At 35.2% G+C, this 71,142-nt stretch overlaps 2 protein-coding genes and 1 non-coding gene across 3 annotated transcripts; 1 reads left to right on the forward strand and 2 right to left on the reverse strand.

Annotated features, from left to right (window-relative positions):
- Window positions 1–25,753: 25,753 nt before the first annotated feature.
- On the reverse strand, window positions 25,754–29,173 carry LOC111890937 (O-fucosyltransferase 15). The gene is made up of 10 exons (XM_023887012.3): window positions 28,614–29,173; window positions 28,236–28,325; window positions 28,047–28,152; window positions 27,876–27,937; window positions 27,697–27,785; window positions 27,383–27,503; window positions 27,154–27,297; window positions 26,721–27,040; window positions 26,406–26,646; window positions 25,754–26,249 (listed from the first exon to the last, which is right to left on the reverse strand). The coding sequence occupies exons 1-10, from the start codon at window positions 28,827–28,829 to the stop codon at window positions 25,914–25,916; spliced, it is 1,725 nt and encodes a 574-aa protein (XP_023742780.1). The 5' UTR covers window positions 28,830–29,173; the 3' UTR covers window positions 25,754–25,913.
- Window positions 29,174–42,798: 13,625 nt separating this feature from the next.
- LOC111891044 (uncharacterized) lies at window positions 42,799–45,123 on the forward strand. Its single transcript, XR_008225018.1, has 7 exons — window positions 42,799–42,846; window positions 42,947–43,024; window positions 43,351–43,389; window positions 43,548–43,610; window positions 43,859–43,912; window positions 44,780–44,848; window positions 44,970–45,123. It is a non-coding gene; the product is annotated as an uncharacterized LOC111891044 (transcript).
- A 607-nt stretch (window positions 45,124–45,730) lies between these two features.
- LOC111890921 (protein STRUBBELIG-RECEPTOR FAMILY 8) lies at window positions 45,731–50,935 on the reverse strand. Its single transcript, XM_023886994.3, has 16 exons — window positions 50,631–50,935; window positions 49,656–49,788; window positions 49,449–49,520; window positions 49,295–49,360; window positions 49,126–49,197; window positions 48,980–49,051; window positions 48,817–48,888; window positions 48,657–48,722; window positions 48,510–48,575; window positions 48,119–48,423; window positions 47,783–48,036; window positions 47,423–47,694; window positions 47,189–47,324; window positions 46,578–46,717; window positions 46,317–46,473; window positions 45,731–46,113 (listed from the first exon to the last, which is right to left on the reverse strand). Exons 1-16 carry the CDS (start codon window positions 50,728–50,730, stop codon window positions 45,961–45,963), a joined length of 2,136 nt encoding a protein of 711 aa, XP_023742762.1. The 5' UTR covers window positions 50,731–50,935; the 3' UTR covers window positions 45,731–45,960.
- Between the last annotated feature and the right edge of the window lie 20,207 nt (window positions 50,936–71,142).

Genomic DNA, 71,142 nt, shown 5'->3' on the forward strand with positions numbered 1-71,142 from the left:
GGAACCATTGGAGCTTCTACACATTGATCTTTGTGGACCATCCACTGTAGAGAGTCTTCATCATAAGAAATACATTCTTGTGATTGTTTATGACTTTACAAGATTCACTTGGGTCTTCTTCCTAAGGCTGAAATTAGAAACAACCTCTGAGCTCATCAATTTTATCAAAGGAATAGAAGTTTTCATCAAACTCTCAATTAGGAGAATCTGAAGTAACAATAGCTCAGAATTCACTAACTCCACCATTGAGAAATTCCTCACCGAGAAAGGAATTGACCACAACTTCTCAGCTCCTTACACTCCACAACAGAACGGTGTAGTTGAAAGATGTAATAGAACTCTTGTTGAAGCTGCTCGATCCATGTTTAATTTCGCAAATCTACCACTCTATCTCTGGGATGAATCTGTATCAACTGCATGCTTCACTCAAAATAGGAGTATCATTAATCGACGCCTCGACATAATACCATATGAACCAATGAATGTTCGGAAGCCAAGTATTTCATTTCTCCATGTCTTCGGATGTCGATGTTTCATCAAAAATAATCGTGATCAGCTTACAAAGTTCCAACCCACAGCTAATGAAGCAATATTTCTTGGGTGTTCTTCAAAGTCAAAGGCATATCGAGTTCTCAACCGTCGAGCTCGAGTTATTGAAGAAAGCTTTGATGTCACCTTTGATTACAATTTCGTTCGGAATTTTGTTCCCACGCATGTTACAACTCACATTATGGAGTCCGATGCTCCAACCTCAGAATGTCCGAACATTCAGATAATTCATGAAGTAAATTTTGAAACTCTTTTTGGATCGTCCGAAACAACACTTGATTTGTAATCTCGATCAAGTCAAACTTCATCATCCCTTCCTACTTTACAACCTATTTTTGGTCCTCTCTTTCTCCATTTTATTCTGAACCGTTTCAACCTTCTCAGGTTGAGGGGGAGAATGGTAAACCCTCTCTTGAATCAAATGTGGATGGTTTCCTAGATACAACTACTGATTTTGATTACTCTAATCCTATCAACATTGATGACAACGAAAATTTCTTTGAGTTCCCTTCTAATGATGATATCAACCTCTCCGGTTCAGAAGTTCAGGGGAGCATCACCCTCAAATTCAAACCATTTAGGGGGAGCAACACAATCCTATCGTTAATGTTGAATCTTCTGCTGCTCAAGAACTATCAAGACTTCACATCTAGACTCGAGATCACCCTCCAAACCAAGTTATTGGAAACCCTAATGCTGTTGTTCAAACTCGCCCTGCCACAAGTGTTCAAAATAAATGTCATTTTTTGCGATTTATCTCCATAGTTGAACCCAAATCCATCAAGGTGTTGGAATAGTGTCTAAGGCTGCAACTATATTAGGCAAGTATTTGACCCGGTTGTGCATGGTCCTTTTGGGTTGCCTTCACCATAGCAACTTGACAGGATGATTTATAATGAGAGAAAAAATATTATTAATATATTATGAGAATAATATAAGGAATAATAATATTATTATTTGATTAATATAAGTCATAAATTAGTTAGAAATTAATTTGGTGACTTAAAGAGATTAAGTGAATAAATGGGTATAAACTGTCAATTGTATGATAGTTGTACTTTGGGCTATAATCCCTTATGGATAAAGGGGGACGGTTTTGAGGGCTTTGGATAGACCTTGAAATCGCCCAAGGCTTATCATTACGGTATTGGATTGCTTAGGGCCTAAGTTATCCAATTAGGGTTTTAAGGGTGAAACCCTAGTAGCCTTACAAGTATAAATAGACCCAAGGGGTTGATGAAATCGGCACTCTTGCCTTTGGAAGAACCCTGGCCGATTTCTAGCTTCCTCCACTCTCTCTCCAATCATCCTCTTGCTAGTTGGTGTTTGTAATCCATTAGAGGAGTGACAATTGTGACTCTAAGCTCCAAGGACAAGAAGATTCAAGCAAGCAACTTAAGGTAATCTTCTAGACATGTTTTCTTATGTTATTATCTAGATCTATCGTTCAAAAGTTTTGGATTCAATGCTTGTTCAATTAGAGAAACCTAGATCCAAACATTAGGGTTTGTATGTGCACATAGGAATGTTCATGTGGCTAAAACCCATCAGTGGTATCAAAGCCTAGATTGGTTTCTATTGAATTGATGCATTGGTTGCTTGTTTGTTGCTTGCAAAATTCAAATTTTGTCATTCTGCCTGATGAACTCGGCGAGTCCCATAGTGGACTCGGCGAGTCCATTGTGGTACTCGGCGAGTTCGAGCGTCAGAAAGAGCTAATTTCGGGATTTCTTGTTGTTTATCTTTTGGATACTTACCATAATCTTAATAGGTCAATATAAACCTGATTTTAAGATATATTTGAGTATATTCTTGACCTAATTGAAGATATTTATCAATTAATTGAATATTAATTTCCTTATGTGATAATTGATTAATTATTTTAATTAAATTGGTATGTTTTGCAAGAAATAATTAAATAAATCAAATATGGATAATTATGTGATTTAGATTATTTGTTATTTGATCTCCTATGTTTTGAAAAGTTTGAAACTTGCCCTCAAGTTTTGAAATTTATCTTTTGTGATTAAAAGTTTAATTTAAACAATTTAAATTTCAAACCCTAGAGTTTTACAAGTTTAAAATTCAACCTTATACTAATATAATATTACAAGATTGATATATATATATATATATATATATATATATATATATATATATATATATAATTAAAATGCTAGTCTTACCGTTAGTAGGCCTCATTCACGAAGCCGGTCTATAAGGTGGGTATAAGGTTGCTGCCTATAAAATGGCGCTTAATGGGTGTACACTCACACCTACCGCTTGCTTGATTGGTGGAGGGTCGTTAGCCAAACGGGTAGGATAGGGCAACCTCATCCTCTCATTAAAAGTATAATAAGAAATATAAAGTAACCACACATTTTTTTAAAATTTCCCAATCCTAGTTACTTTAGGAAAAGTGAATTGATGCAATCCCATGAAATTACACTTTGCACCTTGCTAAGATGTTAGTGGAGCGCGTGTGGTTTACCGGCACACTAATTGGTTCTAAGCGAAGGTGGCAAAGGGTGATTCATTGTTTATCATAGTTCGATGGAGCATGTGTGGTTTACCGGCACATCGAATAGGTGATTGTTACAATGAAGGCACCATGTGAATTTGCATGGTAATTCACACCCACTTTGTGATCCTCGGTATCACAGTCACAAACGAGAGGGGCATATCGAGATTTAAACATGCCATTGAAAAGTTTCAATGAATCTCATCCAAACCTAGGAATTCTCAATTCGTTTAGAACTTAAAGTTATGTTTTCATGGTAGAGAATTAGTGAATCGTCATTCACCTACCTTCAAATTGTTTGCATGTTAGATTACGGCATCCCTTTTCTATTATGTAAATATTGTTGCTGGATCCTAGCCCTAATTTTCTTATTGTGTGATTATTAGGGATTCAAATTCTAATCTATCTTTGTCCTTTCTATTTGTAGATGTCGAACGCGAACAGCGCTGCTGCTAGCTCGTTCACATTGATGAGCCTTTGCCAAAAGGTGACTTTCGGTGGGATAAAATTTAGTGAATGGATAAGATACATTCGCACAATTGCTCGCTACGAGGACAAGGAGTATGTCCTCGATGAGAAGCTCGAGAAGATCAACCTAGAAATCGCTACTCCGGCTGAAATGACTGCTTTTGAGACTCATGAACGTGATGCAAAGAAGGTTCATTGCATCATGATAGCCACAATGAACGCTGAATTCCAAAAGTCCTATGAGGACATGTATCCGTACGAAATGCACCAAGACTTGTTGGAGAGATACCACCAAAACGCAAGGCAGGAGCGTTACGAGATTTTCACTAACATGATCTCCACCAAGATGGGTCATGGAGAATCTCTAACCGTGCACCTGCAAAAGATGCAAAGGTATGTTGATCGTCTTTGCAAGTTGAATGTTGACTTTGGGGAAGACTTGGCGATCGACATGGTGCTTCACTCCTTGCCTCCGTGTTACAACCAATTTAGGATGACCTACCACATGAACAAAGAAGAGGTCACCCTAAGTAAGCTCCAAGGTCTCCTTAGGGTTGCTAAGAGCAACCTAAAGGACAAGTCTGTTGCACCCACTCCCAATCCACCCGCTGCTCCTGTTTTGGCCATTGGGCAAGGAAGAGGCAAGAAGAGGAAGGCTCCGTCCAAGAGCCACCACAAGGGAAAGTCCCGAGATGGTTCCTCCTCTAGTGGGACCAAAGTTGATCCCGCAAAGCCTAACCCTAACCCAAAGGAGGCAGAGTGCCACCACTGCCATAAAATAGGGCATTGGAAGAGAAGCTGCCCAGACTACCTGCAAGCCATCAGGGAAGGAAAGATCAACCCGTCTTTCGCAAGTATATACACAATTAAATCTAATGATTCATCTCATGCTATTTCTTAGGACCTCGATACCGGGTGTGGTTACCACATTTGTTCTGAATTGCAGGGACTAAGAAGAAATAGGGATGTGGAGCATGGAAGAATAAATCTAATCATGGGGAACAGAAGATCGTCACCTGTGACCAAGATTGGAGTGTATTCTCTAGTGCTTAGGAATGGTTTATGTTTAGATTTGAACAATTGTTGCTATTCGCCAGAAATGGCAAGAAACATCATTTCATTTCATGGTTTGTTTAGACAAGGATTTAGACTTTCTTTTAATAATGAGAACGGTTCTATTTGTGCTTATCTAAATGGTGTCTTATATTTTGAAGCAATACCATGTAATGGAATTTATGAAATTGTTATGATTGTAGATAACCTAGGATATGATGTTTTATGCATGGATTCTTCCAATGATATGGATAGAGCATCCTTGTGGCATTGTCGTCTTGGACATGTCAATAAGAAGCGCATAGCCCAACTCCAAAAGGATGGAGTGTTGGAGTCATTCGACCTTAGGGAAGATGACACATGCGAGTCTTGTTTACTTGGAAAGATGACCAAGTCACCCTTCACTAGTACATGTGAAAGGGGTGAGGGTCTATTGGAACTCATACATACCGATGTATGTGGACCGTTTAGATCAACCACGAAGGATGGAAACCGCTTCTATGTGACTTTTACCGATGACTATAGTAGATATGGGTATATCTACTTAATCAAGCAAAAGTCAGAAACGTTTGAAAAGTTCAAAGAGTTCAAGAATGAAGTGGAGAATCAATTGGGCAGGAAAATCAAGATGCTTCGATCCGATCGAGGAGGAGAGTACCTAAGTCTTGAATTCCACAACTATCTCAAGGAGTGTGGAATAGTTTCACAATTGACGCCACCTAGGACACTGTAGTTGAATGATGTGGCAGAAAGGCGTAATCGAACCTTGTTAGACATGGTCCGCTCTATGATGAGTCGTGTTTCACTACCTATCTCATTCTGGGGGTATGCCTTAGAGACTGCCACCCATATCCTTAACCGAGTCCCTACTAAGAAGGTTGCCAAAACACCTCACGAGATGTGGACAGGGAAAGTTCCCTCGTTAGCACATATAAAGGTTTGGGGTTGCGAGGCTTTCGTAAGACGAGATACTCACGACAAGCTCGAACCTAGTAGTGAGCGATGTATTTTCATCGCTACCAGCAAAAATCCTTTGGATATCTCTTCTATAGACCAAAGGACAATGTTGTCTTTGTTGTGAGGAGAAGAGTTTTCCGAGAGCGAGAACTCATAAACCAAGGAGACAGTGGGAGGCAAATCGAGCTTGAAGAGATTCAAGAGTCGATTGATGAAGGAACCTCTACCGCTGGCACTCAACCCGAGGAGGAAACTCCGGTTGAACCGATTGACGAGTCCTTACCTCTTAGACGTTCCGAAAGAGTTAGAGTTCAACCCCAGTTTTATGGTTTTCATATTACTACCAAAGGGGACACGTATATTAGTGATGGTACACTAATAAATCTAGATGAACCTAATAGATATAAGGAAGCCATGGCAGGCCCGGAGTCTGCAAAATGGAAAGAGGCAATGGAAAGCGAGATCCAATCCATGTATGACAACCAAGTTTGGAATTTGGTTGATTATGTGCCCGGATGTAAGACCGTTGGGTGCAAATAGATCTTCCAGAAGAAGACTGACGTGGATGGAAATGTACACACATATAAGGCGCAATTGGTTGCGAAGGGCTTTACTCAAACTCCCGGAGTTGAATATGATGAGACCTTCTCACCAGTTGCAAAGATAAAATCTATTAGAGCGATGCTAGCAATTGCCGCATTTCATGATTATGAGATTTGGCAAATGGATGTCAAAACCGCTTTCCTTAATGGAAAGTTGGCTGAGGATGTTTACATGGCTCAGCCAGAGGGTTTTATTGATCCGAAGCATCCAAATAGAGTGTGTAAGCTTGAGAAGTCCATTTATGGACTTAAGCAAGCGTCTCGCAAATGGAATCTTTGCTTCGATGAGAAAGTCAAAGAGTTTGGATTTGTACGAAGCGAAAATGAATCATGTGTATATGTCAAAGCCAGTGAGAGTATAGTAAGCTTCCTCGTTCTGTATGTCGATGACATACTACTCATAGGAAACGACGTCCTGACACTGCAGGAAGTTAAGTACTGCCTCGGGAAGTGCTTCGCTATGAAGGACCTCGGAGACGCTTCCTGTATTATGGGAATAAGGATAGTGAGAGAACGAAGTAAGAGACTAATAGGACTTAGTCAGAACACTTACTTAGATAAAGTACTAAAACGTTTTAGTATGGAAAACTCGAAGAAGGGAGAATTACCGATACAAAGTAATGCCAAGTTGAGTAACACTCAAAGTCCGAGTACCGAAGCTGAAATAGCATAAATGAGCCGCGTACCATACGCTTCCGCAGTTGGCTCAATCATGTATGCTATGCCTTGTACTCGCCCTGATGTAGCCTTTGCTTTGAGCATGGTTAGTAGATATCAAGGTAACCCTGGCAGAGCCCATTGGATTGCGGTCAAGAATATCCTTAAGTACCTTCGGAGGACGAAGGAATGGTTCTTAGTCCTCGGAGGGAGTGATGACTTGAAGGTGCGAGAGTATAGTGACGCCAGCTTTCAGACCGACAGGGACAACTACCGTTCGCAGTCGGGCTGGGTCTTTACCCTGAATGGAGGAGCAGTAACTTGGAAAAGTTCCAAGCAGGAAACCGTAGCTGATTCAACGTGCGAATCAGAGTACATTGCAGCGAGCGAAGCGTCGAAGGAGGCAATATGGTTGAAGAACTTCATCAATGATCTTGGAGCTGTACCTGCCATAAAGGAGCCCATGGAGATTTTCTGTGATAATGAAGGAGCGGTTGCCTTGACCAAGGAACCGAGGGATCATGGTAGATCTCGACATATTGACAGAAAATATCACTTTATTAGACATCGTGTAGAAGAAGGACAACTTGTGGTTAAGAGGATATCATCAGAAGATAACCTAGCAGATCCGCTTACGAAGGGACTGAGCAGGGTTAAGCACTTGCAGCATGCTAGGAGTATTGGGCTGAAGGATGATATTAGTATAGATTAGATAGTATTAGAAACGTGTAATAGATAAATGTAATTAACATTTGATGATTAAATAAAAGAGTATTATTTATGAGTGATGTTACTGTCTTATGTTAATTGTTTAACTATTGGTTCACTTTGCATGTTTTGACTTCCAGAATAATTGAGTTTATTAAGAATAATCGAATTATTCGAATTGTACACAATCCTTCATATGTTGGAAGTAGGTATGAATGAAGATTGTCATGAATTGGTGTGTAGATTGTCTAAATGGTATTAGACATAGCAAAAAGTTTGCTACAACGTTCATGAGTGCTTATGAACTAGTTTTGAGCATTGGAACAAACCCGCGCTGGCTGGAATCACCTTATGGAATGTGATAAAAAGGGTGATCGCAAGACGATACTATCATATGGTCTTAAAACCTAGATATATGATTTATTATTTGTTAATTGGTTGTACATTGATAATGCGAAACCGCATCAGTAAATTGATGTTATAAAACGCATTGTTGTGTATGATTGATTAATGAATAAGTAAATGCATATAAGTCGAAGTTTATCTGTTACTTTTATCCTAAGAGGCTAAAAGCGATATCTCGGCCGCTCGATGATTTGATTTGACTTATGTGCCGGGCCCGGTCAGAACTAATTGATGTGTTCGATTAAGTTCTATGTCAAATGAATCTGAAATCGAGAAACCAAATGCTAGACAAATTGGTTCCATAGAATTGTCAGCATGATATCTAAACAGAGGATTGTACGATCCCTTATCTAAAGGACAAGGTTGATAAGATCAGAGTTCGACAACGTCTTTGAGAGCTACGATTGCTAATCCGATTATACTTGTATATATAGTTACTAGAATGATCCAAGTGGGAGACTGTTGGAATAGTGTCTAAGGCTGCAACTATATTAGGCAAGTATTTGACCCGGTTGTGCATGGTCCTTTTGGGTTGCCTTCACCATAGCAACTTGACAGGATGATTTATAATGAGAGAAGAAATATTATTAATATATTATGAGAATAATATAAGGAATAATAATATTATTATTTGATTAATATAAATCATAAATTAATTAGGAATTAATTTGGTGACTTAAAGAGATTAATTGAATAAAGGGGTATAAACTGTCAATTGTATGATAGTTGTACTTTGGGCTATAATCCCTTATGGATAAAGGGGGACTATTTTGAGGGCTTTGGATAGACCTTGAAATCGTCCAAGGCTTATCATTAGGGTATTGGATTGCTTAGGGCCTAAGTTATCCAATTAGGGTTTTAAGGGTGAAACCCTAGGAGCCTTACAAGTATAAATAGACCCAAGGGGTTGATGAAATCGGCACTCTTGCCTTTGGAAGAACTCTGGCCGATTTCTAGCTTCCTCCCCTCTCTCTCCAATCATCCTCTTGCTAGTTGATGTTTGTAAGCCATTAGAGGAGTGACAATTGTGACTCTAAGCTCCAAGGACAAGAAGATTCAAGCAAGCAACTTAAGGTAATCTTCTAGACATGTTTTCTTATGTTATTATCTAGATCTATTGTTCAAAAGTCTTGGATTCGCATGTTCAATTAGAGAAACCTAGATCCAATCATTAGGGTTTGTATGTGCACATAGGAATGTTCATATGGCTAAAACCCATCACAAGGAAGTATTAGAGCATGTTGACTGGATTACATCTATGTAAGAAGAATTGGCAGAATTCGATAGAAATGAAGTATGGACTCTCATACCTCCTCCCCAGAATCATCCCATTGTCGGTACTAGATGGGTGTTTCGCAACAAGTTGGATGGCGCAGGAGTTATTATTTGAAATAAAGCAAGATTGGTGGCTAAAGCATTTACACAGATTGAAGGGATCGACTACGATGAGACCTTTGCTCCTGTTGCACATCTTGAAGCCATTAGAACCTTTCTTGATTATGTTGCTCACAAAGCCTTCAAAGTTAACCAAATGTTTGTTAAGAGTGCTTTTCTTAATGGTGAACTTGACACTAAAGTATATCTTCAACAACCTCCTGGTTTTGTTAATCTCTCATTTCCAAACTACTGGTACAAACTCCGGAAGGCAGTCTATGGCCTCAAGCAAGCTCCTCACACATTGTATGAGACTCTCACTGACTTCCTCAAGCACTCCGGTTTCCAAAGAGGTATTTTAGATCCTACCCTGTTTCGAAGATCAAATAGAAAGCACCTCATGCTGGTTCAAATTTATGTGGACGAAATCATTTTTGTATCTACGGATTCATCAATGGTTGATGACTTTGCTAAACTATTGATCAATCGATTCCAAATGAGCATGAATCGGGAGTTAAGCTTCTTTCTTGGTCTCCAAGTCAAACAGACTAACAGAGGAATTGTCATTCACCAAGAGAAGTACATTTCGGAACTCCTCAAAAAGTACTCAATAGACACATGTGCCTCAGCTAAGGTACCAATGGGTTTCAGACACAAGATCTTTATCGACCCTTCAGGTGTAGCAGTTGATGAAAAGAAGTATAGAGGAATCATTGGATCTCTGCTCTATCTCACAACAAGTCTGTAACATCCCCCTCTGGCACGTATCACAATATTGTCCGCTTTGGGCCACTCGGCACGAGGACGCTGCCCTCACGGCTTTAAAACGCGTTATGTTAGGAAAGGTATCCACACCCCTTATAAGGAATGCTTAGTTCTCCTTCCCAGCCGATGTGGGATCAGATCTAACCCACTTTCACCCCCCATTATAGGGTTCGACGTCCCCGTCGAACACATCGACCCGTGCGCTGGCTCTGATACCATTTGTAACATCCCCCTCTGGCACGTATCACAATATTGTCCGCTTTGGGCCACTCGGCACGAGAACTTCCCAGGGGGTCACCCATCCTAGTACTACTCCCGCCCGAGCACGCTTAACTGCAGAGTTCTTATGGGATCTGCTACCCTCACGGCTTTAAAACGCGTTGTGTTAGGAAAGGTATCCACACCCCTTATAAGGAATGCTTAGTTCTCCTTCCCAGCCGATGTGGGATCAGATCTAACCCACTTTGGTAGCAGATCCCATAAGAACTCTGCAGTTAAGCGTGCTCGGGCGGGAGTAGTACTAGGATGGGTGACCCCCTGGGAAGTTCTCGTGCCGAGTGGCCCAAAGCGGACAATATTGTGATACGTGCCATAAGGGGATGTTACAAATGGTATCAGAGCCAGGGCACGGGTCGATGTGTTCGACGGGGACGTCGAACCCTATAATGGGGGGTGAAAGTGGGTTAGATCTGATCCCACATCGGCTGGGAAGGAGAACTAAGCATTCCTTATAAGGGGTGTGGATACCTTTCCTAACACAACGCGTTTTAAAGCCGTGAGGGCAGCAGATCCCATAAGAACTCTGCAGTTAAGCGTGCTCGGGCGGGATTAGTACCAGGATGGGTGACCCCCTGGGAAGTCCTCGTGCCGAGTGGCCCAAAGCGGACAATATTGTGATACGTGCCAGAGGGGGATGTTACAAATGGTATCAGAGCTAGGGCATGGGTCGATGTGTTCGACGGGGACGTCGAACCCTATAATGGGGGGTGAAAGTGGGTTAGATCTGATCCCACATCGGCTTGGAAGGAGAACGAAACATTTCCTTATAAAGGGGTGTGGATACCTTCCATGTCATAACGCGTTTTAAAGCCGTGAGGGCAGCAGATCCCATAAGAACTCTGCAGTTAAGCGTGCTCGGGCGGGAGTAGTACCAGGATGGGTGACCCCCTGGGAAGTCCTCGTGCCGAGTGGCCCAAAGCGGACAATATTGTGATACGTGCCAGAGGGGGATGTTACAAAGTCGTCCAAACATCATGTTTTCCACATGTTTGTGTGTCAGATTTCAAGTCAACCAAAAGATGTCTCATATTTTGGCTGTGAAACAAATTTTCCGATACCTCAAAGGTACAAAGAGTCTCAGAATCTAGTACCCAGCAAATGAGAACTTCTTTCTTCAATCATATTCAGATTCAACCTATGGCGGTCTTCAATGGGATAGAAAAAGCACATTAGGAGGTTGTCAATTTTTAGGTGGTCGATTAGTTAGCTGGTCATCCAAGAAACAGAACCGAATTGCACTCTCTACAGCCGAAGCTAAATACATTTTTGTTGCCAGCTATACCTCTCAAGTTTTATGGATGAAGTCTCAACTCTTGGATTATGGGTACCATTTTCAACGCATTCCTATCTATTTTGATTCTCAAAGTGTCATTACAATTTCAAACAATCCAACTCAACACTCCATAACTAATCACATTGACATAAGTTACCATTTCATAAAAGATCATGTTCTAAATGATAACATTTAACTCATTTTTGTTCCATCTGACGATGAGATTGTTGATGTCTTTACTAAGGCGTTAGACGAAACCAAATTTTCAATGGTTTTCTGAACAAGATGGGTATGATGACGCCAGATCCTCAGTTCTTTCAAGATACTTGTTCTTTTTGATGGAAGTATTCGAAAGAAATTGGTTCCGATCTCAAAAATATTTTTTCATCTCGGAACTATTCTCTCTCGGAAGACATAGGATCATTTTACATGTCTTTATTTCTAACCATCACTTGAGTTTTAAGCAGTACAATTCATCCTGATTATTTGTTGTTCAAAGTCCACATAGTCCTATTAATCACATTTTGCATCTCGGAATTCACTTCATAAGTTCGTCCCAGAATTCAAATCTGGAAAGGTATTGTACTCCATCTTCCGAAACTCTCTCAAAGCATATTCCGGAATTTTTTAGTTTCCTCCGGAACATTAAAAAACCATTTTGAAATTCTCAACTTTTCACTCCGGATTTTTAGAAAATCTTTACTCCTGAATCACAAATAATTTTTGACTCCGGAATTTCAAAGCTTCGCCTTGGACTGATCACATTCCGGACCATTTCTTCAATTTTCCACAATCTGGAACTCAACTCTTTACCCTCCGGATATCAAACTGTCCTGAAGCAATCATTTGGAAACCCAAGAGTCCATAAGATGAGATGTTTTTTTCTTGTAACGGTAACTTTTGAGGATCCTTATCTTCCTTGAAACTCATGCCACGGTCGCACGTCTCCAAAAGCAACCGTCAAATCGTTGTTTAGGGTTTCCTTTCTACGCTACAAGTCTTCCCTACCTTTCCTTTCCCAAGTCAACTCACTCCCAAAAATGGTTATTCATTAAATGCTAGCCAGTTTATCTTCGGATCCTCATCATTACTTTTCTTAGCCCGACCCATTTCACTTACCTATAAATACTCTCCAAAACCCTCTTTTACCTCTTTACGCGCTTAAATACTCTCAAAACTTCCAAACCCTTTGTGTTCTTCATGTTCTTGAAGCTCTCATAACTGCTCATCAATGGCGTCCCAATCTTCATTCCAAAAACCTACTGCAACCACCTCCACACCCAAGAAACCTATCACAAAAAAAAAGAAATCCTCTAAAGAATCATCCTCATCACAGTCATCTAAGCCTTTTCTTCGAGACACCACACAACTTCTCTCGATGAATCCTCTGGATTTTGATGAACCCATCGGAGTGATGATTGAGTTCATCATAAGTCATCCCATATCCATCCCACTCACCAAAATCCCAGATCCTCCTCTACCCCTCAATCTCTTGCACACCGCTTTCACAAGAATCAAATTCTACAATGGTGTACTCCAAACTAAGATCACAGGTGATAGGATCGTGCCCATCCACAAGTCAACATTCCTCAAGGCTATTGGTGTCGATGAGAATCCTGAAGGATTCAAGGTTCAGGAACCAACCACTGAAGAATTCCAGCAATTCTTGAATCATATTGGTTACAATCAAGACTACAAGGCTAAGGACTTCAAGAAGTCAGCGGTTTCAGGTCTTTGGACTGTGTTGATGCACTTCATCATTAGAGGTCTGTTCGGAAAGCATGGTGGTACGGACACCCTGAGCAAAGACTGGTTGTATGTGGTTTACAACATCTACTCCGGACCCAGCATTGTAGTGGATCTTCCAGAAGTACTATGGCAAGATTTAAGAAAATTCGTTGTTAATAGGAAGACTAATGAAATTTCAAGACCTAGGTTTTCGGCCCTGACAATTCAAGAGCTTTACAAGGAGAGATCTGAACCCATTCCGATCTGCACCCTTTCGAAGGAGGTATATCTAACCTTTAAAACTGTTAAGCATTATAGAGTTCCAGACCAATCTTCGTTTGGTCCGGTTAGACGTCTTCCGGACCATATGTTAGTCATAATCCCTTCCAACTCTCTTTACTTGAAACATCACTTAAAGACTTCGGTTGTGTTTGACCCAACACAACCTGTCCCAGTCTCAATTGAGCCCACTTCGGAAGAGGCCAATCCTTCCATGTCCGGAGGAAAAATTAAAAAGTCTGCCAAAAGGAAGACTTCTCCTTCAAAGTCAAGCCTAAAAAGAGAACCAGAGTTAGTTCATCCTCTCCACAGGAAGGAACTCATGGCATTCACGCTGACTCTGGCCTTCCAAACACCCCTCCTACCCACTCATCTGAGATACCCCTCGATGTTTCAATAACACCAGCACACACTCACGGGGAGTCTGCACATAATCCACCTTCACCTTCTAAAAAAGGTGATGCCGATGTTGAACAATGTTCCTTGCCCCCAGGAACAAACCCACTTGTCACTTTTGTTATCCCTACTTCTTCCACACGCACACACTCTGGAACCCCTATTATAGACCCTAAGCATTCCGAATCTGGAGTTGTCCCTCCAACCTCCGGTGCCTCAACTGGTTTGATACCCGGTAAGGATACATGACGACCAGGTGTTAATGATCTATTATGGGAAGATTTTGTGAGCAGGGCACACTCTCGGCATCCGGAGCTTACCAGATCGCAAGTGAAGTCCACTCTCATTGCAATCAAGAAGCGAGCCATCCAAAGCAATTTTCCCTATGTCTCCCCTTCAGACGAAATAGTTGATCTAAAGTTTACCTTCGGAGAAACTCCTAAGACTCCACCCCATGCTTCAAATCCTTCTGCTTCGAATGATGGAATTTTCGAAGAAGTGTTGCTAACCAAAGATGATGCACATGTTGCTGACACAAACTTGTTTTCATTTGTTCAACTTCTTTCCAAGCCATCTTCTTCTAAGCATGCGTTTGATTTCGGATCTTCCTCCTCTACTCAAAATGAATCAGAATCGACTCAAAAACTCCATGATGACGCATTTACCAACAAACCCGGTCCTTCTTCCACTCCAATCAATCTGGAATCTCATAAACACAAGCCTCAACATTCCAGCTCTGACCACGGATCTTCTGCAGGAGACCACATTGATCCATTTGCCCTTTTGGATATCCAAACCAATGTGTCAGAAACAATGTTGAAGGTCACCTCTCTCGAAACTTCCGTAGCAGGGCAGAACACCAATATTGATGTAAAGGTTTCCAGACTGAACTCCAAGCTAGACGCCATTCTCCAGTCCTTATCAAATCAGTTCGGACCTTTCGTGGCTAAACGAGAAGCCCAACTAGATCAACTGATCTCCCTCCAGCTCAAACATCCAATCGAAGAAGTTGAAGCGAAATATGATGCTTCCGTTGAGCACTATCTCGATACAATCACTACAATGCTCAAAGTCCATGACGACTTGGTTGCTGCTACCAATGATCTCATCAAGCAAACCCATGTTCATCATGAGAAGCAAATTCAGAGGCGGGAGAAGGAGATTAAGAAGAAATATGAGATGAACTTGATCATACAACAAGTTCTCATCAAACTGCTCCGATCCACTTGGAACCTTGTTGATGTTCCGAATCGCAAGTTTGATGAGATGCTTTCCATCCTTGGACACCTATTTGATCATCTCTCCTCCCAAGAGCCTACTTCCAAAGATTATGATGCTCTCACTTGTCAACTCAACACCGGTCTTCAAAAGGTGTATGAGAAGTTTTATGATCTGAAGGAGTCCTTAATGCTTGCACTGGTTTCTAAGGCCATCGATGCAAGAGGGGAGAAGGTCCAGGTCAACCTTGGAAGACTGCCTCAGATTTGCAACTCTGAGATGAAGATATCAGTTTCAATGATGAAGTCCAAGTTCTTTCCAGACTTCTAGGAAACAATGATGGTGATGATGAAAGTGAGGAAGAGGAGTTTGTTGAAAATGATGTTCTTGGGATTCCTGCTCCTAGGAAGTTTCCTGCAAAAGTTCTCATGGAGGAAGAGCAAAGAATTTGGTCTGCAGTGTCTTGGCCATCTTCTTTGCCTGATGTTCTTCAAATAGGAATCCAAATGGCCAAGGCCAAAACTTTCCTCACCGCTCAAGACTTCCGAGCCACTCCTTCTATGTTGCCACCAATTCCGGAGCCTAAAATTGCTCCAATAAATGAAGGTTCTCCCCTCCGGACCTAGACAACATTCTAGAAGAACCTCTTCCATCCTCCCCTCCCAAGATCACTGTGGACGAGAACATGATGCATGTGATCTCAGTCCTAAGGAAAGGCAAAGACAAAGGCAAGAAGCCTATCACGGAATCTAGACCTCCACCAAAGCAAAAGTTTGGATGGTCTCAGGAAGAAATCAACAAAGAACTGGAAGACAACATTCGGATCCAAGCTCTTAAAGATAATCCTGATCTAGTGCGTGGTATCTCTCCACTATGCCGTGAAGGCATTATCCGTGATTCGGACATAGTACCCTTTATGTACTATGATGTCCCTACATCTGATTTCGAACAACTCGATCTACCTCTCTCTCCATTCAGCAAATTCTACAAAAAATTTGCCCCTCTCCACCTAAATGATGCTTCAGAATTAACCATCCGGACCGAGCGTGAAAGATTGAAAACCTTCTACTCCAAGAACGCACAACCTCAAAAGGAAGTGTGGGCAAGGAAGAGTATTACAAAGATCTTTGGGTTTGAAAGAAAAATCTTGGTAAAGTATGAACTTAACTGCCCAATGTTTCGATATCAAATCATTCGGAACAAACCTGCATACCGCACCATCAACGATGTTGACTTCCCTGCAATGAATCCGAACGATGTCCTTATCATTGTTGCTCATCTTCGAAGTCTTCAAAAATATGACATAAGTATGGGGTGCTTACCATGCAGCTTTAGTCTTTCTCAAGGACTATGTCGCGGAATTTTATCGATGCGACTATGAGTTAGCTCATATGTTCGAAACTGAAGACTTTGTTGCCAAGATTGAATATGTGCTTCCGGAAGCTGAACTACTAGCAGAAGGTCCTATTGATGATCCGATTCTAGGATTTGTGTACAAGACGAAGAAGACTAATAAAAATGACTTTTTCCAAGTCCTTGACAAACACCTAGTTCCAACGAAAGCCCTCAAAAAATTCATCAGTAGAGCTTCAAATCTGAAGCTTCTGAATAGGTGAAAGCAAAGTTTGTGAGTCAGTTGACCTAGTACATCGAAGTCTGAGAATGGTTATTCCGAGCCTACACGTTCATCAAAGAAAAAGCGAACTAAGCTGATTTGATTGCTAAGTTCACTTATGGGGGAGATTGTTGGAACCTGAGAGTGAACCTCTAGCAATCCTAAATCCAAAGTTAGTTGTAGCTCTGAAGAGAAGTCTGCTCTGGAATCTGTTTTTGTACGAACCTAAGGATAAGTTTATGATATGAAGGAAGAGAGTGAATGCATTTTGGAATGGACTTTGTGTCCAGAATGTTCGCTGTTCCAGAATCTGTATTTTGTCTTTATGCATAAAATGCATTTGTCTTTTGTTTGATTTAACTAGTCATAGGACTTAATCTTTTGTCAACTCGGTATTCAGAGTGTCAGATGTAAATCTTTTATCCAGTCCTATGTATGTAATCGGTTAGTACCATGTACTTCATTCTCCTATTTATAGGAGCATTCAATGTTAAATCAACTGACGGATTGTTCAAACCTTTAGCAATATTTCATTTACTTCACTCTGTTTACAACATTCTCTTTGTTCTTCATTTATTAACTTTACTTTGATCTTAATTCTCATTCGTCACTTATGGCTTGAATATTTGTTGAATACATTAACTCAGACTTGACTGATCTATCCAGACTTGACTGGAACATTCATTAGTAAGCAGAAATTGATCTTAAAGTATTAACTCAAGGTTTAAGTTTTCAAACCATGTCCCTGCGCATCAGATCAATTTGTTCTCTCATACACTTATAGATTACTTTTAAACTAATTTAAATTTGTACTCCCTTTACAAAATAAACTAATTGTATTGTTTGTTAGATTATAAAATTATGAAATAATTGAAATTGATGATAATTTTTTGGGAAAATCAAAGTTGATGATAAACAAGGTGGTCATATCAGATATGAATAGATAGTATGAACATATGAGAAGAAGTAGCAACAATATTCTTTCAAAATGGATTAACAATAATATATTTTTCAGAAAAGACTGGCAACAATATTCTCTTCAGATGTATTAGTCTTTTACTTAGATTTCAATGTTTTTTTATTTAATTTTTAACCAATCTCAATTGTATTCTTTAAGAATAAATGTAATTTTTAACTATTATCGTTCGTATTCTTTCGGAATGAATGTAATTTGTATTCATAGTTGTAGTTTTTTACAAATAAATGGGATTGTTGATTCTAAAATATTAAAATTAGTTTCATATCAAATATGTATTAATTAAAAATTATTAATCTTTACAATATATTTATAGTATTCTCTCAGAATATACAATATTTTTTTTCAAGATAATCATAAACACATTCATTTAGAATCTTCGAATTAACAGAATTATTATCCAGAAAAATCAGATTTTTAAAATTATGAGAATTAATTATTTCATAAAATCCATAATTTTCCTTTTTTAAATTTATGTTAATGGACTAAAATACCCTTACAATAAAATTAAATGGTATTTTTCAATTATCTTTAATTCAATAATAATTATTAATCATTTTTTTAAAATAAATAAAATGATTGGTCTACAATTAATCGTATATATATACTATTTTTTTAATATATATATATATATATATATATATATATATATATATATATATATATATATATATTCATCATTTCCAAAAAAATAATATATAATTAGATTTTGTAAATTTTATCATACTATTTTATTTTATTATTATTAAATTGACTATTTCATATCATAGGTAGACGTTAACTACATCTCTATCACGGGGGCGTTAAGAATGAGCAAAATGAGCAGCTATGCCTAATTTTTTTATATATATTTTATATATTTTTCTTATTTAAAAATAAAACTTATAATAATGATAAGGATCCATTTTTTTATTCTGTATTTTTAAATATATTTAATTTCTCATGTCTATCAAATTTCATTCCTCCAATTTTATTAAATATTCAATTAAAATAAATAAACAAAATTTTATTAATTAAAAAAAATCATTAACTTTAAATTAAGACACAAGAAACATGAACGTGTAAAACGTTTTTAATCATCATAAGCCATCAAAAAGGTCCAACAAATGCAACGGTTACACAAAAAAACGTCGGCTGATTAACATGCTTTTTCAACATTAAAATTATTGTTACTAATTTATTCGTTTGTTATCATTACTACCAATAGGAACCTGTAGCTCTCTCCTTGCATTAACAATGACAGTTTCTTTGCAATTTCGACTGGTGTTCTTATTTTTGTTTTGTGCCATTTGTGTTGCTGAAGAACGGAAAATATACTTGGTGATGGTGGAAGGCAGTCCACCGGTTGCGTTTTTTCAAGACAGCACAGTTTCTCGCAAATCTGACGAAAAAATAGATTTTGATAGGTAAATTTTATGTCTGGGTCGGTGATTACTTCAAGTAATATATCCCTATTTTTTATGCTAATATCTAGTTTTCTTAGTGTGAAGTATTTTATATATCTCATTCAATCACATGAACTATAGATATATACATGAAATACGAGTTTTGGGCCTATCTATACAATAATATAACAAGAATATATGATAAGACAAGTGGACCAAATATGTCTACTAACACGCCCCCACGGATAGGGGTGAACAAACCGGGTTTTTTTTCAAACCGAACCAGTTCAGTTCCGATTCTTAAATAGAAAAACCGGTTCGGTTAAAACCGGTTCCGTCGTAAAAAAAAAAAAAAAAAAAAAAAAAACCATAAAAAAACTCGTACTATCTAAACTGGTTATACCGGTTCAATCTGTTCTAAACCAGTTCGATCAGTTTGACTACTGGTTCACAGTTATTAAACCGGTTTCAATGTCTAAAATCTCGAACGGGTGCACAGGGGCGGACGCAGGCTTTCATAGTAGGGGTTGCACGAGAAAGTGGGGTTGCACAATAGTAGAAAAAAATAAAAATTTTAAAAAATTTCAAATTTTTTTCCACTACGACCTGAAAAGTTAGGGGTTGCCGGTGCCACCCCGGAACCCCCCTAAATCCGCCCCTGCGGGTGCAAACCGGCGGTTCGGTTCTTGAATCGGTTCGGCTCATAGTGGACCGGTTCTAGTGAACCGGTTTACCGATTCAGTGACCAGTCTTGAACCAGTTTTTTTGTGCAAGCCTACCCAAGGCGTAGCCAATATTGGGCAAGAGTGGGCATTGGTCCATGCACACAAAATTAAGATTACATATATATGGTATGTATAATATATATTTTTGCTAAATAAAAGGAATTAGGGTTGTGATATGACTTATTCTATTCAAAACATGAAATTAGTAGAAGGGGATAAATTATTGTCTATGTCGATTAGACTTCATATTAGACTAAATATGTGTTCAAGCAAAGCAGCGGCGATAAATAGTTTTTTTGGCGAATAGTTTTCTTATGGGAAAATAATTATTAGATTTTATTATTAGTTATTATTTAATAAGAAAAGTTATCACTTTTAATTAAAATATTTATTTTTAGAACTTATATTTATATTGTATGTTTATACATTTAATGTAATTAATTATTATTTGTATCTAGTTTAAGAAATGTAACTTAACTTATATTGATTAATTTAGTATTTTAAAATTCTTATTTTGCTCCAAATTAATTTTTTAATAACCTTCTTTAATTCCTTAATTCAAGTCTTTAAAATTTTGGTAAGTATTAATGATTTTTTTATACATAATTGATTTCTACAAAAAACTTTGTATCTTGTACCTCTTAAAATTCAAGATATGACTAATATGTTTTATATATAGTATAAGATTATTTTAATAATGTAAAACAATATTGTGTGCAACTTAAATAAACAATTTAGTTAAGAATGTATATATAGTTACATTTTGTTATCGTTTGAAGAATTTTGTCACTCGTTTATATTTTGTATATTATTTGGCATACCCTTAGATAAAATTCTGGTTATGCCACTGTGCGCCCCTAGTTGGAGCAGGAGATGGGAAATAGATACTCAAATTGGATCTAAAATCGATGAAGAGTGATGAAAGAAGTCTTTTGGTGAAGATGTTAGCACACTGAAGAGGATAAATGGGGCATGAAGAACTCAAACTTGAGTAATGTTGACCTTATCTCGTACAAAACGGGTGTCAGTTTCTATATACTTTGTACGTTAGTGTTGCAAGAGATTGGTTAAAAGGTAGACCATGATGACATTGTCGCGGTAGACAATGATGACGTTTGAAAGAGGATTGTAAAGCTCGCGAAGCAGGCTCCTAAGCCAATATGTTTATGCAACAACATCAACTACACATTTATAGTCGGCCTCGCCACTAGAAGGAGAAAATTTGGCTTGTCTCTTGGATTAGTAGGAGACAAGGTTATCGTCGAGATATACAGAGTAGCCGTTAGTAGTTCAAACCCAGATGGCTTCAATCAATGGTAGGAGAAGGGTGTGCAACACAATTCTAAAATGGGTTGCATAGTATCATCATCAAACACGAGCCCTCACCCTATCCTAGCAAATCAGTAGTCGCGGTGGGCAGCTGGAAGCCAAAAGCCCTCACCCTATCATAAAAGACAACACATTTAGCTAATTAACTTAGGCGGGAGGGGGTGGAGAGGCAAGGAGTTCAACATCTCCTACGTGGAGCTTGGCATGCCATGGGCACCTTCTCCTAAAGCTTGGCAAGCGAAGAAAAATATGCCTTCCTCGGCAACCCACAACCGAGTCTCTCTCCTCTACAAAGGTTGGGCGTTGACATGGGTAAGAGGGAGGCTGAGGTGGTGCTTAACTCCCCCATCCTTGTATGTGGGTCTTTTGGAATTTTAATTATCTTAAAATGATAGGACGGATATAATTTTAAGTACCAAAAATTAAAACATGTCAATAATTGTCTAACTTCTAAAAATAATTTACTATTAAAATTAAATTATTAATTTACAATTTTTCATTAATGAATTTACTTTTTAATTTTAAAATTCTCAAAATTAAACCTTATTAATTTCTTTTATTTATTTATTTAAATTATTTATTTAAATTTAAAAGATAAAAACATTTTCATTATAACAATTTATTATTTTTTTCTTATTTTCATATAAATTCAAACTTGTCAAATATGTAGACTTTTATATTAGATGTATATAAGTACGAGTATATTTAAGAACTAGTATGAGTATATTTAAGAGCAATTCGAAGTTTGTACGCAACTAATAGCCAGTTTTTATGAACACCTTTTTGGCATATGTACAGTGAAGTATTAAAGGCTCACGCAAAGCACTTGGAAGACTCTCATGATCAACTTCTACAATCCACGTTAGACGAAGGAACTTACAACAAGCTTTATAGCTACAAACACATTGTCAATGGCTTTTCTGTCCATACTACCCCTACTCAGGTCCTTTCTTTCATACCACTTCTACTCTTTTCATCATGATTGGTTGACGTAATGAAATGTGGAACGAACAGGTCGGACATAGTAACAAAACGAGTCATTACATTCCATGGTAATCAAGTTTGGTTGGCCCGTAGAAATGGAATAAATTTTCTTATGAACTTTTATGTTACGTGTATATACAATAGTTAACAACTAAAAGAAAATGGAAAGATTCACAATATTCCTTCACGAATGCTCTAATATTCCATTCCATGATCCATCCATCCAACAAAACAAACAACTTTTTCATTCCTATAAAATGAACCATCCCATTTCATTCTTGATTCCTCTAATCTTCAATGCCTTTTTTTGTCATTTCACATATAGGCCAAGAAGTTAAAGAATGCACCAGGAGTTAAGTTCATAGAGAAAGATAGAGGAATGAAAATGATGACAACTTATACCCCTAACTTTTTAGGGTTACCCCAAGGAATTTGGACAAGCGAAGAAGGTGATAGAAATGCAGGTGAAGGGATTGTTATCGGTTTTGTTGACACCGGTATTAATCCTGATCACCCGAGCTTCACATATGATCCTCGGGACGGGTACCCAAAGAACAGGAGTCGGTTCCGAGGGGTGTGTGATGAAGGACCTCATTTTCCAAAGAATTCGTGTAATGGAAAGATAGTTTCAGCTAGGTTTTATGCAGCTGGAGCACAAGCGAGTGGCAAATTAAATGCCTCAATCGATATCTTGTCCCCCTATGACTCGGTTGGACATGGAAGGTATAATTGAGACCGAGGTGAAATTAGTATAAGGACTGAATGTGAAATATTTCATAACATAATTAAAAATGGTTCTTTTTTGTTTTTCAGTCATACAGCATCAACGGCTGCTGGTAACCATGGAGTTCCAGTGGTTGTCAAAGGATCCTACTATGGAAGAGCAAGTGGGATGGCGCCACGTGCACAGTAATGAGTCAAACATTGTATGTTGTGCTAATATCATTGTACATTTGACTTACTTGTGACACCATTTTGACACAGAATTGCTGTTTATAAGGCTATATATCCGAGTATAGGAACTAGAACAGATGTTATTGCAGCAATGGATCAAGTAAGGTCATCCCCACCCCCACATCGTCCTTGTGTTTCACTTCACTAAGAAACTGGTAATGATGCAGGCAATAAAAGATGGAGTTGATATCTTGTCACTTTCAATAGGGCCAGATGAGCCACCAGAGAAAACGATTACTATGTTAAGCATGTTTGATATCTTTATGTTGTTCGCCCGCAAAGCCGGAGTTTTTGTGGTTCAAGCTGCAGGTAACCATGGTCCGGATTCATACTCAACACTCTCATACAGCCCGTGGGTCGTAGGTGTGGCTTCATGCGACACCGATAGAACCTACCCCAGCTCTCTTGTTCTTGGAAATGGCCAGAGATTCAATGGTATCGGATTATCGGGTATGCCTACATAAATGATCAATGGTTCAAATTTTTAGCACGTGCGTTTTCACCTTGAATATGGACTAGGCTCCTTGTTGGATCTTGGCTACCAGTGAAGTTCACTGGATAGGCTGTGTGGGCCAGCTCAGTGGTTGCTAGAAAAATAAATTTTTTTTAAAGAAACAGACTGTACCCGGCAGTCCCAAGTACCAGAACCGTTTTATCTATTTTTGGTAATTGTACTATTGTGGTTAACAGGACCAAACTTTGGAGAAGGGTTGCAAAAATATAAGTTGGTGTTGGCTAAAGATGCAGTCTTGGCAAATGGAGATTTTCCGAGGACGGCGCAATACATAGAAGAGTGTCAACATCCTGAGGCACTTGATCCCGTAATCGTACGACAAAGTGTTGTGATATGCACGTCTTCGACAGGGTTTAATAACGGGTCTTCAACTCTAACGGACATTACCAACACTGGGAGGGCCCTAGGGTTCATAGGTTTCATGTTTGTTGCTAATCCTAGATATGGTGATTACATAGCCGAGCCATATCCATTCTCTATTCCCGGAATCTTGATTCCAAAAGCTAACGATACACAGGTATAAATAGCAATGTACTTTCATTGATTTATTTATTAGAACATCATAGATTTATTTCTTCGTATAACAGTATTGTATTTTGAAAAATATATCCGATTGTCGTGACAATTAATTTCAATGTACGCTCCTCTTTGAAAACACAATGTTTTAATAAGAAATATATGATAGTAATATGTAATATAAAGAACTGAAAGTATGATATAATAATACACAAATAAATGAAAATATATTGTCATTTTTGCAGATGATAATGGATTACTACGAGAAGCACACCGAAAGAAATGATAAAGGAGTTGCAACTGCTTATCACGGGCGAGCAGCTATAGGAGAAGGTAGACTTGCTAAGTATAACGCAAAAGCTCCGATTGTGAGCAGATTTTCTTCGAGGGGGCCTAATGTTATTGACAAAAAACAGGACCCGATAGATTTGTTAAAGCCAGATATTTTAGCTCCGGGCCATTTGATTTGGGCAGCTTGGAGCCCAATGAGCGTGAAAAATCCGATGCTTGAGGGTTGTAACTTTGGATTGGTATCCGGTACAAGTATGGCAACGCCTCACATTGCTGGTGTGGCGGCATTGATCAAGCAACGATATCCTTCATGGTCACCATCGATGATTGCTTCTACCATGGCGACAACCGCCACTACATATGATAACCGAGGGGAACCGATAATGGCCCAAGGTCGGGAAATGTATAAATTGCATCGATCTACGCCTTTTGATCATGGTGCGGGTCTTGTTAGCGCCACAAATGCTCTTGATCCAGGGCTCGTTTTTACTTCAGGTGATGTTAGAATTTTTTTTTTAACCTAACTTTGTATGTAACATCACACGTGTATATACCAAAATATTATATGCTTTAGGCAACCTTATTAAATGACTTATGAGGCCTCAGAGGTCACCCATCCTTATACTGCTCTCGTCTGAAGCTTAACCATAACGCTTAATCATGGAGTTGTGATGGGATCGGGTGCTTAAATGCTTTAAAAACATCTTGGAAAGACAATCAATAACCAAAGAATACAAAATCTTGGTACTTACGTATAAAGATGTTACAATGCATTTTATGAATTCGTGTACTAACGTAATTTATCAAACAGGGTTTGATGACTATATGAGTTTCTTGTGCTCGATTCCAAACACCAATCCGAAATTCATCAAAACCGTAATCGGGGAACCATGCTCACACTCCTTCCATGCACCATCAGATCTAAACATCCCTTCGGTCACCATTTCATCACTCAAGGGATCACAATTAGTGAGAAGAACAATCAAGAATGTTGCAGAAAAGGTGGAGACCTACGTGTGTGCGGTGATGCCACCCCATGGAGTGTCAGTTGAATTAAATCCACCATGGTTCACCATAATCCCACAAGGCACCCAAGATTTGGAAGTCAAACTCATCGTTACACAAGCAAATGATTCATTTAGCCATGGTGAGATTATACTAACGGGAAGTTTGAAACACATTGTAAGAATACCCCTTTCGGTATTACCTATCTCCATGTAAAACAATCAATCTTGATTATGTAAGAATAAAGGTGTTTGTTATCTTTATATAAAAATATTACTTTTACATTCATTGTATCTCAATGATTAGAACCTATCTCATCATATAACATACAAATGGTGAAAGATTAATGTAATAAACGAATGAGAGAGAAAGAAATGATTACAACAATTATCGAGGGCGAATATGTAAAGTAGCTTCTTGTGTATTGCACATACATTCACTGCAACGAGGGTATCTATATACACTCCTTCCCACGGGTCGGGCGAAGACCCGTTTGTTTTGTCTAACCGCTTTTCTAATTCGGGTCTCGAACATCTTCCACTCGATCGTATTGTTCTTCAAAAATATGTCTGCAAGTCTGCGTTTATTTGGTCGAATCGTCGGCATTTTCCCGCCACCGTAGTATACTCTGTAACCCGATACCAAAGATGATAGCTGACTTCCTGAATCGGTCATGGCGAATACATCGGATGCTGTACACGTTATAAAATCTAGCGCCGCTAGCTGCAAAAAATAAGAAAGAATTTGAAACCGATGGAAAATTCTCGAATTAGGGCAAAAAAAAAGTAGATGGGTGATTTCATTCTTCCTTTTTATAATAACTTTTCTCAAATTAGGGTAAATTTGTAGTTTTGAAAGAGAAATAGATGATCGATTTACCTGAGACGAGAAGTTCAAGAATGGTTGGATTTCCGATGATGAAAGCAGGTTTTCTTTAGTGACCATATTAGGAAACAGAGTGGTTAAAGCTTTTAATCTCGATTTTCCTCCATAAATCTGTGCACCTGCTAGAAAGATTCGTGTTTCGCGCTTGAAACCAAGCCCAGCAAGCATAAGCACGGTTTCTTCCGGCATTAATGGACATAAACCATCTGCTTTAAGTCTTTCCGGAGAGGGTGACCTGAAATCGGATTCAAAGGGAGATTTTAGGGTTTCGAGCGTAATTCATACAAGTACGAACAGACGAATTCATACTTGGTGGTGTTCTTGAGCTCCGTTAATCCGGGAAAATGGATTTCACGATATGCTTCAAGCTCCTTCCTTTCTTCTTCACCCCCACCAAAATCACATAAAGAATGAGCCACCATGTCGATTTCAAACCTCAGATGTAGACCCAAGTATCGAAAATCTTTTTTAATTTTTCCCTTTGATTTTGCAAACGACCCTACTAGATTTTCATCCAATAATCCCGAATGCGACGCATTTTGACGCATTCTTTGAATGAGCAAAGCAGCTGTTGCTTGAATTTTTGGAGTAAACTGAAGCGCATGAAAATTACATCTACATCGGAGTCTCTGTTTCAAATCCCCAAATTACAAAAAACCATTTAAGCAAATCTATCTTGAATACATGAATTTACCAATAGATTAACCATAGTCATTATACCAACGATTAGATGATCTAATACCTGCAAGTGATATGGTATTGGATCAGACGCCAATCGATTCCCAAATCCCACAAAGTGAACGACTCGATTCTTCATTAAAAGTGGAAGAATATATTTCAAATAAAAACTGGGTTTTGCCTCTTTTGCAATATCAACATCCGTCACCTATCATAGTTTAAAAAACACAAAAAATCAAATATTTGTTACAAAATTGACAATTTTGAGAAACATAAATCCATAAATCACTCACCACACTACCAATGGCTTCAAGATCCAATGACTTTAACTGTTTTGGCAATTCCTTCACTATACGAATATCAGGTTTCATGTAGTCGATAAAATAGTCCTCCTGATAGATATCTCCAAATTGACTACAAAAATACAATATTTGACTTTAATGAGAATTATTATTTGAAGTTCAATGTTGTAGAAACAAATGAAACACAGCAATGATACTAGCAATAAAGCAGAAAACAATGAAAATAGAATGTTATAGCCTATAAATAAACATATAAATGAAAGTATTTTGTTATTTTGTGCATTTAACCCAACTCGAGTTATTACCTAATATCTCTCCAAACGCTACTGAACATAAAGCTTGGGATAACTAGAGTTGCATTAAGTAATCTTGCAACTGCAACAATATTGCAGACCTGTTACAAATAAACCCGAAAAAAAAAATCGTTCTTGCAAATTGTTACAAATGAAAAAACATTGAATTAGTGAAATTAAACATAACTTACAGCTACACGTTGCTGATTTATGCCACCATTTGCAGTAACCATTATGTAACCATTGTTTCCCTCTGAACAATATGAAGTGAAACACAACAAAATAAAAGATATATCCCCTAAAATACAAAGTAAATCATGTAAGTTTTGATTATTTGAATATCAAAAAGAGAGAAAATTCACCACTTGGTTTCCAAACACGTTGATCAGAACAAGGTTGCCATGATGCAGCAACAGCGTGATAGGGTTCCAACCATAAATCTTTGGGCTCGATAGATTTGTATTGATTCTGAAAATAACAATAATAAGCAACAAAATATGAGAAAAACATATTTTTATAACAAAATGTTGAAGGTTTAAGTAATCACTTACTTCTGCTAATGCATGAGCAGCTTTATACAACAGCCTTGCATAAGCGGTTTTATGTGGCTTCTTTCCTTTACTAATCTTTCTCAGTTCTTCCTGAAAGTTGAAAACCGGAATCAAGCTAAAACAAGATCTTAATTCGATTATACAGCAAAATGCAGAAGAAAACGCCATTAGAACATTCAATTTCAGCTCAAAACATCAATGATCTGTAAGACTATGACGGATTGATTAGACTACCAATCGAACGGAATTAGTTATTCCCAATTGAAATAATCCAAATTTTTACCCAAATTAGTGGGGTTTTAGCACAATTCAACACGAAGGATCAAAGATCCACCGACAATCGGAAAGAATGAGAGAAACAATTATTGATTAAATTACCGGAAGCGAGACTGTGGAGGAGTTCGATTTCAAGAACCGCAATTTGAGACCTTTAACAGGACCCGAATCTTGGATCCGAGAAAGCATCCAGAAATTCATGAGAATGAAGAATGCGAGAAGAATCCCAAATGCTAAACGGCTTCGATTCGAAGCTATCTTGAACCCCAGCACTTTTTTCTTCATCGTATGCATCTTGTGCTGCTGTTTTTGCTCCATATTTACAAATCCCGATGAACATTTACTAAAAAACGAACTTGATTTATGTCTTAGATTGATTCATGTATAACGAAAATGAGAGTATTTGTGATTTGGAGCTTTGGTTTCGTCTCTACTAGCTTAAACAAAATTGGGGATAAAGGAGACAGATTTTACTATTTTAGTGAGAAGTTATGGATACCCAAATACAGGTTTTTCAAATCTTTCTTGAGATGAAAATGGAAGGGAAAATTCTCAAGATCGATATTTATTTTTCTTTTTAGGTATCAATTTGTATGTCACTTCTTTTCACATTCTTTTTGGTAGAATTTGCAACTTTTGATGGCTTAGTTAAATCTGGATTTCTTGGATATCAGTGAAAGAAAAGTTAAATGTGATTTTCTTGAATAAGTATAAAATATTCTCTTCATATAAACATCTTTTTTTAATATATGTTTTTTAATCAAATTAACTATTTTTTATTAACTAAGCAAATTAAATTATTAATTATTAATAAATGATATACGCATAACTAATTTTAAGTTACTTGGGTTATTTGATAAAAAAAAATTATAAAGTTAACATTTTTTTTACCAAAGTGGGAATTAAATATTAGCAAAAGTCATAGCACTTGTTGCGCAAGTTCATTATTTGGATAAATCCAATTGTGCAATTGGAAAATCTGGATCGGACAATTTAGTTTGAATATTCGGATTTTTAAAATAGTTTTCAACAAAAATGAATTATTATTTTTGATTTCAGATTAATTTTAGTGTATAAAATAAGAACAAAATAACAATTTACTAGTTATTTATTTATAATATATCTATAACTATTTATTAATTTTGTAATATATTTTTTCAAATAGGTTCAAAAGTTTCTTCTAATAAAAAACATTAATATGCATTTTGTTAGTAGTTTATAAATTTTCTTAGTAGTCTATTAATTATTAAACTATAATATACATTTTTAGTAATTTATAAATTTTAAAGCACAACTAAATATTATGTTTTTGTTTCTTCTCTAAAATTTGGTAATATTACAATTATATGTCATTTTAAAATGTTTCAGTTTTTGAAAACTAAATAATAAAAATCGATCCAACTGAATTATAATTGGATCATCGGATTTAAATTTAGTTTCGATTATTCGGATACATATTTTGAAAACTAAAATCAATTTGGATTCACTTGAGTGGATCGGGTCGAACTGATCCATCCAAACGAACACTCTTAGTTGTGGATTTAGTAGATGGTAGCTAGTAGTTGTTACATGTAAGCTGAAAGCTATAATTTTTATGTATACGAATGTTCGACAAAAGTAGATGAAGCTACTAAAACATTTAAATTATATAAAATGACATCTTTGTCAAATATCAAAATAAAGCAGAATTTTGTATATATGCCTTTGCAAAACATCTAAATATGGTATTTATCCGGCCTAAACTCTAAATATCATATTTGCCCTTTTTAATGTTTTGTAATATCATATATATCTAAATTGATTTTTTTGATAATTTTTATTAATTTAAAATTATTTTTCATAATCTTAAATCATTATAATTAAAATACATTTTAAATAGACAATATTGCCCTTAGTTCTAAATTCCAATACAATACAACAGATCAGGTTGAAGTTAATTATGATTACAACCTGGATTCTTTCATATCGCAACCTCTTACTTACGATTGCAACATCCTCATATTTCCTCTGTTGTCACAACCTCATACATTCAATTACATCACCAATATAAGCTTGAATTTCAAAAGTAGAACCAGACAAATCTCCATAACTTCATAAGTAAAACACATTAATAATGAGTTGAAACAGTTAATTATGGTTAATAGGGGCAATTTGGGTATAACAGTCAATTAGTGCATGAAACGTTGAAATGTTATAGTAAACTTTGTGATGCTTTGTAACACCTTTGTTCTGAAAATGTTTGTTTAAGGATTTCAGAGGCCTAGGCTAGGGGCATTTCGGTCTTTTATGGATCTTGAAGTTTTTATTCGATAGGTTTGGGGTCGGGGTGTGTTGCTAGAAGCGTAGGGCTTCTCACCACTTTTTCGTGGATATAAAGTTCATCGGAAACAGACTTAGAACGAAGGAGTTATAGCACTTTGAAGTTATTGGCAATATTGGTCCTTAATGGAGAAAGATGGCAAGAAAGGACCTTGCATGCAAGGTGGCCAACGCAAGAGTACACCCAACGTAAGGTTGGGTTACACCCAGCGTATAAGGTCATAAGGTCGTAGGTGTTTTCTGGTGTACGCCCGGGGTACAGGATGTACGCCCAGCGTACGTCCATTCTCCAGAAACCCTAACTTTTGGGGTGAGCCACTATATAAGGAATATAATGGCTCAAACCCTAGCCTCCTTATTTGTCCCCCAACCTCAGAGAAACCCTAGAACGACTCATCTCTTCATCCTTGGGTGATTTTGACCTCAAGAAGCTCATTTTGGTGGTGTAAGCTTGGAAGAAGAAAATAGGAAGTTGGCAAGGAAGAACTTGGGAAGTTAGTGCTTATAGATCTGGAATAATATCATCTTTTGGAACTCTTTAGAGGTAAAAAGTTCATAACTTTACTTAAGAATGCTTAGATCTATTGTAGTGTGGTTTTGGAGTTATTTTGGTCCCAAGAATGGACCTTTATTATGGAATCTCGTTTGTGAGCTTAGGGTTGCCACCCTCAGAGCTAAAAGGGTCCCATAAGCAGTAAAGTCTCCATCTTGAATGACTTAATGGGTTCATGCATGAGATCTAGCCCTATTTATGGAAGAAGAATATCATTTTGGGATTTTAGGCTTCTTTGGGCCAAGTTAAGTCACAAAGTCAGTGACTTTATGGATTAAGACATGGAAAAGGACTTGGATCTATGTTTGTAGCTTCTAGAGTAGAGTATTAAGCATTTAATGGGAAAGCAACTTAACAGGGGGAGTACGTTGAGCGTACATGCAGGTACACACCATTAGCTAGTACGCTTAAAGTACGTGAATGTATGCCCTGCGTACTTTGTCAGTTTGGGTTTCGTGCTATTGGGCCTCAGATCGGGCCATGCTTTCGACTTTGGGCCTTAGTGGGCCAGTAGAAGTCAGATAGTGTGGGCCAAAAAGATGTTTGGGCTTTGGGTAAGGCCCATTAGAAGGATTGGGCCCGATTTAGCAAATTGGACCATTAGTGGGCTTGGGAAGCTCACCTAGTGTTGGGCCTTTTCATTATGATTTGGGCCTTAGTTATGGACCAAGTTGACTTAGGGGTAGAATGGTCATTCTACCCTATGAAAGGTTATTGAATTGGACTAAGTGATATTTTGGTATTGATAGCTCGGGGAGCCGAAGGATCAGCAGTTCGGGAAGTTCCAGTTAGCAGCCAACGGAGTTTTTAGCAGGACTTCAGCAGTGCAAGGTGAGTCTCCTCACTGTTTGTATGGGTCTAAGGCACCAATGTCGGCCCATTATGTTAATGTATAGCAGGAAGACCCGGGGGTTAGCCCTATACATTATTATGATATAAGTTATGGATTACGATTCAATGCCAGGCGAGCCCCAAGGAATGTTAGTATGCTCGTTATACTTGTTGTCTGTGTGATACTTGTATGTGCCTGGTAGGGAGGTGAGTGTGGGCTAGGTCCCACATCTCATCACTAGCTGAGTATGGACGGGGTTCCGTATCTCATTAATAGTCGAGCAGGGGTGGGGCCCGAGATAGGGGAGAAATGAGTGTGGGCGGGGGCCCGTATCTCACTATCAGCGGGAGTGTGGACGGGGTTTCATGACTCATCAATAGCAGGTCAGGGGAGAGGCCCAAGTTAGGCAAGAACTTAGGATAGGAATACGGTAGGGTATGTGTACTTATGTATTAACATGTTTATATGATTGTATGTGTATGACGGACAAGGCCCAGAGACAGGCGGGGCCTAAGAAAAACAGATCTGTATACCGAGCAGGGCTCGATGCCAGGCGGGGCCTGATGCCGGACGGGGCCCGATGCCGGAGCAAGTTCGATGTCGGGCAAGTCCCAATGCAGCGGGCGGGGGCCGAATATATAGCTATATGTCTGGTATGTGGTAGTATGGGGAACTCACTAAACTTCATGCTTACGGTTTTTAGTTTTGGTTTCAAGTACTTCCGGTAGCGGAGGGAAGAGCTCAGGATGATCGCATGGCACACACCAAGAAGTTTTAAGTCTGGGATGTTTACTCTGATAAAATAAATATGTTTGAAATGATACTTGGTTTTATATAAGGATTTATGTATGACTTGATTATGGTTGATTGATAATTTTAAAACGAAAATTTTAGGATGTTACATGCTTCGTCGTGCATATATCGCTTAGTATTATCTTTGTAAAAAAACTGATTGATGGTTTATAAAGTTTGCATTTACTGCACATAAAAGTCTCATTTTATTGTCCTGTTTATCATTAATTGGAGGCTTGATCCATCAAAGTGGTTTTACTCTCTTACATATGAAATATGTCATGAATGAAGTAAGTTTCTTGCATTAATTCATTTTGATCCAACAGAAATAAAATTAGAATTGAACTATCAAGAGTAAACCATAATTATCTATCTACTTTCAAGAATAAGCCAACACTAGAACCAACATTTATGAAGATGATAACCAAAATTCAAATCGATTTACCCCAAAAAAAAACAAATTGATTTACCCCAAAAATCCAATCGTTTTACCCTAAAAATCCAAATCAATTTACCCTAAATATCACTTTCAGATGAACACTTCCAAAAAAACAAAATCGATTTACCTATCAATCAATGCTATGAACGAAGAAGAGTCACATACATTAGATTATATTGTGGTTGACGAACTGGTGTCGCACCTTAATGAAGAGTGTGTTGCACCTGAAGGAAGAGTGAGTGTGTCGTGTGTGTGTGTGTGGAAGACGTAGACCATATCAGAAAGAGTCGATCTCCAATTCTTCATCTATGTGATCAGGATTATTGGTTGATCCAATGTATGATTAAATAGCTAATTAGATTTTTTTGATAAATTAATATGATTATAAAATATAAAAATGATTAAAAATGTTTAAAAAACATTTTAAAAATATATTTAGGCAAATCCGATATTTTAAGAGATTAAGAAGGGCAAATACGATATTTAAAGTTTAGGCCGAGCAAATATGATATTTCGACATTTAACAAGGGTATATACAAAATTCTCCCTTAAAATAAAAACATAATTTAAAAAATAATAATTAAGTCAATTAGCAAAAATATAAAAAAGTTTTTTGATAAATAATATTTGAAATGGCTTTTATTTTTGGAGCTTTTTTAAAAATTCAAAACTAAAAGCTCTCAAACTATGGGCGTGTTTGGCAAAAGTAGGTGTTAGCTGGAAGCGGGTAGCGGTTAGCTGGTAGCTGGTAGCGGTAAGCTGTAGCTTTTATTTGTTATATGAATGTTTGGCAAAAATAGCTAGAAGCTTTTGAAATATATAAAATTACATAAAAGGACAATTGATTAAAATAAATAAATATATAAATATATAAATATATTTGTAAGGGTAATTATGGAAATTGATTTCAAAAGCTCAGGAGTGTTTTGTTAAACGCTACATGAAGTAGCTTTTAGAATCGGAGCGTTTTGTTAAAACTAAAAGCTAAACGTTCGTATTGCCAAACGAAGTTTTTTGTTTAAACTAGTGCGTTTTATTAAAAGATAAAAGCTATAAGCTCCCAAACGATTTCAAAAGCTCCGTGCCAAACACGCCCTATATGTCGAACATGTTGCTTGTAAACATGAATAATTTATTTATGGAAAGATTACAAAAGAATGTGCACAAAATTTGGTTTAGTTTTTTCTTGTTAAAGTTATAAGATAACTTTCAAAGACAAAAAAGAAAAGAAAAAAGGGTTGCATCATGCCCGTGACCAAAGAATCAAACAAAATGTAGATCTTGTGAATATTATATTTTGCTAAATTTGTATTAAGATCTCTTCAGTCTTCATGAAAATTGTCCTTTCACATGCATTTCAGAGTACTCAAGATTCATTCTATTTTTATTATATTGTTTTCATTTTATGCATAAAAATAGTATGGTCATAATTTTTCACCATAGCAAACCTACCTTGTTTTGTTTAATAATGCTATTGGATATCATCAACGTGTGCATCATGCTCTACTTATCGTTTTTTTTAATGTTTATATTATGTAAAATTGGTTTAAAACTACAACATTACTCAAATAATAGATTCTGACATACCTAATAAAAATATAAACATTAACAATGACATTAATATTTAAAAGAATTACTTCAAAATGAAATAGCACCCTAAAAATCCTACATGTGAATTATGCAAAATAAAATAACTAAAACTGACAGGTCATATTCTGTAATTTCCATAAAAAGGTATATAGGTTGTAAAGTCTAAAAAATTACTACTTCAAAGAACACTCGAGAATTAGAGAATGGAGATTTAGTAAAAGTTGTTGTATTTGTGTGATAACAAATTATATCAATTACAACTTATTTTAATAAAAGTCGTAATTTTGTTTTTCAATTTTGTCTATAAGGCAGCATGAAAAACTCAAAAACTAAAATTAATAGCAATGTTTTAAAAATCAGTTTGAACTGGCCGGTCGAACTGATTGGACCGGGAACTGGGAAAACGAGCGGTTCAACTATCACCAGTTTTACATTGATTTCTGAATTGAATAGAACCGGCCGGTTTTTAGAAAAAAACTGGTTGAACCGGTTAAGACAAACCGGTTGAACCGGTTAAACCGAATAAAAACACATGAAAAAAAACCATTTATATAATAAAATTTGGTGATTTTTTTCATATCTATTTATTTTTCTCTAAATAAAAACATATGGTAAATGTTATAAAGTTTTTTGATGTGTTTGTATTAATCTAAAACTATATTTCGTTACGGTATTATACTTTATTTTCTTTTTGACGTATATGGATTGATGTAAAAATACTAAATCTTACGGTTATGTGTTATTTTATTGTATTTTGATTCATCTACTACTTATTTTTATGTGTATTTTTAATATTTGAACTCGTAAACATCAAATTCATGATTTATATATGTACGTATCTATAGGAAAATAGAAAAAAAAAATGAAAAATATAGAAACCGGTTGACCCGGCGGTCAAACCGGTTAAACTGGTTGAACCGGGAACCGGTCACCATACCGGTTCAACTAAAAAACCGGTTTTTAAAACGTTGATTAAGAGAAAGATTATATATTTAAAAAAAAAGGAAAATTGATTAACCTAATCCTTATAAACATGGTTATTAATAAAAAAAAAAACCACTTCATTTTTTTTTTTTTGTAAAAATTACCACATACTCTAGAAGATCATATTCCGGAGCGCGTAATTTCTTTCAGGACTTCAGATCCGAAATACGATATTTCGAGGTATTTATGATGTTGTTCCAGAGTTGGTGCTGGTTGGTGGGATATTGGTCGGGAATCTGACACTCGTATGTTCCGAACTGATAAAGTGTATTTCGGACTACAGTCCGACATGGTCGTACATTCCAGAGTGATATTCCAGAGATCTGTAATTACGGTATTTGTCTAGTTTTGTTCCATATATGCAGTATATTTGTGTGTTTGATACTTTCCATAAACGTTTTGGAATGAGTATTTATACGGGATTTTTTCGAGTGCCAATTTCTAGTGAAGAACAATGGCAACGTATCGACGGAGGTATGCAGTATCTTGCTCCAGACTACACATGCTTTGATATAGATATACACAATGATATCAACTTCGTTGGGTTAGGTACGTTGGTTGCTTCCAAATCCAAGTTACACAGTGATCAAATTCGTCTATCTTTTCAATGTCCTGGATCAAATATAGTTATGCAGATTCTTGACGATAGTGATGTTAGATACTTTCTTAGTTTTGTTAGTACTATGCCTCCTAACACGTTATAATTATTTGTTGTTAATAATGTTATGGAAAGTGGTACTAATCGATCTCCCAGAGAAAATCGTTCTAGAAATGGTTCTTCCGGTGCTGGAAGTAACTAAATTTGTAATTTATTACCTATAACAACCAACCATGTTCCTTCTTACAATGACTATATCGATGGGGGTAATTATATGTCTAAAGGCAAGGTTATTGTTCACGCTGACCTTACTGTTGATGTTGATGAATCTGCGAATGATGAGGCAAAACTAATGATGTTGGTTGATGATAGTAATATAGTTCTTCATGGAGAGTCAACTGATAATTTTTAGAGCTACACTGAAGTTAATGGTGATGATCATGACGGTGGAGAGGATGAAATTGATCCCTTACAACCCCGAAAAGCATAATAGGAAAAGTTTCCTTTTTATTTTTCTGATTCTGAAGACACACAACCCACCCATTGGGGTATGTCTGAACGTTTACCATTACCCGAATTAGCTCAACAAAAACGTTGTAACATCCCAAAAATCAAAATAAATTTTTCATTTTTAAAATCCAACCAAAATCCATAATTGTTTATAAAAACATTGTTTCCAAAGATAATAGTCACATCCAAAATAACAAGTCATAAAATCAGAAGGATGTGCACGATCACGCCTTTGCTTTTCCTCGATCATCTGAAGTACCTGAAACATAAAACTTAAACCGTAACCCAAAGCTTATTGAGTTGACCCAAATTCCACTCAACAGAACATATATACAAAACACATATCGGGTCTACAACCTAGTGGTTGGATTACCCCCGGCCCACAACCTTTCGGTTGGATTGCCTAATGTCAATAGTTCAGCCCCACTGAAATCTGACATCATTGATTCGATCAGCAACACGACATTCTTTCTACACTCGATCTTATAGAGAGTTGGGAATTGGTTCTTAAATGTACCTCCTTCCACCCAATCGTCCATCCAGAAGAGGGTGTTATCCCCATAGCACATCTTCCTTTTTAGAATGTTAGCAAAACAAAGCCTAATTTTTTGGATGTCTGATTTTGCCCTAGCGATATTATTCCACACATTGGAGATAGATTTCTTTAAAAGATAATCAGTTGGCTTATCGGCCAAGTAGTGGATGTAACTCATAACTTGACTCCATAGTGCATTATTATATGTCTTCAGCCGCTACCACCACTTTATTAACAGGGAAACATTGAGGGAATGCAATGCACCCATTCCGAGCCCACCTTTATCCATATTAGCGATTACATGCTTCCAAGAAACCCAATTGATTTTTTATTTAATCTCATCCCCACCCCAAAGGAAACGTCTCGTAATGCTTTCAAGATTATCAAGAACACAAGCAGGCGCTTCGAAGAGAGAGGGAGAGAGAGAGAGAGAGAGAGAGAGAGAGAGAGAGAGGAGAGAGAGAGAGAGAATAGGTGTGAATGTTTCCTAGAACCGCCTTAATCAATGTTAATCGGCCCCTAAACGACAATGTTCTAGACTTCCAATGATACAACTTAGATTTGAACTGGTTAGTGATCGACTTCCAATTTTTTATCAGAATCATGTTTGATCCGACGGGCACATCGATAATTAAAGGGGAGATTACTAGCTTCACAACCTAGAAGATTAGCCTAGTTGCTGATTTTCGGTATTGGTAGCCCTGGTTTCAACGACCGTATACTTACTGAAATTCACCTTCAAACCTGGTGAAGATTGTATCTAGACTACTCCCCAACGAATAATGCATCATCTGTATAGAACATGTGAGACAATAAGGGTCCATTGCCGAGAAATTTAACGCCTTTGAACAACCCTTTATCGCATGCAACCTTCATAGCAACATTTAATCCCTCCATGAAAATTATGAAGAGGAACAGAGACAACATATCACCCTAGCGAACGCACCCGCGAAAGTCAAATTCGTCTTTTGGAGACCCATTGAAAATGACAGAGCCTCGGGATGAAGATAGACATATTAATGCATAAGAAGTGAACCTCTAGCAATCTCAAGCAAATCTGAAGTCAACTCAAGTATGAGATTAGAAGATGTTCTGAAGTCCTTTCAATTCCGGGATGAAGATATTCCGAAGTCAGAGTCTGTACAAGCATTTAATGTTTTTTTGTCTTTTGTTGATGTAATAGTTTTTAGGACTAATTCAGTAAATCTTTTAAGTGTCAGATTTGTCAAACAATTAGAATTAACTAGTCCTTAGAATGTATCTCGGTTTGTACCATGTCTTTCCTTTACTATTTAAGGAGTAGATATTTGCATGAATAACAACCAAGAATAGCAACAATTCTATATTCTTTTCACATCAAGTTCAAGCTCTCTTGCAAGTTAAAAAGTTCTTTCATTTACATTCTACTTGTTCTAAAATCATCTTTACTTTGATCATACTCAGTCTTCTTTCATTTTCACTTGAATACTTTGTTGAATATTATCTTCAAGTCTTGACTGGTTTACCAGACTTGACAAGACCAACTCATTAGAAGCATACATTGATCTTAAACGTTAACTCAAGGTTTGAGTTCCCAAACCTTGTCCACACATTGAATTTGTACTCACAAGACACCCTCTAATCCATCACCTCCATTCAAGATATTCCTAGTTGACAGAATCGAAGGCTTTATCGAAATCTACCTTAAATTGTAGAATTTTTTCTTTCATCAATTTGGCCCAAGAGCATACCTCATTGGTAATTAGAGGCTTGATTAATATATTGCGACCTTCCTCATAAGCAAACTGAGATTCCACAATGACAATACGGATTAAAGCTTTAAGCCGAGTAGCATGAACCTTGGCTAGAATTTTATACAACGCTTCAGTTAAACTAGTAGGGTGGTAGTCACTAAGGAAGACGGGATTTATTACTTTGTTTGCCAAGGTGATGAATAACACGTGGCAGCCTTTGGCTAAAGTATCGTGAGCTTCAAAGTGTTTAACCACATCCATGACATCCATATGAATCAAATCCCACTAGGTCTTGAAGAACTTAAATGTAAATCCATCGGGTCCCAGCCTCCCAGGGCCATTTGAGTATTCTATTTTTTGCTCCATATTTTAATTATCTTAATTATCAACGAAAATACTGTAAAGCATATTAATTATTTTAATTTTTAATATATATATATATATATATATATAGAGAGAGAGAGAGAGAGAGATAGAGAGAGAGAGAGAGAGAGAGTTAGGTTCAAATGTTTTCACTATCTATTGTGTGCCTGTATGATTGATTCTGGACCAATCATTTTAGTTATTTTAAGAAAGTAATTAATGCTTATTAAATACTGAAGATGTAATTAATACCTATTATATCTTCAACATGTAATATGCATTAATTACTTTTTTAAAATAACTAAAATGATTGGTCCAGAATCAGTCATACATGCACACAATAGATAGTGAAAACAAAATAACCTAACCCTATATATATATATATATATATATATATATATATATATATATATATATATATATATATATATATATATATATATATGAAAGAACGATTTGGATATTTTGCTTTGCTTTGATCTCCAAGTTGTATCAATATAAGGAATCATTACCCTTTTTAAAATCAATCAATCAATCATCTCTAATAAATAAAGAACTTTTTTGCCACATGACATGCTTTCTTTCAATTTGACAAATATCAATTTGTAGTAATTTTGAATTAATTGTTTTTCCACATGTCATTTTATGGGTTTTCCGATTTTATTAAATTTCATATAATATTTTAATGCAATAATTGCAATAAATATAGTAATAAATGGACATCAGTTTCATTAACTAGTTTGCCTTCTAATTTCACAAATTTTAAATTAAAGTTTATTAGTTTCTTTTGTTTATTTATTTAAATTATTTGTTTAAATTATTTTAGTTTTAATAATTCATTATTTTTTTATTTTCTTATAAATTAAAAGTTCTTAATTATTTAGACCTTCATATTTAATTTTTTTTTAAATTAACTCATATAATACGTGGTCCCACAACTAGTCAAACATTATATATAGTGATAATCTTCACCAATGTTTTAAAAACCGGTTTTTTAGTTGAGCCGGTATTGTTATAGGTTTCCGATTCAACCGGTTTAACCGGTTCGACTGCTGAGTAAACCGGTTTTATATAAATTTCATCTTTTTAAGTATTTTCATTCACATACATACATATACAAATCAAGATTTTGATGTCCACAAGTTCAAACATTAAAATACACATAAAAACAAGTGGTAGATCAATCTAAATACATTAAAATAACTCATAACCATTAGTTTTATATCAACACATGTGCATTAAAAAGAAAATAAAATCCTAGATAAATATAAATGCATCAAAAAACTTCATAACATTTATCATGTATTTTTATTTAGAAAATTTTTAATAAATGTGAAAAACTATCAAAGTTTATTATGCAAAAGGTTTTAATTTCATGTGTTTTTATTCAATTTAACCGGTTCAATCGGTTTAATTGAACTGGTTCAACCGGATTTTTGTAAAAACCGGCCGGTTCGATCCGGTTCAGAAATAAACATAAAACCGATGATAGTTGAACCGCTCCCTTCTTCAATTCCCGGTCCAACCGGTTCGACCGGCCGGTTCAAACCGGTTTTTAAAACATTGATCTTCACGCTTCTTATTCTAAAACCCTACAAACCAAAGTTCCAAAAGTCCAAACCGTGTTTACTGCATCAAGAATTCAAGAGCAAATTCTGTTTTGGTCCTCTTTTTGAAGCAAGAAGCATGGCCGCCATGGAAGCAATTCACGTAAGTATTTCCGAATTTTGAATTTGATTTGTTGCATGTTTGTTTGCTGTTTTTTTTTCTTACTTTATTAGTCACGTGAGTTGAACTTGATTTGTATGCATGTTTTTTGTCTCAATTACAAGTTCCTTAACTGATTAAAGAGGACGAACATATTCTGGTTCTGGTTTTAATAGCAGAATGCCTTCTTCCTTATTGATTTTGCAGCAACAGGAGGAGTTATGGAAGCAGGTCTTCCATGTTTGGACAACAGAGGTATGTGGCACTGATTATCCATGTTAGTTTAGGGTAACTCATTGGGTTTGACATAATGTTCATGACAATAGGGGGAGCTTGAATTGCTTTCTGAATACAAATGGAGCTTCTCAAATCTGGAAGTGAGTTACATTGTACTTTAATTAGTGCTCTCCTCATCCTCATCATATATATAAAAAATTTGATTCATCTTTCTCAAAGTCGATTGCATTGAGAAGATAAATGTAGGATCGAATTCGTTGTAAGTAGAAGTAACCAAGTTAATTTTAAATGCTTCCAGGGTGCATTTAAAGAGGGTGGGGTATTATATGGGAAGACAGTCTACCTCTTCACTTCTACAGAGTGTAAGTAGTGAACAAAACTCATATTTCAAGATTTCTAAAACCTCATGAACCCTAAACTTTTACTGTTTTTTATGTTTTTTTTTTTTTCTTTTTTGGAGTCTTTTTCAGCACAATTGCTCCGATTTGGTGATGAGTGGAAGTTAATCCACATACCTGCAGTCATTGCAGTAAGTGTAGCATGTTTCTTTTTTCTTTTTCCTTTTAAAATATGTATGTTTAGTTACCTTTTAATTCCACTATATATTGAGAACAGGTTGTATCTCCATTTCCGCCTTCTGATAAGATTGGAATTGCGTCTATACAAATGGGATATGAAGAAATCCTTGACATGAAAGATATGAATATGGATTGGGTCCCATATATTCCATTGGGGAAACGGTAGTGAATATCTTTTTTTTTTTTACCAATTATTTAATGTTCATTGAAAGTGGTTGGTTACATTGACAACATGAATCTCATTCATACTTACAGGGGTTGTTTGGATGAAAGGATTAAACCTCAAATTTTCATGCTAAGTTCAAGTGTCCAAAAAGGGTAGGTTAAGATTCCATTTCCACAAAAGTAACTTTGATCTTTATATTAATTTGCTCATACACTGGATGATGAGAATATTTGTGATTTCTACTAGCTAGGTTGGGTAAATGTAAATGTTACTCTTGCTCTTCCATGTTTTATCTTCAAAAAAATGTTGCTGACTATACTATGCGATTTTGATTTTGATTTTGAAGCAGGGATGGGTTAAGACATTTGAATCCGAAGAAATTTGAATACTGCTTACCATGTAAATAGATATATACATAAAGTTTTGTAATTACAATTAACAAGTGTTTATAAAATTTCTCGGAGTTGGAATAAGTTAATAATGTTTTTACTTTTTACAGACGTATATAATCAATCCCTCAAAGGAAGATGAGAGTATTAGTCTAAATATCGTGTATCCTCCATTGGAACCAAACCCTGTAAGTTGCCTTTCTCACTTGTCTCCTCAGGGTTTTGTTTTGCTTCTTTATTTTCATTTGTTTGTTCATTTTAGCATCCTACCTTAATTTGTATTCCTTTTTCTTATTATAATATTCTACCTTGAAAGTAGAATGCTGGAATAGAATCATGAAAGTAGGATGTTGTAATAAACAAATAATTGCAACTACATTGCCATGTCTTGTTGAATGAGTATATATCATTTCAATTTGATGTCATCATCCATCAGTACCTCTCTCTCTCTCTCTCTCTCTCTCTCTCTCTCTCTCTCTCACACACACACATTAATGTTCTTGATTTTCTATAGGTTGTCACCAAGTTTGATTGGGAGTTGGATGATCTTGAGGTGAGACATAATCCCACAAACACACACACACAAAAAGTTGTATTATCTTTTGGTTTGTCATATACGTATTTTTTCTTTTGTAAAGTTGGTTTTAATGCCCTGATCATGGTTTATATATATATATAATTGGTATGGGTGATCTTGTAATGGTTTTGTAGAAACTCACTGGTCTGCTGATTGATGAAAAGAAATTGACTGAAGATCAGAAGGATGCCTTCAAGGTAAACAAATTAACTTCTTAATTAACTGAGTAGTAGTCAAAAAAAAAAAAAAAAAAAAAAAAAGAGTAGTAGTCAATAGTCATGGCTAAATGCAAAAACCAATAGCAACGTCGCACTTTGTAAAATCCAAGTGCTTGGAGTAGCAATGCTTTTTTATTTTCTGACTTTTCTCTGTTAAGTCCTTCCAGCATTAATGTTCAATTCATCTTTATTGGATTCTTTTTTTTTTTTTTTTTTTTTTTGTATAGAAACATGTCGAGGAAAAGGTTGAAGAAGCAAAAAGAGCTATCCAGCTTGCAAAGGTGGGTAACTTTCTCAAATTAATTAATTAAGGGGTTGTTTGTTCCAAAAAAAACTATATTTTTTAGTTTTTTTAGACATCTTGTAGCCTAAAAAAATACATATATCTTTAAGTTTTTTAGTTTTTTTAATTTATATTTATTCCAATTTTATTAATGATAAATAATTTGAAAAAAAATTACAATACTTAAAAAAAATGTTCAATGACACAAATATGATATTTTTGACAAATTTATAAATAAAGATTTATTACAATAATGGTCGTTGAAGTTATTTATATAAATATGAAAAAAAAAATCATAATATATTCTTATATTTTTTTTGCCAAAGTTTATATTACATTATTTAATACAATATCGTTAATTTCTTAAAAAAATATTTATAGTACGTTTTTAATTGATTTAATTGATAAAATCAAAGTTGATCTAGATTTGTTAAAACATTCGTTGATTCCTAATTACAATGTTTAGGTATATATAACTTTACAGCCAAAATTATTGGTTTTTATCAAATATATACATTAATTTTTACTATTTTTATTCACTTTTTATACAATAATACATAAAAGTTGATTTAGATTTGTTAATTATTTATAACAAAATCATAAAAATATTAAAAAATCACTTTGAAGTTTAAAAAAATATATTTATTTAGATTTTAGTTTATTTTAGTAGCACGGACATATTAAAAAAACAAACAATCTTATTTTTTAAACTGCAGATATTTTGTCTACCTCTTCTACTGCAGAGATTTACAAATGTGATCCGCAGACTACAGACATTTTGCCTAATAAAAAACAAATACCACCTAATTGTTCATTTATCTTATTTTCTCGAGCTTGGTCTAAGTGTTTGTATTTGTGGTCAAAGGAAAAGCGAGAAGAAACGTGTGCAGAGATAATTCGTGCATATGAGAAGATGGAGTTCTATAAATTCAAGGTGACTTTGATATATATATATATTATATATTTTTTCTTTAAAATTATCAGAAAATACATATAATACATCATGTCTACGTAAGCTTGTGTTTATCACGTGTTTGTGTGTGTTTTCCTTGCAGTCTCCATTCATTAACCGGTACTACGGAAGCGCACATCACCTACTTTGACTAAAATTCCAAGCGTACAAATGTTTTGTTTTCTAGAATTTGATTATGAAGCAATGATTCTAAGTTCTAACTAAAGTATGTGAAATTGTTCATGTTCGCATCTCTATAAATATATGAACAAGTTTTGAAATGTGTTATACTATTGCTTCTTCCCATGCTTTGCTTTTAAACCTAGCTATAAAACTTGTCTGCTGTCTTATACCAGTGTGCCTTATAAAATTTCACCATTCTCAAATATGTGAGGATTTAAAAGTAATTCGTCACACTCGTTCACAATTAAATGTCAAGACAAAAATTATACCATTTAAGCAACCATGCATATATCTCATAAATAGCCTTTTTTTTTTTGGGATCAATTACACTTACACCACCATTTGAACCAAGGACATATCTTTTCCTTCAATGCTATTTTAGATCGAGTGTTTTTCATAACCCAAAATATCACAACCTTCACAAACTCCTAACATTAATTAATACACGTCAGACAGAAATATTGTACTATGTTTGTCATAAATTACAACTTGCAATCATTTGTCTATGCAAAAAGACATTAGTGCCCTAAGCATTTATTCATCATTAAAACTATCCAAAAAGTACTAGTTCCGTTCCATGCAACCTAAAAGTTGCATCATTCTAGTGTTTGTAGCACTTTTCCAAAAGGTTTATACTACCACAAATGTCTTGTGAGGCTCAAATTTAAAAAAATAAAATGATAAAAGTCAAAAGTCAAAGATCTTTTTTTCATACAAATATAAAAAACTATCAAACAGTATTATATATTTACCTTAACTTGAACCTCAAGTGACGTAAAATGAATTAGACAAATATTATATATACTCTAGATCTCAAATCTCTTCATCTTCATTGAACTCATCTCTCATCAATAATGTTTGACTCTTTGACCTTTGCATTAATATACGCGAAAATTGCAAGGTTTTTTGAGCTAATATGACATCTCATACGCCTCGTGATCCGGTGTTTTGTATATGAATCCTGAGTCATCACTTGATCGCCTTTTTACCACACTTGCCCTTTGCATAAGCCGAACCAATGCTTGCACAACTTCAGACATTGGAGGCCTGAACTCCGGTTCGGGCTGTGTGTAAAGTGAAGGGTATTTTAGACATTTGATAAATAGTCAGACATCAAGTTTATGTTTTTCTTTCTTGACGTGTATTTTAGATATCCGACAAATAGTCAAACATCATGATGCTTTACTTTTCTTGAAGGGTATTTTAGATATTTGGCATATCCTTGGAAGGGTATTTTAGACATTTTGAGAAGAATTTTAATTTTTACCTGGACACAAAGGGCGATGATGTCAGCAAATCGGGACAAAGATTTGGCAGGATACATGCCATTCAATGTAGGATCAACCATTTTGGCTAAAGAATCAATATCATGGAGTTGAGGGGTGGCCCACCTTACAAGTGATTGTTCAGATCTTGCTCTTGAACTACAATTTGATATTTAAAAAGTCTTTTTATAAATAAATAAAATATAGAATAAAGAAATTTAATGATTTTTTTTTTGTCTTATAATTGAGTGTTTTTTTTTTACCTATCCAATGGCTTTCGACCTGTTAAAATCTCCAACATTACCACTCCAAAGCTATAAACATCACTTTTTACAGTGTATATGCCAGACAATGCGAATTCGGGAGCACTGTAACCAAATGACCCAACCAACTGTGTTGCTACCTGAAAATGACCGTTTTACCCTTCTCTTTAGAACACCAACAACAAGCAACTTGAACAATATAAATGTTGGTTTCTTTGGATAAAGTGTTGTATACACAAGGTCTGTTTCTTTTTTGGACTTAATGAACAACCAACTGTGTGTATGTGAGCAAATGGCCATTTTACCCTTTTGAGGACGATTTTTTTTTGAACAATTTATTTCATGATTAAGTGTTGTATGCACAAAGTTTGTTTCTTTATTGGACTTAACGAACTGTCTGAATATGAGTAAATGACGATTCTACCCTTGTGTTTAGAATACCAACAAACAATTTGAGCAAATAATGTCAAGATAAAGTGTTGTATAATGTATAGTTGTATACTATACACACAAGTTGTTTCATTTTTTTGGACTGGATGAGCTGTCTGAATGTGAATAAATGACCATTTTACCCTTCTAACAAAAAAAGCATATAGCATGAAACTTATTACCTCTCGCTCTGTGTTTGGTGTAAGGGCAGCTAAACCACAGTCTGACAAATGAGGATTAAGCTCTTCATCGAGTAAAATATTTGCAGACTTTAAGTTTCTATGAACAACAGAAGGCAGACAAACTTCATGCAAGTACCTACAAAAAGGGTATCCATTAAATCCAAAAAAATAAAAAGAGAGAATATATATATATATATATATATATATATATATATATATTATTTTATGACATACTCTAGAGCTCTAGCAGTGCCAAGTGCAACCCTAACACGTGCATTCCATGTCAAAGTTTTTGTTGGATCATCAAGAAAATGGAGTAAATCCTGCAAGCTTCCATTTGCAATGTATTCATAAACCAAAAGGCGTTGACCATGTTCAGCACAATATCCAGCTAATGGAACTATGTTTGGATGCCTTAAACGTGACATATTTGAAACAGCTTCAACAAAATTATCTTCTTCTTGTAGTGATAATGCTGCATTATCTATCTTTTTAACTGCCATCATCTACAAAATCACAACTTTTATCATGTAATAATAATTATCTTTTTATGCAAGTAATACACATGTTTAATATCAAAAAAAACAAATTTACCTTTCCATTAGGGAAATCTGCTTTGTAAACACGCCCTAAAGAGCCTTCACCAATTATATTGTCTTGAGAGAAACTATTTGTTGCTGTTTGAAGAGTTGCAACTGTATAAGAACTAGTTGTTAAAGGAGATTTCACTCTCTTCATAGATCCATTTTTCCCTCTCTCAAATGTAGAGTTTTCTGTTATTGGAGGCTTCATATCCACAATGCTGCTAGTTGTCGGTTTTACCCTCTGCTCTTGCAATTCTGCATTAACTGTAAAAAAGGACAAAACTTTAAAATACCCAAAATACATAGAGAGAGGTTACAAGGGCAAAAACGGAAAAAGAGGAGAAACCTTTCTCGCTACTGATAGGTGTGGAAGTTCTTGTGACATTTTCTTTCTTTTTACCTTTTCGAAGGCAGAAGATAAGTGAAAGAATTATAAGAAGTATCAAGAATGCAGAACCCAAACTTATTCCCAAAATACCCCCGAGGCTTAGTTTCTTTCCACTGCTTGTATTTGATGATGGCAGTTTAGATGCTGTAGGTGTGTGTGAAGGAGGAGAACGGGTGCGGTTATTTGGAGTTTTGCCAGGTGGCGGTGGGGTGAATGGTGGTGGAGGGGGGGCAGGGCCATTGTCAAATGAATTTCCATCATATCTGTAAAATTTTAAAATCTAAAATAAATGCATATGATAAAATTATAAAAGTATAAAAACAAGATTTCATTTTAACAAATGGCTTACATGAAAGAAGGTACAGATAGAAGCTCCCGTGGTATCCATCCATTAAAATGGTTGTTTGCTATATTTCTGTAATAATAATAATAAATAAATAAACATAAAAAGACACAAATAAAATAATGACTATAATATATGAGAATTTAAACTTACACATCAGTCAAAGGCAGACCAGATAGAGCATTTAAAGAACCTGTTAATTGATTGTTCTGCACATGACTACACATAAAACAAAAAGAATTATTAAAATTAGAAAAAAAATAACCATAATTTAGACATTTATTAAAGAGTAAACCCTAAAAAGGAGACTTACAATGTAGAAATGTTTGACAATGAACTGAGAGAATTTGGTAGATCTCCAGTTAAGTTGTTGTTTGAAAGATCCCTTCATTAACATATAGAAAGTAAGAATATTTATAAACTTGAGTGAAGAATAAAAATAAAAGAGTTTTTATCATGTGAATCTTTAAACTTACAAAGTAGCAAGACTAGTGAGATTATTGAATATATCTCCAACAGTTTGAGTGAGCACATTGCGACTAAGGTTCCTGGAAGCCAAAAACCATAGGGTTAAACATTCTGGAAAACATCAAGGGGCATAAGTGTCATTTTCTTCTCTCACATGTAATTCAGATTAAACATCATGGCTATGGAATACGGGAGATTTCCAGTTAAATTGTTGTTTGCAAGATTTCTGCATCATCAAAAATGTGTAGTGATTAGCATTAGAATGGAAATAATAAAGATTTTGAAGAAAGTAAGAAAGATTTTTATAAAGATTGAAAGATTACAGGCTAGTAAGATTTGGGGGTAACTGATATGGAAGTGCATCATGAATGTTGTTTCCACTTAAATCCCTAAAAGATAACCCATAAACATATTAGAGACTCATAAAGAAATAGTCTTGTAGATTATCATTGGTGAAATTACATATATAACCCTCACAATGTTTTCAGTGAAGTGAGGCCAGACAACAAGTATCCCAGTGTCCCATCAATCCCTAAACCAGGTAGTTGACTATCAAAACAAATAAACAAAACAGTGATTAAAAGTTTAAAACAAAAAAAAAAACGAAAAAGATAAAAGTTGTCTTTAGAATTATATCTAATAAGATTTATATCATATAAAACTTTATGAAATTATTGAACTCACATGGAAATAACAGAAGTGCCTTCACAGGTAACCCCTTTCCATGACTCACCACATGGGTCACCACTATTACTTTTCCAATTTGTTAGCTGTGCAGCATTGTTTAAAGATGTGTACAAAACCTGTAATGCTTGAACTACAACAAAACAAAAACTTTAAAACCCCACAAAATAGCATGATTGATCCTCATTTTTACACCCAAATGACAAAAAGAATTTGCATATGTTCAATCGAACTATCAATCAACTTATAATGATTCAAGTATTTGAAGTTTTCATTGAAAATCAAGCAAGAAGATAGAGCTTTAGAATCTGTTTTTTTTTTCAGAACTATGTAAAGATAAAAAGAAAGAGTTTTTAACTTTGGATATTACATAGGTTACTTTCCAATTACAATATTGACATGTATTATGATTTATGAACTTCAAAGAAAGATTAGTCAACTAGAGACATTTATAATCATAAATCTAACTTGCAACAAAATCGAAAGTTCTTTTGGAAAGAATCTTTGACCTATTGAATCGCTTTCATTAGTAGAGTGCTTGAAATAAAAAAAATAAAAATAAAAATCATTGTGTATTAATGTATAGATCTCTTTCTGGAAGCAGGGGAAATGAAAAGATTTGGTTATTAAAACTAGAAAATGGATAGGCCCCTAGAAGTAACCAAATGAAGAAAGCATAAACAAAACTAACCAAACATAAAACCATTACGCCATTAAATCATTTTATCAAACAATTTACATGTAAATCACACTTACAGAGACCCTGGTAAGACACATTGTAACCAAAAATCAACCTCAAACCTCTCTCAATCTCATCCTAATGACTAAAGCCAACATGAAATTCCTTTTAAAACCAGTGATTCAATCTGTAACAGCTGAAACTTCAAAAAAAAATCAACTCAAAAGTACCAAATACTCGAGACTAAGACTAAAAATACCACATTAGAAACAATGTAAACAAGCGTGTGGAGTTACCGTCACTGGGATCAGTAGTGCCGTTAACAAAACTCAACGAAACGAAGATCACCGCAACGAACTTCAGTAGAAGAAACTGATCGCGCCGATTTGCCACCATTTTCGAGTGTTTTCAAGCAGTGATCATCAAATACAGTTTGACCTAGAAGAAGACATGCAGTAACAGAAGGGCTGTAATGAAGAAAAAGAGGTGGGTTTTGCCATTTAGAGAGAGAAAAGAGAGAGATTCGAAGCTTGGTTTACAGAGTAATGAAGAGAGAGAAAGGGAGTGAGGTAGGAAGAACACACAGTGTAGGTGTCGGCGAAGAAACTCAAAAATCATTATTTTATTTGACACAAATAATAATGTTTGAATTGTCAAATAATTTAATAAAAAATACATTGAGTGTTTAACACATCAAAATAAAAGCTATTGTACTTTTTTAAATTAAAAAAAGTTTATATCATATATATATATATATATATATATATATATATATATATATATATATATATATATATATGATTTATTAATTACTGTGGAAAGATTTTGACTGTTTAAGTAAATTAAATTAAAGTTGAAAATAGCTATATTTTTTATTCAAAAACTTTATGTTTTCTTAGGTTTGTAATGATAATATAGAACATTTTAAAGTGAAATTCCCAGGTATAGGATTCAAAAATAGCAATAAACTTGTCAACACTCGACAAATATTGAGTCAAAGGATGATAAAAAAAGTACAACTGTCCTTATTAACTTTTTAAGGTAATAGAGTTTTTAGTAGAAAATCGTAACTTAAATCATGAAAAAATTACATTTTCATATGATAATTTAATTTAATTATTTACAAATGGGTCATTATGCCTTTTTTTTGGGTTCTTATACGTTTTCTATTATAAATACAAGTGTTTTTATTAAACCATGTAAATCCGGCATGGGTATAAAAGTAAATTTCCGCCTGTAGTGAATAAATTTATGTTATTTTACCATGCACCATTTAATAGATTTAGAATTTATTGGAATTTGAATTTATTTAATTAATGGTAAAAACAAATAAAAATATTGGGAATCTCCACTGAAAAAGTTGTCTTAAATTTGACAAGCAAAGTATATGAATAACCCATCTTCTCAGGTGTCTTTCCCTATCTATCTAAACATATCAAATTACTCCCATGTGATTCCTTAAATTCATTTCTTAACCCAAAAGTTTTGGGAATTGATTATTGTACCCACTTTCTGTGTAATGAATTCAAGTGATGCCTTATGTGTTCATAATTCGGATCCATCCAATAATGTACTTGACATTTGATTCGCTTGTTACTGGATTATTGGGTTGTTCAGACGATAAAAAAGACGATAAAAAAATATTATAAATATTTTTCTTTAAATTATTGTAATGTTGTGGCCATATTTGTGTTTTTTAATATTAATAGTGAATTTTACAACGGTAATTTATTTTCAATTTAATTTTTATTATATTTATGACTTTAGGGAACTTATTTTTTCTTTTCATCCTAGGCCTACTATATATTTGGGCTATGTTTGGCGGACTAGCTGAAAAGCTAGCTGTTAAATAAAAAGCTAGCTGATAGCTGAAAAACTAGCTGATAAAAAATAACGTTTGGTAAAACTAGCTGAAATATATAAAATTACATAAAATGACATGTAAGAATATGTGTTTCTATAATTAATTAAGAGGTGTATTTGGAAAATTTTAAAAAAGCTTCAAAAAAGCTAGCTTATAAGCTACTTTTTGGCTTACCAAACACGACAACATAAAAAAGCTCGAAAAATAAGCTAGCTTTGGCGCGCCAAACACAGCCTTGGACCGGCCATGTGTAGTGGTGGTGATTTTAATGTCACCTGACATTTTGTGTAATTATAACTGACATATGAGTTAAGGGGCTTGTCGTTTGTATTCTATATTATATGTTTGGTGAATGTGAAATGCATACATATATAAGATCGAATTATAAGTCAGTACGACAGAAAAGACGGGGGTCAAGGGGACCACGCCCCTTGTAGGGTCCTAAATGACTAAAATCGTTAACCAAAACCAATATTAACCGCTACCGAATGACTATCAAAATACATTAACTAATCGTAATGATTATGTTTTGGTTTTGATCAATAACCAAACCGTCTCATACACACATCTATGTTTTAAATTGATTTTGTATAAAATATAAAAAATAGTAAATCACACAATTTGTACGGCTCATGTCGAATATGTACCAATGTGCATAATGTATAGGTAAATCGTGGAACATAAGCAATATTTTGGGCACGCTAGGCTCCTAATTTGGGGACTATATAACTTCAATATGTTGTCGTTTAGTTTGTTTGTCAAGTACCTTAAAATTTACCTTAAATAATTGTCTCGAGACATAGAGCTAACATCATGGTTTAATAATTTAAATTATTGAGCTTCATATATGTAAAGTGACTTTCCACAAGGTAGAAATCAATTATAGTTTTATTACTTAGAAAATTTATATCTAATCCAAACGAATCATGTTTTCATAGTGAGAATGTTTTTTTTTTGTTAATTACTTCAATTTAAACTGTTAATTCCTTAACCGTCTCCTGATAGCTCACTTGGTAAGACAAGTGAAAAATATGGCTTGTTAACCAGTTAGCTCATGTTTTTTTAATTAAATTAAAATGACTATTATTTTGGATAGGGGTGCAAACGAGCCGAGCCGAGCCCAAGCCTGGCTAGGCTCGGCTCGGGCTCATTTAAGTTCTAAGAAGCTTGAGCTCGAGCTCGAGCTCGGCCCGATTCGAGCTTCTTGTACTGAGCTCGGCCCGATTCGAGCTTCTTGTACTGAGCTCGGCTCGAGCTCATAAGTAATTATACAAGCTCGACTCGGGCTCAGGCTCGGCTCGTTTTTTGTCTCATTTGCCTAAATAAGCTTAAACTCGGCTCGAGCTCGTTAAGAAGCTCGTTTACTAATACCCTAAATTCCTAATCCACAAATATGTTTAAATTTAATATATAAAAAAATAAGAAATTATATTATATAAATGCTCGTTTACGCTCGCGAGCCTAATCGAGCTTAGTGACATAGGCTCGAGCTCGAGCTCGAGCTTGTTTAATAAACAAGCTTAATATTAAGCTCAAGCTTGGCTCTGGCTCGTCTAAAATCGGTTTTCGAATCCAGCTTTCAGCGATCCGATCCCGATTAGCTCATAGTAGCTTGACTCGTTTGCACCCATAATTGTGGGATATATATAGTTCAATACATATCGATGGAAACGCAAAAATACAACAAACTGCGCCGCTAGCCCTTTATGGATGGCAAAACTAATTATTTTGAAAATAATATTTGTGGATCTAGGAGAAAACCAAATATATCAAATGCAAAAGGTACAAACACATGTTGATTTTCTATACATGCATTCTTGTGCTTTGCCACTTTGCACGCAGTGACTTTCAAAGCGGCATGTCCTGCTGTGAAACCTCTGCTCCTCAAACCGACGAGAGGAGAGACCCCAATAAGATTCACACATACATGCTTCCCTCATACCCATCCAAAGACCAAAATGTTAGCCGACCTGAGTATGGATCTTCCATCCTGCGGGTCTGTCAAAAAGTTCATCGACGTTTCGTTATTCGCAGAAATACCAGCACGCCAACAAGCATCAAAGAGAGCATCCATAACCACATCATGTATGTACTTGAAACCAATGAGCTCTCTACAATGAACCACATGTTCCCCAAAATTGTCCAAACATGTCTTGCGGCAAACTAGGCATATCTCATCAATTAGGAATAGATAAATCATGAGGCGGTAACGAATGATAGTTCGGTACTTCACAGGAGACATATGCTGGTCGGGGCCATCAATATGGATTGTTAGCAGAAAATCTTGAGCATGAGGTGCCCGAAGACACTCAAAAACTGTTTTCTGTCTAACAGTCATGTCGAAGTCGACTTCCATATCTTTGACGATTTATCTAAAAATGGCACGCGTCAATGCTTTTTGGGATTTAGGGGGTGTCCTTATTAGTGAAACCGCTACAGTCGAATCCTGGAATCGTATTGTGAAGACGAGTCATAGCACATAGATAATCAGAGTCCATACCACATATGTCACTGTCAGGTAAGATGTGGTCTTGTAATGTGCCTAAGATTGGGCTCATGTTTAAATCATTGGAACTAAATTCAGAGGTGGTAAAGAGAATGGTTTGTGACACAACTCCATAGGGTTGTTTATTATTATCGTCAAAAGCGAGTACTCTCCTCCATTACCTTGAAATTAGGAAATCGTTGTAGTCAATTAGACTAATATTAAATGGTTAATCCAATAATCCCTTATTATTCTATATGAATTTTGTTACTTTAAGAGTACTTTTTTATATTCTTGCTATGGACCAAGAATTAGGGATGTCAACGGGGGAAAACGGGACGGGGAGTGCATCCCCCGCCCCCGCTCCCGAAATTTCCTTGTTCCCCCATCCCAGCCCCCGCCCCCAAAATATTCAACTTTTCTACCCCTGTCATCGCCCCCAAAATATTCAACTTTTCTACCCCCGCCCCCGCCCCCGAATCCCCTTTATTACTCCCGGCCCCGTTCCCCCGCCCCGATTGATTTTGAGCTACCTTTTTTTGGGCTAAAAGAAGTTGTTATTCAGACTAAAAGAAACTATTTTTTAAGTAACAAATAATTATCTATAGTAGAATTTTACATGTTTAAAATAAAAAAAATTATGGTATCTTAAAAACATTATACTAACAACTTAAAAAACCTATTTTTTGATGAATTTTGGAAGCTCAAAATAATTTTATTGTTTATTATATTTATATAATTAATATATGTAATTTATTAACGGGGTCCCTATGGCGATTTCTGGACGAAATTGCCTTCCCACGCCCCTGCCCCCGAAATTAAAACGGGAGTTAACCTTGCCCTCGCCCCCGTCTCCGCCCCCGATTTTTTTAAAAAAATTTCTCCAAACTGGACAGGGCCCCCCACAGGACTTTTTGACATCTATACCAAGAATTTGTTTTGGCTCGCCTTAGAGTTAGTAAGCTGCATTATGCATGCTTTTATGTCTTGAACAACTTCAAACATTACTTCAAAAAAGTTTTTTTTTTATAGATTTAAATTTATTTCGGCAAGTCCTATAAATAGTAAGTTGCATATTATATGTAGTTTTTAGGTTATAAAATCTTGAAAATATATTTTAAAAAGCACTCATAACTTGTAACTATTTATATTAAAAAAATAATCATTAGATAGTTTTAACATTGAAGCAGGTGATCAAATTGAGACATACAAATTAAGTTGCATTCATATAAAAAAGTGGAGTATGAGAATAGAGATTAAGAGATTACGAGGGTGCAAAGTGATTATTTTTTAAGTATAATAACTAGATTAAGATTTCCCAATAGCCCAGGGCAATATATACAATAAGTGTACACAGCCAATGGGACATGAGAGAATGACCAAGGTACCCTTTGCACTTGGTAAGTATTACAACCATTATCCTTGTCTTCACCATGCTAGGACCACCGACGAGAAGGGTATTTAAGTAAATTACAAGGGAAGTGGAATGGGGCAGATGGAGCCAATATTAAAATGACCAAAAGCTCCTCGCGACTTATAAAAAGGCACTTTTTTCAAACATTTGACTTCGGAATTTTCTGTTTGGGAAGACACCTTTTTGTCCGGGGGGAAATTCATGAAAGTGACGATTTTACTTTAGAAAATATATATAACCCAAAAGGGTACTCAAATGTATTTTCACTTATATAACTATATTACTCTTCTTTTTGTATGCATCGGTCAAACATTTAGTTAAATTTTCTTTTGGGTCATTTTCAATATAATTTTAGGGTTTCAACTTTCAAGTATGCGTAAAGGTGGATAAGTTGTCATAAATTTATTTGTTCAGATTACGAATATAGTTATGCTTTTAAAATGAATGAAATTACTAAACGAAATAAAATATAAAGATTTTTGGAATATCGAAAATCTAAGTATGTCATTTGGCTGATATGAAATAAAATTTATTTCTTTTTTTTTTTTCTTTTTTTTAATTGTTTGTTTCCGTTGTTTGCTAGTTCGCAAATCCATCTCAATGAATTCGAATTTAAATTATATAATATAACAAAAATAACATTTCTTATTTTCTACAAGTTTTATTTTTATAAACCACACACAAATACCTAAAAAGCATGTTAGTATATAGTTAATATTTGTATATTTTTTATCAAATGGTCTTTGGTATAACAATAACAATAGTTGATGGTGATATATATATATATATATATATATATATATATATATATATATATATATATATATATATATATATATATATATATATCATTTTTTAAACTCACAAAATACTCTTTCCTATTGCCCTTTCATATCTCTTTGAGCCATTTTACGTTTATCACCCACAAACAAATTCAAAATTTAATAGTTAAGAATTAATAAACAATAGTTAAATATAAAAAGACCAATATGTATAGAGATGGCAAAAATACACATATGTATATGTATAGAGATGGCAAAAATACACATACTTGATGGATGTCCGATACCTAATATCCAAGTTGATTGGGGATAAGGACAAGTATACCCCTCGATTCCCCAAATGTGAACCTGAAATTGGACTTGTAATTTAAATACTTTATATATATATATATATATATATATATATATATATATATATATATATATATATATATATATATATATATATATATATATATATATATATATATATATATATATAGAGAGAGAGAGAGAGAGAGAGAGAGGGGAGGAGGGTTCAATTTAGAAAAAAAAAGGTTGAGAATGGGGGAATCATTCTCAGCCACTCATTTATTTTTGCCGCAAAAGCCTCCGTCGTACCAGCAGAAATGGGAAAGGAATAGACATGTGTTTTCCAACAAAACATGTTTCCTTAAACTATGCTAATCATTACCTTAATATATACAAAAACATAGTATTTTCGTTTTTTTTTTATTTTTAAGAAGTTATTTTTATCGAAAAATGATTTTAAATATACCAAAATTCATGATTTTTTATTCTCTACAAATAGACATCTATATTGATATAGTTTTAAGATAAAATAAAAAATTTATTTTTTTTATATTTTCAGCTATCGTTATTCATAAATGAATAAAAATGAATCAGGTTTTTACTACAGTACATTCGTTATTCAGTTATGAATAAAAACTATGATTAATTTTTTTTTACAATTGAAGTATCATTCATATATAAATATAGCATATAATAAACATAATATATTCATAGTTAAGTATTAGACGATGCATTCACTTATGAATATTACATAGTATATTCACTTGTGAATATTAGATGGTATATTCACTTATGAATATTAGATAATATTTTCATATCTGAATATTACATAGTATTACATGGTATATCACATGTGAATATTACATAGTATATTCATTTATGAATATTAGATGATATATTCACTTATGAATATTACACAGTATATATTCATATATGAATATTACATAATATATTCACATATGAATATTACAATGTATTTTCACAAATATATATAATTTTTATATGTTATTCACATATGAATAACATACAGACTTACATATTTGTTTTTTTGTTTTAATATTCATATATGAATATAACGTGGTAATTTAGTTCATGCATTTCATCAAACAGTTGGAGTGCATACAATTTAACTTTTTTTAAAAATGTTAAAAACATGATATTTTGACTATTTAAATCTTACAAAAGAGTAGATTGATAGAGAATTATATGAAAATTTTCAAAAAAAAATGATTTGATATTTTTCTAACCTCAATTTTCAAGTTTTATTTGATAATCGATGTTGAATGAATGATATGAAGTGGATTTTTGTTGATTATCGACGATGTTGATTTAATAACGTTGGGAGTATAATTAATCATAGATGTTGAAGATCTGATCGTATTCAAGCACAATTGAAGGTTGAATTGAAAGAACCAAAAACGAATTTTTATTGTTAACTGTTGAATCGTGTTGATTATTGACGAAGATCGATGATTGATTAGCACTGGATGATGTTGATGATGGTTTAATTGAAGAAATCTGGATGATTGTTGAAAGTTGGAGAAGAAATTTGGATGATGAACGATGAACGGGTTTGAACTACAGATACGTATTTGAGATTGAAGGTTGTTCTCATATTTACAAGTTTGCCACCGTGTCTTTTTATGCTTGAATAAAATGAGTGGCCGAGAATGATTCCCGCATTCTCAACCTTTTTTATTTTCTCAATTGAACTCACCTCTCTCTCTCTCTCTCTCTCTCTCTCTCTATATATATATATATATATATATATATATATATATATATATATATATATATATATATTAGTGTGTGATGCATATAGAGAGTCTCCTCAAATTTTTATTGTGTTAAAAGCACACACCATGACAACAGCCTTCATCCCTTCAACCTGCAGTGACCGCAGTAGATAGGATTTTGTCTTAGGATATGTCAAATAATTTATAAAATATGAACAAATAACAAAATACTTCAAATAGTAACAAAATTCAACAATGTATAATTGTGGAGTAAATTGTTTGTTTAAGTTGGAAGTAATTGTTTAATTAAGATAGTAATAAAATATTAATATATAAACCTGATGAATGAGAAATTCACTGTGAAGATTTAAATGCAACTTGATGTATTCAAAAAATTGTTTCCTCAATTCTTTAATTGACGTGCCTCAACATGTAAATTATTTCGTTCATTATGAATTTAAGTTTTAAATGTAGTGGGTCATGTCACAATTCACAACTTTATCATTTTTTATTCAAAGGAAATATAAATTCTATATAAAAAATCTATTTCACTTTTAATTTGTGTCGGGTGGGCCAATGCTCTCTTTTGTATCCATATAGCTACGCATCTGAGTGGCCGAGGACTCCATCTTTGTGGTGCATCCATTTACAACGACGACCAACGAGTCCAAGTGCTTCACATATCACAATTCAAAACTTTATGTTAAAAGTCATTTCTTTAATATGATTGTTTTTATTAAGATATTGTAACGTCCGCGAACTCAGACTAGACGTTTAAAGTATAATAGTAATAATAATAATAATACATTTTATCGAACAATTAAAATCGTTCAATAGAGCAATTTTTCTTCATACACATTACGAGCTAATAAATAGTTATCATATATACGTTATGTGGACAAATATTATGAGTATATAATATTTGTAAAAAATCTTAACATAAAAATTATTGTTAAGAAATAAAATAACATTAAAAATAAAAGATTATTTAGGATAAATCTAAAAGAAGGTCGTAGAAGAAGTTATGATTTTTCGAAATTTCGCGTTCAAACCTACAACAAGAATGTGTGTCATAAAATATGGACCAAAGATATGTTGCTTATTTGCCAAAGTGATCTAAATGAAAGTTATAGTAGTCGTCAATACGAAACAGACAATATAAAGAATGCATAAATCTGACTTTGTATAGTAAAGTTATGATTCTTCGAAATTTCGAGTGCGCTACAGTATAGTAGTGTGCGACACGGAAACTGAAATAAATCTGTTAGCCGAAAAAATCTAAATGAATGTTGTAATACTCTTCAATAAAAAAATTGATGATATAAAAAACGTTGAAAACGGAGCTTGTATGAAGAAGTTATGAATTTCACAACGTTATTTACAATCTAAGCCTTCTCGGAACATAAAATGAAAATTAAAATGAGAATTAGCCGATGAAGTCTAAATGGAAGTTGTAGTACTCGTTGATACAAAAGCTATGATATAAAAAAACATCGAAAATGGAGTCGGTATGTAAAAAGTTATGATTTTTAGAAAAATTAGAAATTTGGACTAACCAGCGAGTGATACGTGACACCACTCTACGCCGACACGTGGCGCAATCAGATATCACCCTTCCTCCCCATGCCTTTCATTATTTCAACCAGATTCCAACATGTGTACAGGTCGCGGCGCGCCCCCTGAAAAATACTATATATATTGTAACAGCGTAAATTTTCAAAACAATTTTTCATTTTCAAAACATTCATTTACTCACAAAATAACATCAAACATAATGTATCAAATGTATTTTTCACAAAAACATCTCCCCAGAATCCAAAACATAAACTCCTCAAGTGTGTACGGATCATGCCGGCGCCTTCCTGCGCTCATCACTGGTACCTGAAACACAACACACAACAACTGTAAGCATAAATGCTTAGTGAGTTCCCCAAATATACCGTATACACCACATACACCATTCAAGGCTATAATACGACCCTCTGATTGATGTGTCTCAGCGGGACCCTCCAGTCCCGTAGCTCTTTGGACCCTCTGGTCCGGTCATAGCTCGTTGGGCCCTCCGGCCCGTTCTGTATCGTTGGACCCTTCTGTCCGGTCTATAACAACATACAACATACACATAACACATAGCACATAATCTCATACATAACACATAAGACCCTCTGGTCTACACAATATACCACTCTAGGTAATGTATAGTGAGAAGACTCACCTCGATATCTCGGTAAATGTCTAACTCGGAATAATTGTGATCTAGCATCTGCCTAATCACACAAAGTAATACACTCATAAATACAACTATACTCAACCCTAAAAGTCAACAAGGTCAACGGTCAACTTTGGCCGGACTCGGCGAGTGCACTAGGGCGACTCGGCGAGTCTACACGTGTCCACTGACTCTCTTAGATCCTCTCTTGACACGCCGAGTACCTCCCTGACTCGACGAGTTCCACCTGGCATGAATCGCGGGGCCACCACGACTCAACTCGTCGAGTCTCAAGAACAACTTGGCGAGTTCCGGCTTGAACTCAGTCCCCCTGACTCGCCCTGACTCACTGAGTCGTTCCCTCAACTCGACAAGTCCACTCACTAAGTGATTACGGGCAAACTTCATACTACTCGCCGAGTCTGTTCTTCAGACTAGGCAAGTTCATGCCATGCATAAACTCAAAACCACTTCTGAGGTCAGATCTGTTCCATTAAATCATAGATTTGGCCTCCCCAAGCATGATAATCATGTAAAGTCTAAACCTTGATGCTCAAACAACATCTATTTGCTCCTATATGATGTTTTAGCCCCATATTTCATAACCCATGGTCAAAACTCCCATGAATCCTCATAAAGCTTGAGGAATAAAGCTTCTCTGGACCTCTATGGATCCCATTCCAAGCCTCATCACAAATAGGGACGAAATGGACATCAAATCTAACCAACAAAGGGGTCAAGAAACCCTAAACCTCCATGTTCATCATAACAACAGAAGAGGGAGCCAAAATATTACCTCCAAAGTGAGGCTATGAGCTCCAAATTCGAAGAATGTCCACCTCCCTTGCCTCCTCTTAGCTAGAACCTCCTTTGCCTTGCCAAACAATGCTTCAAAGGTTAACAATGGCCTCCTCTCTCTCCCAAAACGCTCAAAATCTCTTTAGGATTTCTCTTTGGGGTTGGTGGCCGCAAATGACGGCCATAAGCCCCTTTAAATAGGTCTCAAACCCTGGAAATTAGGGTTTCATTAACAGCGTGGACTCGCCGAGTCCAAACGCGAACCCGCGATCCTACTCGGCGAGTTTAGACTCCAACTCGCCGAGTCTCCTCACAACACCCAAAAATAAAAGAATAAAAATTATACCTGAGAATCCATATGTTACATATATGTTCGATTTTTTGTTCATATTTTCACCAATATCCTCTAATCTTCTTCCAGACTCTCGAGGCCCGACTTTAGGAGTTCTTAGGTGTTAGTAGCGAAGCTACAGAGCCCGAAGAAATAGAGATTTTGGTTTCAAAGTTATGGTCGCACAGTTTCCAGTTTTTATTAAATAACATGTAAGTTGAGTTGTGTTTACCATACTTTAAGTATAACTTATATTTATGTTTGTAAACATTATTATGAACTTATAAATAAGATTTATCAGTAATATCAGTCATTATATTGATCGATTTACTTATGGGAGTGATGTTTAGGCTAGATTTGTGAAGTGTTTAGAGTGAATTTTCCACACAGTGTATCTTTATGTACCAAATGGATCCTATATCCTATATGATCCTACCTAGTTATTCCTTATCAGCTATGAGTTAGTATTCTGTTGGGATTATTGATAAATCTGAGAAAACATTATTACGAGTAACCTTTATAAATATGAGTTGTTTGGAAATCAGATGATGCTTGTCAAGACTCTGAACAAATCTAATGTCACTTGCTAGGTTATGATGACCCTTGTTAGGAAATAATGCAAATAATACACGAAACCAAAAGCACGCAAAGACACCGTATTTTATGTGGTTTGATCAGAGTGACCGACTTCCATAGGAAGGATGGGATTATTCTCTATTCACATTGTTTGGGGCGCATTGTACCTTGTGACATCCCCATTTTTCACGGCCAGAAAAACCGATTTTGTTTATGCTTTATAAAATTCAGAGTCTTCTTTTCATAAAAATGTTGCGGAATTTGTTCCCAGAAAACACGATAAATACGTTATTAAAACATTTTCGAAGAAACGTATTTTATTCATTTTAAAACATTTGTGATGTCATTGTCAATACAGAAATATAAGCATAAACAGAACTTACATTTATTTACACTAGTGATCTACATCTCTTTAATCTCTCAGTGTAATGTGACTTCATATCAACACCTGTGATATAAATAAACTGTGTGGGTCGGGTTGGGAAACCTGGTGAGTACATAGGGTTTTCAACCCACAATAATATAATTATTATGTTTAAACAATCAAACAATCAACCCAATTACCCATCCCCATTATCTTCTTTAGTCTTAAGGATCTACCCTAAGAATCAGCTATTCCTCGTTTATTTATTCCTAAGTATCATCCTAAGGAATCGGCACGAAGTCCATCGTTACCAAGGCTTATAGATTATAACCGGTGAACATGTAGTCCAAAACATCTGGTAAACACTTAGTTCAAAAGTAACTAGTGAACACACTTAGTTCAAAATACCTAGTGAACACACTCAGTTCAAAAATACCTAGTGAACACACTCAGTTCAAAATACCTAGTGAACACACTCAGTTCAAAAATACCTAATGAGCACCTAGTTCAAAAACACCTACATGTTACGAGCCTGCTAGCGTTCCACTGGACTGTCTAGTATCGTCCATGGTCGTCATCTATACTCCACTAGATGATTGGATCACTGTCAAAATTGATGTCTTTCATCGTGTTATCACACAACTATTTCATCTACCCATGTTTTACCCAACACATTTTGTAGATATAAAATACATATACAGTTTAAATCATTTAAAACATGTATAAAAAATCTTTCACCCAGCATAGACAACAAGTATTCAGACAATATGCACACATAGCACGTAATTTATATTAAAATACTTCATATCTATATGTAAGATGAAAGGGACTATGCACTCACCTGAGAAGGTGGTGACTCGGTACTCGGACAGCGCTTCGTTTACTTTAAAATAATTTCCTTCGACGAAACCTAGTATTATTACCACTAGATTTTAGTCGAATATTTACCGTGACTAATTATTAGTCTTATTATTATTATTATATAAGCGTTTAAACAATACTTTCCAACCACTATGTACAGACAGGGGCCAGACATAAAACACCGGAGGGCAGGACCATTTTGGCATATAGCACTTCTGAAATCCAACAACCATATGCGGCCCTTTAAACCAGATTCCCCGTACCGCGAGTAGTTAAAAAGATATTATAACGACACTTATATAATAATAGCTCAAATATTTATTATAAGTTCATAATAATAATACTGATTTTAAATATAAGTTATATTAAAATAGGGTAAACATAACTTACTTACAAGGGGGTTTTAGCTAGGAGTCGGGCTCTGTAGGGGCAGAACTTCGTCGCTGAATCTTTCTAAGAAAGATTCGTGCAGCGGTTCGGCGCTCACCTTACCATACTAAAACTATAGAAAGAGAAGTCGAATCACGAGGGACCGAAATGCTCGGGGAATAAGGAGAGAAAGACTCTTGAATCAAGAGAATGGTGCAAGAAATATGAGAGCCCAAGCCTCTTATTTATAGTAATTGAATTTACAAAAACTACCCTCCATAATTACTTAATGACCTTATAGTTATATAAACAACTAAACACCCCTTTATATTACTATTTTAAATAGATTTAAAGATATTTGTACTAAACTAATATCGAAAGAACTCAACATTAGTCTTATAATGACCGCATCGTCGATACCTTTCTAATGATATATACATATGTATGTGTATATATATATATATATATATATATATATATGTGTGTGTGTGTGTGTGTGTGTACGTATATATGATTTATACTTTATTTTAATACGTAAATATGCTATTATAATTTGTAACTCGTTCATACGAACTCTGTTTTTTATGTTCTTTATATCCACGCGTAGGTGGAGACGTACTCTACAACTTTCGCTTAGACTCCGTCGGCTAATTTTGAATTTATTTTTAAAGTTATATTTTTAATAGGCCGGGACAGGATTAGTCCGTTAAAATCTCATAACTTCTTCATCAGATGTCCATTTTCGTCTGTCTTTTTATTGTTACGCTACTAATAATGAGATCTTCGATTCTCGTTTAGGTTGTGTCGGCTAAAAATCGCTCGATCTAATATTCGAATTTCGAGTTGTATACTGCTAATCCGAAACTTCGAAAAATCATAACTTCTTCATACGAAGTCAGATTTGGGCGTTCTTTTTATCAAAGTTCTTAGTTTAACATATTCTACGACTTTCGTTTAGAGCGCCAAGGCTAAATCTCTCTCTGTCGTAAATTCACTATTTACGCCTCCCGGTATCGAGCCGGTTCCGTCGCGAAACTTCGACGGGTCATAACTTCTTCGTTATAACTCGGATTTCGGCGTTCTTTATATGTACGGAAACCTAGTGACATATACTGCAACTTGGTTCAAATTATTTATAAGCTTCTGTCGAAAAGTCGTTTTTGACACTTATTGCCTCTAATTTGACTAGCCCGGATCTGCGGGCGTTACAATTTAAGTGGGTTAGATCTGATCTCACATCGGCTGGGAAGGAGAACTAAGCATTCCTTATAAGGGGTGTGGATACCTTCCCTACAACAACACGTTTTAAAGCCGTGAGGGCAGCAGATCCCATAAGAACTCTGCAGTTAAGCGTGCTCGGGTGGGAGTAGTACCAGGATGGGTGACCCCCTGGGAAGTCCTCGTGCCGAGTGGCAAGCGGACAATATTGTGATACGTGCAAGAGGGGGATGTTACAAATGGTATCAGAACCAGGGCACGGGTCGATGTGTTCGACAGGGACGTCGAACCCTATAATGGGGGGTGAAAGTGGGTTAGATCTGATCCCACATCGGCTGGGAAGGAGAACTAAGCATTCCTTATAAGGGGTGTGGATACATTCCCTACAACAACGCGTTTTAAAGCCGTGAGGGCAGCATATCCCATAAGAACTCTGCAGTTAAGCGTGCTCGGGCGGGAGTAGTACTAGGATGGGTGACCCCCTGGGAAGTCCTCGTGCCGAGTGGCCCAAAGCGGACAATATTATGATACGTGCCAGAGGGGGGTGTTACATACCTCTTGACGGAAGTGTTGGTTGGAGCCTCTCAAACGATGTCATGTGTCACCACATGAGTGAGCCACGCCACCCTGTCAATCGACGCTTTCGTCTTGCTACCTGTCGGCTACATGATGAGTCACATGTCACACTCTCACGATGCCACGTCACATTGTCTCGCGGGGGATTTGGTTACCGACCATGCCACGTGGCGTCACCATGTGTGACCACGTCATCACATGTAATTTCCTGAAATCTTCAAATGACCATAATTTTCACATACGAGCTCCGTTTTCGACGTTCTTTATATCCTCGAAATCCTGTTGACAAACTCTATAACTTTCGTTAAGGCCTTAACAACTAATTCTAACTCCAACTTAAATTCATATTTTTATAGATATTAGACTATTAAAGACCGTGCTGAAAATCATAAATATTTCATACGAACACCGTTATCGAGTGTCATTGTATTGACGGGTTCATATTTACGAAATCTTTAATTCTCGTTTAGATTGGTTTGCCTAACATTCAAATGATCTAAATTTCAATTTCTGTGCCACACACTGTTATACTGAAACTTCGAAAAATCGTAACTTCCTAATACAAAGTCAGATTTAGACGTTCTTTATATGTACGTTCTCGATTTTATGATTAATATGACTTTTGTTGAGATTAATTAGGCAAATAAGCAACCTAACTCCAATTCACTTTTTATGACGTGCATAAGTGTGTCGATTTGATCGTGAAACTTCGAAGAAGCAATAATTCTTTCATACAAAGTCGGATTTAAGTGTTCATTATATTCACGAGATAGTCATTATGGCTACTACATCTTTAGCTAAGATTATTTACTGCATCTTAAATGTAACCCGAAATTGCAAGCATTACAATAGGCCCATGAATGGTGTCAACGAATCACAATTTTACATGCAGTAACTTCTAGAACATTTATCCATGGCATACAACACACGAGCATCATCAACGCACATGATGGAGCACAATTAGCCATATTGGAGCATCATGATGCACAAGTGGCGCATCATGAACACTAGTGGCCCAACATCCATCACGGTGGATCAACATGGTGTATTCCTTGAGCACCACCAACTTCTGAGCATCCTTGAGCCATCTTTAGCATCATATAGGACTTTATAGCATACGTGACTCATCATGGATACCATGTCTCATCAAGGAAACAGAATGGCGATGACCCATCTTGTGCAAGGACGGTGCAACATCCTTCAAGCTTGGAACAACTTCTTCTAAGTGGAACAACTTCATTACAATGTGACGCAAGATCTTCCAGGTTAGCATAACATTTATCACTTCGGTGCAAAATTTACCAGAGTGGCGCAACATGCTTGCCACTTGGCCAACCACCTAATCAAATGACGCATGTAACACCCCGTTTTCCTTTACAATAGAAATTAATAACATTTTTTTATCAACTTCTAAATAGAGATATAATACTTTTTAGCCAAAGTAATCATCATAAACATGTAGAAACGTCAATACGAATTTCGTAGATATAAAGAACGCTTAAATCTGACTCAGTATGAAGAAGTTATGATTTTTCGAAGTTTCTACGTTCAGCCATACACAACAAAGTGTGTCGTAAAAAGGTAAATCAGAGATAGTTTACTTATTAGCCTAAGCAATCTAAAAAAATTTATGGTAACTGTAAAATCGAACATATACATATAAAGAATGCTCAAATCTGATTTTGCATGAGGAAGTTATGATTTTTCAAAGTTTCGGTGCAATAGTGTGCGACACAGAAATCCAAATTTAGATTGGTGAGTGTTATCCAAAACGATGTAAATGAGAGTTGAAGATCTCGTAAATACCGATTCGTTGATATAAAGAACATCGAGAAAGGAGTCTGTATGAAGACGTTATGAATTTTACACGGTCTTTTATAGTGTAATCTTCATATACTGTTAAATTTAAAATGGAGTGAAAGTTGTAGTACTCGTCGATAGCTACGCGTGGATATAAAGAATTGAAAATAGAGCCCGTATACAAAAGATATGAATTTTTGAAAAATCATGATTTTACCTAACGTTGGCGACGTAGCTCCAGCTGAAATGTGCCACGTGTCACATCTGGCAGCGACCCTTCCCACCTAACAAAAAGAGCGATGCGCATGGTAGATAGGCACGATGTCCCCTGTCAGAATTCTTCCTATATATAGAGCCTCAATCCCTCTTCACTTCTCACACCAAATCATCACATCTCTCTCACTTATTCTGACTTTTGGTAAATTTCCAGGGTTCTAAGGAATCTCATTTTTAGCAAGGCTTTGGGGCAGCAGAATGTCGAGCATAAACAAGTGCTCGATATCAAGGTTCCACCCGTGACTTTCAGGTTTTTCGCTAAAAATCTCTATAAGTTAAGTTACATTTACTAGGCTTTTAGGGTAACTTATAATTACGTTTATAGCTGTTATTAGGAACCTATAAGTACCAGATTAGTCATTAATTACAGTTAAATATATTGATTGATATACGTACGGGAGAGGTGTTTAAAATGGGCACGTTGACTTAGTTGTTGGATTTCAAGAAAGTTATATGTCAAAATAATCATGTCTCCTAACTGTCTTGCCTAGTTGATCCTTATTTGATAGTCATGAAAGTATAATTTGGAATAAGTGAAAGTCTAACTTTTACCAGATTGATATATATATATATATATATATATATATATATATATATATATATATATATATATATATATATATATATATATATATATATAGAGAGAGAGAGAGAGAGAGAGAGAGAGAGAGAGAGAGGATCAAATGAGAACACCTAAAAGGTTGAGAACGCGAGAACAATTCTTGACCAATCAATTTATAAGGGCATACTAGTAGTTGTATATTTTAATTAAATTAAAATAAAATAAAATTCAATCAAATTCCCTTAAATTTAGGATCGGTTACCAAAAAAGAAATAAATACTCAATTTTTTATTTTTCTTATTAATGGAATATAAAAAACATTTTTACCAAAATTTATTTTAAAACTGAAAAAAAAATCTTAAAAAAATCAATTTTTTCTCCTATTTCACGTTTTTTTTGTGTTAAAAAAATGAATAAAAATCGAACACCAAATTAGTATATTTGTTTTCATAAATGATTTTTTTTTTCAAAAAACATGATACTACTTCAATCACAAATAAATGCACATCAATTTACAAGTAATCTAATTCCTTTTTTTAATCAATGGAAAATAAAAAGAGTGTAAAAATTATTATTTCTTCATAAAAAGAATACCTCTAATCATAAATAAATATACTCATTAACACATGCTTACACTGTTATTCACAAACGAATACACTGCTAGTGGCAAATGAGTACCCTGTTATTCAGAATTGAATAAATGAATACCTCTAATTGTAAATAAATACATTCATTCACGGTTATTCACAAATGAATACACTTCTATTCACATATAAATGCACTCCTATTCATTCACTGTTATTCACACATGAATGCACTGTTATCCACAAATGAATAACTATTATTCATAGATAAATACAATTTCTCATTCTTTCATTTCCTCTCACCCTCCCTTCTTTTTCTCCTATCTTCGAGGTGCAACAAAAACACCCCCCACCAGAGGTGTTTGCTGGTGGTTTCCGGCGAGCCAAGGGCAGTAGCCCCCTCCGTTTTCTCCCACTATTTTACGACACACCAAGCAACCCAAACACCCCCTATTGTCATTTTCTTTCTTCCTTCCTTTCCCTCTCATCGACAGTAACTGGAACAAGAAAACAAAGTGATGAAGAGGTTGCCAGAATAGCCCCAGCCACTCCACTATTGCGATGAACCACCAAATCGGTGGAGGTTCTCCCTATTCTTCTTTCTTCGCTCCTGAAACAATTTCATACTTCATCATTTCATGTTCTTGATAGAAAACCCCAAAATCGGAAAAACACAAAATTGAAAGTGAAAGAGATGAATTTAAAGTGAAAGAGATTGATTTGCAACTCAAAACATCGAATAAAGGTGATATATCAATTAATTGATTCTGAATAAATGAAAGATAAAGGAAGCCCTAATCATACCTTTTACCCTTCGTAACCAGGAAACCACCATCGACATAGCCTCCACCATCAACCTTTATCTTCACAGCAACATTCAAGCAAAATCGAGACCATACCTTCCAACTTGAAATCGATTACTGGTCTAGAATCTCCAATGAAAACCGATGAACTAACATTAACTTGTAGGAGTGCTCTTTCGCTGATTCTATGGCCTCCTCCTGCTCTATGGTCTGGGTCGGCTTCTAATATGTTGTATGAGATGAGGCGGTGAGATGATGCAGATGCCGATTGTATGGTCAACAAAATAGAGTGAAATAGAGTAATTATAGGAGTTTACAAAATTAGGGTAATGCTTATTTACCTTAATAGCCTTTATAATTTTTTTAATTTAAAATTTAAAATTTAAAATTTAAATGTGTTATTAGAAAAATAACAATTAATTATAGCCACATCTTAAGAATTAGATGGCTCAGATATGTTCTCGCGTTCTCAACCTTTTAGGTGTTCTTATTTGATCCTATATATATATATATATATATATATATATATATATATATATATATATATATATATATATATATATATATATATATATATATATATATATATATATATATATATATATATATATATATATATAAGTTATACTATTATAGGTTAGGACTTAATAGACGCGCTACTCGCCAATTGAATCGTTAAAAGGATAGTTGCTAATCGTCTGAGTAATTGATAGCTTATTTTATTTCCTTATTTTTATTAGTTTATTTTATATTTTTAGATCTTTTTGTCATTATTGCATTGTATTTTATTTATTTTTCTCTAGTATGGATCGTACTGAGTGCTTTTTATATTGCATGAGGAATTTTGTAGGGTTTTGGAGCTTGTTGCGGTTGCGGGTTGATTGGAGACGGGCTTAGTGGGCTCCCGAG

This window comes from Lactuca sativa, chromosome 7, assembly GCF_002870075.4.
Source record: "Lactuca sativa cultivar Salinas chromosome 7, Lsat_Salinas_v11, whole genome shotgun sequence".
NCBI classification, from domain to species: domain Eukaryota; kingdom Viridiplantae; phylum Streptophyta; class Magnoliopsida; order Asterales; family Asteraceae; genus Lactuca; species Lactuca sativa.

Excerpts from the sequence above, each read along its gene's own strand:
- LOC111890937 (XM_023887012.3), bottom strand. The coding sequence starts at position 28,829 with ATGGAGCAAAAACAGCAGCACAAGATGCATACGATGAAGAAAAAAGTG. Across the intron at positions 27,041-27,153 it reads CAATACCATATCACTTGCAG|AGACTCCGATGTAGATGTAA; the intron begins GTATTAGATCAT and ends GATTTGAAACAG. Across the intron at positions 26,250-26,405 it reads TCTTGAACTTCTCGTCTCAG|CTAGCGGCGCTAGATTTTAT; the intron begins GTAAATCGATCA and ends TATTTTTTGCAG.
- LOC111890921 (XM_023886994.3), bottom strand. The coding sequence starts at position 50,730 with ATGGTGGCAAATCGGCGCGATCAGTTTCTTCTACTGAAGTTCGTTGCG. Across the intron at positions 47,325-47,422 it reads GGCACTGCTAGAGCTCTAGA|GTACTTGCATGAAGTTTGTC; the intron begins GTATGTCATAAA and ends CCCTTTTTGTAG. Across the intron at positions 46,114-46,316 it reads TCATCGCCCTTTGTGTCCAG|CCCGAACCGGAGTTCAGGCC; the intron begins GTAAAAATTAAA and ends CTTTACACACAG.